The 71,394-nt window shown below is 47.5% G+C and overlaps 1 protein-coding gene, 1 long non-coding RNA gene and 1 other non-coding gene across 3 annotated transcripts; 1 reads left to right on the top strand and 2 right to left on the bottom strand.

The window, feature by feature from the left end:
* Window positions 1-22,549: 22,549 nt before the first annotated feature.
* Window positions 22,550-30,511, bottom strand: LOC128313206 (uncharacterized). The gene is made up of 3 exons (XR_008293571.1): window positions 29,841-30,511; window positions 26,571-26,724; window positions 22,550-24,426 (listed from the first exon to the last, which is right to left on the bottom strand). It is a non-coding gene; the product is annotated as an uncharacterized LOC128313206 (long non-coding RNA).
* Window positions 22,630-22,714, bottom strand: TRNAR-UCG (transfer RNA arginine (anticodon UCG)). The gene has a single exon. It is a non-coding gene; the product is annotated as a tRNA-Arg (tRNA).
* NUDT7 (nudix hydrolase 7) lies at window positions 29,612-44,285 on the top strand. Its single transcript, XM_027076260.2, has 4 exons — window positions 29,612-29,735; window positions 31,870-32,023; window positions 37,491-37,649; window positions 43,395-44,285. The coding sequence occupies exons 1-4, from the start codon at window positions 29,701-29,703 to the stop codon at window positions 43,761-43,763; spliced, it is 717 nt and encodes a 238-aa protein (XP_026932061.1). The 5' UTR covers window positions 29,612-29,700; the 3' UTR covers window positions 43,764-44,285.
* The last annotated feature ends 27,109 nt before the right edge of the window (window positions 44,286-71,394 follow it).

Below are 71,394 nucleotides of genomic sequence, written 5' to 3'. Positions count from 1 at the left end.
TCCTGCAAGGAACAGGTGACATGAATACAGTGGGAACTCTGGCACCTGAAGAATGAGGTTCCACTATGCTGACAGACAGTGCTCACTGCCATTCAAGCGGGGCTCCAGAAAAATGAACTGGGGGTACCTTCTCCCCTTCCCCTCACCCGAGATCCAGTTCTGCCACCAACCAGCTCCCAGAGCATGACGTCTTGAGATCCAGGTGGGAGGCAGAGGAGCAGGGACAAGGGAAAGGAGAGGAAGGGAAAGGGGGAGGAGAGAGACAGAGACAGAAAGAGACAGAGATAAAGAGGAGGACGATAGTGGGTTGGGGAGGGTTTTTGTGAAGACTGGTCTTCTGAGTTGGGTTCCAAGTGGGGAATAGGACTGCACACAAGTTTGTCCCTCTACCCGAAGCAGGACACAAAGGCTACCAGAGTTAGGAAACAACCAGTGAGTTCAGGAGTCAAGGGAGACAGTCCAAAATGTGAGTTGTCTTTGAAACAACCGACAGCATTCACAGGAATAGTTCTTTCAGGGCTTGGATTTAGAGGATTGAGATGGCAGGTTGGCACCTACGGGTTAAGGGACATGGAGGTACTGGGAGGACAAACAACCTTTTATCCTGTAGGTTTGCGCATTAAAAGCACAGGATTTGAGAACAAAAGGCCTTGGGTTCAAATCTTGGCCCTGTAACTAACTGGGAAATCTCGGGTGTCTGTGCTTTAGTGTCTTCATTAGTAAATGGGGAGAAGAACACTATCTATGTCTTAGGGATGGGAGAATAAAATGAGACCATACATATACAGAGTCTAGCACAACTCCTGGTGCATACTCATCAATAATCGTTAGTTATTATTAAATTCCATTCACCTGGAAGTTCCCAGGATCCACTTGAAGTTGGCTTCGGCCACCACACTGCCAGGTGAGGTCATTCCAATGTGGCAGTCTGACAGGCACGCGCGGCCTTGTTCCTAGGAGAAATATCACCTCCACACCTTGTGAAATGGAGAAGGTGTGTGCAGGAGGACGGTCTGGAGGGCATGTTGGCCACAGTGTTGGAATTACAGCAACCTGCTATAATGTTACCATTGAACTGAGCCCTTCAGTCCCAGGGGGTTTGCACTGTGGGCACAAAAAGCTGAAATGAAGAAAGCAGCTGCTGAGTAGGAGTACATTACAGCTGGGTATCACAGGGCTGCCTTTGAGGTACTCACTGATGAGGGAGCGTGGGGCAAGCTGAGGGCAAAACACAGACTAACAGCACCCCCACCCAGGTGGAACATATGTGATATTCCTCAGACACTCCTGGCTACCCAAGAACAAAGGAAAGAGGTTTAAATGCTTGCCAGGATGATGTGGGAAACTAAGGCGAATGAAAAATTAAATTCCCTTACCATCTACAGCCCCTTGACAAATGCTTGAAACTGGCAGAGTGACCTCCCTCTAGGAGCTCAGCTGCTTCCATGATGACACTTTGCTGGGGGCAAAAGAGAACCTTAGCTTAACATTATCCCAACCTTGAGGATCCTGTAAGTCTACTTCTTTTATCTCCCCTGCCCGAAGACACACGCTGTCAATCGTACACCAAGCTGATGGCCCCTGATATACATCTGAACGATCTCATGACTGAAGTTTTATAAATAAACGGCATTTCTCTAGCAACAGCTAGTCCCTCAAGGTCCTGGAAACCTTGCTTCCAAAATTTTTTAGAGACTTACTCTATCCCTGACCACCCCACCCCCACCCCCAGCCTGAGGGTATATAATGAGTTACCTGTCATGACCCCAGGGCAGCTCTTCCGCCCACAGGTCCTGTCCCCAGGCTTCAACAAAATTACCTTTTTGCACCAAAGACGTCTTCAAGAATTCTTTCTTGGCCGTTGGCTCCGGACCACCCCACCATCACCCCAAAACTTCGTCGCTCGCTCCAGCATCTTACGAATCTAATTCTCCCTTCAAGAGGCTCAGAACTCAGTAGGTTTTACCCTACTGGGATGGTGTTCTGAGGAGGCTGAGAGGAGCGCCCCAAAGATCCAAAGCTCTCTCCCACCACACTTCCCATTAGACTTTCAACACAGCCCCTCAAAATTAGAACGTCCAACGCCCCCCACCAAACAAACCTGGTGCCTAAAAGAACTCTCCAAGTCAGGATTCTGAATTGTACACCAATTCAGCTGGTTGAGCTGCCTGGAGAAACACATGGGAGAGGGTTCTGAAAGTGAATTTGACCTTAGTGGTTACATATACAACAAATATTTTTAAGCAACGAATAGGAGATACCAGTAACTGGCTCGGAGCGTTCGAACAGGCAGGCTTGTCTTGACGAGCTTTTCAAACCACATTCAAAATCCACAACTTGCCTTTTTTTTCCTGAAGTGTGTTGCTTTTGCAGACACGATTTTGCTAGATTTTAAAAACAGTCTATTAAGTTGAGAACATCAAAGAGCAGAACCCAGGGGGTTCGAGACAGAGGGAGTGTGTGAGCAAAACCTTGATGTTGGGAAGGTAGATGGTGAATGCAAGAGACACTGATCATTCTGGAAAACAGTGGATCTCTCCTGAGGTGTGCGCCATGCTTCAGAGTGCAAGGAAGGGCTCGAATTCCAGGGTAAGACATTTGGGCTTTTTTTCATCAGGGTTTTCTGTTGAACACAGAGCATGTAAGAGTCCGAAGATCTAATTGGCTTTATTATGCCTCTTCTGAATCGGGCAGCTTCCCATGTAGCAAGGAGAATGTTCCCAGGAGGAGTACAAAATAGAGGGTTTTATAGGAAGGAGGGTGGGGCAGGAAGTGATTACCAAAAGAAAAGAAAGGATTGTTTCTAGCTTCATCCCCAGACCTTACAGGGAAGGGTAGAAGGTCTTATTATGCAGATTACTTCATTTTCCCTTGGCATATAGACAGGGAGGGCCTTTGTGACAGATTGCCTCAGTAATGCTGATCAGAAAATGCCGGACGGACCCCTTAAAACGACATTGCTATGGGAGGCTGAAACTGTGATTTGGTTGAGTATTAAATTCAGATTTGGTAACTTGGCTTAAAAGCCACCATTTTGGACCTGTGGTTTTCTTTTTAACAAGGCTCACTGTGTTCCCTGAAGAAGGGCAGGACACTGGTCCTCTGACCTGTATGTTCCCAATAATATTCTCCTGCAGTGCAAAGATGTCACTTGTCTGTCATAAGCCTCCTAAACCTTGACCTCATCCCAAAACACCTGCGGGATGAAGCAGAACCAAAGGCTCTCCGGGCTAGAGAGGAGGGAGGGACTGGTGATGTCTCTACCGTGACATCGGAGGCTTCTGATATTGTCCTTCCCCCCCCCCCCCCCTTCCCAGGCCTACTACATTTCCACAGACACAGTGGAGGGATCTCGTTTGTTTAATGATTTGAACTCTGCAGATAATGAATGGGAAGCAGGTCGAAATCAAATTCCCTTTCCACTCTACTCTCCACACGGCCACATCAGGGATGCTTCCAAAACACAGATGTGACCGTGGCAGAGCAAAATGTCCACCTGGAAACGTGGCTCTTGGGCAGAAGGATTCTTTTAGGCTGATTATTTTTAAGAAAAAGAGACTCGGCACATTTGTCTTTTTGCCTCCCCTCCGCTGCCTGAAAGAAATTAGATGGAGATCTACTCCAGGAAGAGCCATCACCGTAAACAACTAAAGTATGATATGAACTAGGTGCAGTCAACAGGGAGGAACCCACCAAGACCTGTTTGATCAAGGTCCCGTCTGTGTCCCGTTGTTTCCGGATGGCCCAGCAAACGGCCTTCCTTCGCTTTGAAGCCCTGGACCCCTATCCCCGTCTCCTTAGTCCAAGATGACACATATTCTCGTTCTGCCTGTCTTTGGAACCTCTCAGGTGGATGCCTGGTTAGGTGCGTAATTAAATTTGATTTTCTCCTGTTAATCTCTGCCGTTCCAATTTGATCCTTAGACCAGCCAGAAGAATCTTGGAAGGACAGAGAAAAATGTTTCCTCCCCAACACGATAATATCATGTACCCGCTTAAAATCTGCCACCCCTCTCTTCCCCTGCAGCCTGATTAACAAAGTAAGAACGTTGCATGTGAGGTGATGTACAGTCAGGATACAGGTGAGCCTCATATGTTTCCATAGTCGTGTGTATAATTCCACATGTATTGCATAAAAGCACAACAGCACGTCAAACTCATCCCTTCAATCGAAATGTGAAGTTTCTTGGAAATATTGTGCTTAAAAATTTCCTCCCTAAAAATATTTAAGTGAACAGCACATTTTTTTAATTGTTTTTTAACGCCGTATTTATTTTTGAGAGAGAGAGAGACAGAGACAGAGCGGGGAAGGGGCAGAGAGAGAGAGAGACGGAGACACAGAATCTGAAGCAGGCTCCAGGCTCTGAGTTGTCAGCACAGAGCCCGACGCGGGGCTCGAACTCACAGACCGCGAGATCAAGAGCTGAGCCGAAGTCTGATGCTCCACCGATGGAGCCACCCAGGCGCCCCACAATGCATTTTAATTTAAAGAGAAAACAACAACTTTAAGTAAACAGTACTGATATTATGTGTGGGGGAGGGAGAATATTTCTCCTCTACCCTTCTAAATTTTTGGCTGAGACCCTCCTATAATAAAAGATAGATTAACAGGAGAAAACCAACGAGGGATTTCATAAAATGTATACACAGGCGATACCCTGTATACTCCTGTATACACAGGCGATACCCAGGAAAACTAAGCAGCTCCCCCATATGGGGGTTACCAAGCCATCACCTTATATACCATTCCCAGCTTAAGACAAAAGATGTTGGGGACAGAGGAACCAGTTATGGGAGGTCACCAGGAAAAGAAAACATAGTCAAGAAGGCTAAGGCTATGGTACAGATGTAGATCTGTCTCTTGCGCATTGAGAAGAATTTCTGGAGAGGGAGAGTCATCTTTCTGCACCCGGTACAGAGAGGAAAACACTCTTACAAACAGAGATTTCTCTTATAAACGTAAATTTCCTCTACTCAGTTTTCAGGGCTTTTTCTACGTCTGCTGTTTCTTAAAAATAATCAGCCTCAAACAATCCTTATGGCAAAGAGGCACCTTTTGGGATGGTATATTCTGCTCTCCTTCATATGCATATAGAGAAATATCATGGAAGATGGTACTTGAATGGCTGAAATTGGGTTTTGGAAGCATCGACCTATAGGAGAATGTCTGATACTGGAATGTCTTAAATGCCCATCACAGCCTGGTCCGCTTTAAGCTTCCCAGTCCCATCTAATGCCGCTAATCACCATGTGTTTCAGAAGACGGTTTGGCTTTCTGGGAACCTGCACGCTTCTTTGGGCCTCAGAGCCTTTGCACATACATATGTCTTTATAGCTGAAGTCCCTTCTGCTCCCCTTTCCACCTGGTGAACCACCACCCAATCTTCTCAACCCAGCTCACATCTTACCTACCTTAGGAACTCTCCCCAGCCTTGCCAGGCAGAATTAAGTCCCCACTTTGTCCCCTCTAGTTTTTTTGGTATGCACTCTATTCAAGCATGCAATCGTCTGACATTATTTGTTTATGTGTCTGGCTTTACAACTAGGCAGAGACTAAAAGAGGTAAAACACTGCGTTACTCATCTTGTACACAGAGGCACTTAATAAACACTTAGTAAATGAATGGACACTTTTTCCAATGAGCTTCAAGCCAAAGCAGTTTTTCGTTGTAGTGCCTCCCTCCCACTCTCACCCTGGTTCTTAATTTACTCTTCCAAAGAGGCTTTGGAAGCAACGTGATACTCACTTAAGAATATGAAAGCTGAGGGGTGCCCGGGTGGCTCAGCTGGTTGAGCGTCTGACTTCAGCTCAGGTCATGATCTCGTGGTCTTTGAGTTCGAGCCCCGCCTCGGGCTCTGTGCTGAAAGCTCGGAGCCTGGAGCCTGCTTCGGATTCTGTGTCTTCCTCTCTCTCCGCCCCTCCCCTGCTCATTCTCTGTCTCTCTCTCTCCGTCAAAAATAAATAAACATTAAAAATAAAATTAAAAAAAAAAAGAATATGAAAGCTGAGGGTGATACCGTAACAAGCCTCTGTCTCTCCCAGACAAATGACAGGACAGGAATCCACACTGGTGACTCATTTGTATCCCAGAACACTAGGCTGAGGATTTACAAGGGATCGCTATTCCCCAGAGACTCATTCAGGAAAAGAGATAAGACACCATCATGAGTCATTAAAAAATTTTAAACGCTCACAGCAAGGGTAGTCACATAGAGACGGCGGAGAGGAAAATTTTCCCAAACTTGTCCCTTCTCTGCCCAGCCACAGCCGGGGTCAGGGGACCCTCCTCTCTTCCCAGAACAGGTGTTGCCCATGGCTGTCCCACCCATCCCAGCTCTGCCCTCTCCCTCTGCACCCAGGACAACCTCAAAGGCCTCCTGTGGTCTTCAAGTGGCCCTCATGGTCCCCCGTAGCCCCTCATGGGACTCCACGGCACCGTGAGCACAAGGCAGGCCAGCCTTCTCCTGCATGGGTCTGTCCTACCTGGAATTTTCTCCCCGAGCTCTGCTCTGGGCTTATCGTTCAGATCTTGGCTTCAGTGTTGTGCCCCCGAAGGCTCCTTTCCGGATCTCTCCGTAGAAGGTGAGTACCTCTTTCTTTCCTTATCAACTCATTCTGGTTATTTTCTTTACCTTTTTCAGAAGCATCTGTGCGTGTGTGCGCGTGCACATGTGAGCGTGTGTGTGTGTATTTAAGACATTTGCTCTACGTTTTAAAAGTTTTAATTCCAGTACAGTTAACATACAGTTTTAAATCAGTTCCAGGTGTACAATATAGTGAGTCAACAATTCTATACATCACTGAGGGCTCGTGATTTTGCTCGGTTTTAAAAAGAAAGGACATTGAAGTCCGAAGGTCCCCTCTCCCTCATTCTCTTCTGTATCCTGCACCTAACTTAATGCCAGGGGCACTCTGAGGACATAATGTGTATCTGAAGGGAGGGAGGGAGGGAGAGGGAGGGAGGAAGACATCCATAATTTCCAGGAGTTCTGTTCTTTCATGCGGTGCATTCATTTTCCTACAGCAGAATTACACTGCGGAATTTGAGAATTAGCCGAAAGCCGGTTAGGTCAGTTGGGGTGGAGAAAGAGGAAGAAACAGGCAGAAAACTGCTCTCTGTCTGGAGTATCAGTACCAAAGATGTCAAACTGTATAGACAGAACAATTTGGCTGATAAACGCAGTTATGCTTCTAGACTGTTTTTCACCCAGGTAACGGTTACCCTATCCCTGGTCTCTTCCTGTGTCTTGTTCAGTGGGAAGGAGCCATCAGAGTTAGGTAATATCTCTACACAGAGTTTGCTGTTTCTTCCGGGCTCACCTTTCACCAATGTTTTATGTGTCTCCACCAGCTATGTAACATTGTTTTATTTTATTAAAAAAATTTTGTTTTCAATGTTCATTTATTTTTGAGAGAGAAAGAGAGAGAGCACAAGCTGGGGAGGGACAAAGAGAGACAGAGAGAGGGAGACACAGCATCCAAGCAGGCTCTAGGATCCGAGCCCCACATGGGGCTCAAACCCACAAACCACAAGATCGTCACCTGAGCCAAAGTGGGACGCTTAACGCACTGGGCCACCCAGGCGCCCCTGTAGCATTGTCTTAAAATGATCATCAGGCTGAGGGAGAGAAAGAAGTCTTTACCATATGTCCTCAGTGCATTCTGAGGGCCGCATTAAGAGCGCGATAAAACTATCATTCCTATACGCTAATAAATTTAACAAAGGCATTTATTTGGGAGTACTTTGTCTCCGTAAAATATATTGAGTTGATTTCTCCCTTCGCTCCTGTGACATCACACTCACGCCCTTTCCTCCGATGTGGCAACTGCTCATTCCCGTTTTCTGTCTCGCTCTATTTCCATTTCATTTTGAATGTTGGAGTTTCTCAAGTCTTGTAGATCCTACGTGCTTCTCAGTAAGATTAACATCAGGAATAGAACAACAACAAACACTGCCTGTGAGCCACTCTTCTATGCGATTTTCTCAAGCTTTCTTTTTTACCTCTACCAAGGTAGTAAGGGACCAGCCCCTACTATTGTCTCTGTGCCAGAGGAAGAGACAGACACAGAGAGGTTCAGTGAGTTACCCAGCCTGGGTATTGTGTCCGGTCGTGGACAGAGCTGGGCAATCAAACGCCACAACACCTGTTCATAACCATAACTCTCTGCCCATGGTTCCCAACCACAAGCAATTTTGCCCTGCCCTGGAAATAGTCATCACAACTGGGGGGGTCCTGGCATCAAGGGATCAGAAGTCAGGGATGCTGTTAGACATCCCACAGTGCAGGGGGCAGATCCCCCAAAGAATTATACAGCCCAGGATGTTAATGGTGCTAATTGGAGAAACCCAGCTCTATGCGTCTTTTGTTAACCTTTTACCTTGAGCTATCGGTGACTCAAAGTCCAACCTGCAGGTGGAATATACTAGAACTTATGTTCTTTGCCCTGACCACCCCTTTGACGTTTACAACTTTCCTGTATTTGGTGATACAACTTGACATCTCCATTAGATGTCACAGATTCACTGTATCCAAAACTGAGCCCACGGGCCTGCCTCCATCACAAATTCCCCTCCAGGGCTCCCTATCTTCACCAAATGGCACCACCATCAAATTATCCACACAAGCCAGAAACCTGGGAGACCCCTTGGGACCTCCTTCTTCTCCCTCTTCTCCAATTCTATCCAGATTCTACTTCCCAAGTGTCTCTGGAGCCCACCCATTCCTCTCCATCGCCGCCGACACCACCCTCTGGGTCCCAGTTTCCCCGCAGGCATTTCCAGCTTGGGCAATCACAGTCACCTCCTGAGCTCGGCCTCACTGCTCTGCACCAACCGGGGCACCTCTCGTATGTTACTATCCCCTAGAAGACATGACTTAAGAGGGGCTCTGCTTGGATTTAGGAAAAAAAAATCTTGAAAGCTATTAAATAGCTATCTTCCCCAGCTCTGAAAGCATCCTTCGCAGAGCCATTTCCCAGTTTGCTCATTGTTTATCCATGGGTATCTGAACAGATGGCACATTTGAAACAGGATGGTTAGGACCAATGGCAGAGCAGGAGACCCAGATTCTGTCCCCCAACAGAGAACAGTAATTAAACAGATATCCACGAATGGAGATAGCTCTGGGGGAGCTCAGGAGTCCACCCAAGAAGGTGCAGCCACATAGCAGAGCAAAAAACCCCGAGATTCACTGGAATATGTACATCTGTCTTTATTCTCAGTCTTAACGCTGTGCCTGACACATAGTAGCACTTCATAAATTAAAAGTAAAAAGATCTGGATACATTTTTTTCTATTTTTTAAAGTTTATTTAGTTATTTTGAGAGAGCGAGAGAGAGTGAGAGAGCGAGAGAGCACGAGTGGGGGAAAGGCAGGGAGAGAAGGAGAGAGAGACAGAGACAGAGAGAATCCCAAGCAGGCTCTGTGCCCCCACCCTGAGCCCCATGCGGGGCTCGATCTCAGAGACCACGAGATCATCAGCTGAACTGAAATTAAGAGTTGGACACTTAACTGACTGAGCCACCCCGTGCCCCAAAAGACCCTGGATATATATTGAGCGCTTAGTAAGCACTGGGTTCTACCCTGAATGGTGGCATTACATTGGTGGAAAAGATTGGTCTGGTTCCAAAGACCTGACAGTTAAGGGCTTTTCTGATCACGAACGAAACGTTTTCACAATTAAACTGTTCCAGTAGGGAAGCTGTTCCACTTGCTTCCAATAGCCAGAGTCCCACTGGCCCCATTCTCCCGAGAACGGTGGCTCTGGGTCCTTTCCCACTTACCTTAAATCTTGCATGAATTTCTCTCACCCACTCTGCTGTTCGAAAGGAATATTTTTTACAATCTTCACTTTTTTGTTTCTCCCCCCCTAGGACTCAATGCCTGGCCAGAGTCATCACGCAGAATATGAAAAATCGATGATGCGTTGTTGCTCTGAGCGTCCTCAAAGAGGTTATGTTCCTTATTGATTCACTGGAACACATTAAAGCCCTGTACTGAAATCCTGACGAATCCCTGCCAATTTTCATGGATTTTTTTTTTAAATCAGGCTAAAAAGATATCTTGTAAATTCTCTGCCATAATAAAATGTCTGCAGCCTGCAAGAGCTTCTGGTTTCAGACCGCCAGAACTATTTTGTTGGAATCCTGTATAAAACGCTCTGGAGAATAATCGATTTATGGCTTAATGATTTTCCAAACACAGTATGTCCTAGGACACATTATCTGCAGGGAACAGCAAAACGTGGTTGAGGGTAGAGAAAAGCTATGTTAAGGATTCTTAGTACCTGCTCCTGTTGTCAGAAATCGTGTGAATCGCTCTGCTCTTAAATATCACCCAAGAGGTCCTTGAACCTTTGGCGCTTGATTGAAGAATGTCTCCAGTCCTCATACTTCTATGCATATAGCTTAACGTTAAGGATGCCGCTTGCCCTCCGTGCAAAGTAAAGAAGGAGAGAGAATGAACTTAGTGGAAGAGGACGGTAGGACAGGAGTAGAAATAAATTGAAAACCAGGAGGCCTGGCTTCAATCCCCTAACACTTTCACTAAATACATACGCACGTGTCACTTTCCCGCTCAGCATCCTGGCCTGTGAAACGAAGGAGCTGAACCAGATCAGAAATCACAAACCGGAAGCCAGCTGGCAGGATTTGGCTGGCAGGCATGTTTTCTTTGGGTCACACGGTATAAAATAAAACCAAACAAGCAAACAAATGTAAAACCCAACATAGCCCAAGATGTTTCGCGTAAAGAGATGGTCACTCAAATTCTACGTATCAAGGTGCTCCCGAAAAATCAGAAGATCGGGCCATCTCCAGCTGCACTCCTTGCGGCCACAGCTGTCAGAAGTGTGTAGCCGCTAGCCACTTGACCTGGGGGCCCTGGCAATCCAGTTCGTGACCATCTGCACGCCCCCCCCCCCCCCAAGTCAACCCCTGGTACTGGTAGGGAGGTAGACGTTATTTTTCACTTGTGTGCACGTTACTCTATTGTTCTCTTGTTGTAGAGAACCATTTCATTTTCCAACGAGTGATAGGAAAAAAAATGGAACAGGGGCAGAGAGACAACGAAAGCCACCTGCTTCAATAAAAGTGGCAAAGAAAACATGGTCTTGTGGAACTGAAGACTATTTCTAACTGTGTCAGATGCAGACCGTGTGTCCTCATCGAACAGATACAACAGGTTGATTTCACGCTTTCACACTACCTACCCAGAAGGTAGGTATTGGCGATTATACCTCCCCGATGAGACGATCTCAGGGGTCCCTTCTAGCTCTAGAGACTTTGCCTAAGAAAAATGTGTGTTCTGCTACTAGAAAAGCCATTTATTCACCTTTTAGGGCTCCCTCTCTCTTTGCCTGGAAGAGTAACTCAAGGGATGCCTGGGTGGTTCATTCGGTTAAGCGTCCGGCTTCAGCTCAGGTCATGATCTCACGGTTCGTGAGTTCAAGCCCCGCATCGGGCTCCGTGCTAACAGCTCAGAGACTGGAGCCTGCTTTGGTTTCTGTGTCCCCCCCCTCTCTTTTTGCCCCTCCCCCTCTAATACTTTGTCTCTCAATCTCTCTCTCCCTCAAAAACTAAACAAACATTAAGAAAAGAAAAAGAGTAACTCACGATGTCTCTGCAAAAGTAGGACCTGACAAAAAGCAACAGGGCTGGTGTACAAAACACATTATGTGGGATGCGGCCATCCGCATAATACTCTGCGTCCACAAGGAAAAATCACCTACGCTCTTCAGCAGGGGCAGAAATGACATTGCAAGAGCCATGGACGGCACATTGACAAGTTGTATATGGAAAGGCAGCTCATTTCTCCATGGGCACATCAGCATCCATCATCAACAGCCAGAGTTCTGAATTTGGAGTCCACGGATCCAATCAGGTCCTGCAATGCAAAGGGCTTGAGAGTCTCTGAGACATCCTAGAAAAATGCAAATTTTTGCACGCCTGGGCCCACGTGCATCCACAGGTTTCACACAATTCCTGAAAGCCCCCTGACTCCTCACCGCCCCCCACCCACCCCGCAGGTTAAGAACCTTTGAGATACACAGGGCATCGATTAAGCTAACCAACGGTATAGGTGTTCTTGCTGGGGCATAATTACAACGACCGTATTTTCAAAACCAAAAGCTGGGTGCAGATTTGGGCATGTAGCTGGAAACCAAGACAGGATATTGAGATGACAATTGTTCCAGGAAACCCAAGACATTCAGTCACTTTAGCTTAAAAAATTTTTTCTTAATGTTTATTGTACTTTTGAGAGATAGAGACAGAGTGGGAGTGGGAGAGGGACAGAGAGGGAGGGAGACACAGAATCTGCAGCAGGCTCCAGGCTCTGAGCTGTCAGCACAGAGCCCGACGCAGGGCTCGAACCCACGAACCATGAGATCACGACCTGAACCAAAGTTGGACGCTTAACCGACTGAGCCACCCAGGTGCCACCAGTCGCTTTAGAAATTAGACCGTGAGGAAGTGATGAGAGCGGCGGGGAAATGTGGTTTGGGGGCGGGGTTGGCCATAGTCATACCAAAAGACTTAGAATAAGCAGTTGCCCTGAGGACCGCAATGTTTCCGGAAAAATCAGTACCAGATTCGGGATCTTTTATCATCCCTTTCAGTGGCCTTTTCCTCAACTCCACCCCTGGCATTTATTTCAGATCAGACCCTTTCCCCCCACCCCCGCCCCCCAACCTGTCCCTTCTAGTTCTGTTTTCCAGAGAAAGCCTAGCAAAACATTTCCTCTGTTGTGGCCTCCTGTCTCTGGCTTTTCTTCTAGGCCAGAACACATGTCACAGTGATTGGACAGATCCTGTCATTTTTTTTTCCTTTTTTTTTCTCTTATTTTTTCCTCCTTCTCCTTCTCTCTCTCTCTCTCTAGCAGCTGTGATTTCGAAGACGCTTTTCTGATGTCAGACCTCATTGTAAATCTCACAACCCAAATTTTAATCAGCGTCCGTAGCAGAGTAACAAACAGAAAAAAATGGAAAGAAACTGAAAACCTCTCAGACAATACGTTCTGTCAGTCGTCAGTCAACCCACAAAAGTTTCTTCTGCCCCTCACTGGTGCACGGAACGAAAACCTCGCTCTTGTGAGCGAGGTCCCAGAACCGGCGGTATCAGATTCACCTGGGAACTGGCTAGAAATGCAGGGTCACAGGCTCTTCCTCTTCTTCCACAGGCTTAGAGAATGAGAAGCTGCATTTAGCAGGATCCCGGGGAGATTTGGAAACACCTTACAGTTGGTCAAACTGCGTTAAAGGCAGGTGCCCGGCTGTTGGTTAGAGCGCCCCACCTGGCCAACAGCTGTTATTACAGCCATCTTGGAGAAACCAGGAGAGAATCGAATGTACAGTCTGAACTAGCTACGCACATAGATCATAGGGGTGTCCCCTTTTCCTTCATGAAAAATCGAAGATGGTCCCTCTCCAGGACATGAGTGCAGCATGATGAAACACCAAAAGGACCGCCGTTCTAAGTGTCCAAAACCTGGGGCTCCCGGATGGCTCAATGGGTTAAGCATCCAGCTCTTGATTGCGGCTCAGGACATGATCTCACGGTTTGTGAGTTCAAGCCCCGCATGGGGCTCTCTGTGCTGACAGCATGGAGCCTCCTTGGGATTCTCTCTCTCTCTCTCTCTGCCCCTCCCCTGCTTGCGCACTCTTGTAATGCCCGAAGTTCCGAAACCCCCCCAGGAGACCACCAGAGTCGTAAGTCAAAGCCAAGCGGCAAGGGTCGTTTATTGAAGGTTCGAACCTGGTCTTCTGCGCACCCGTTGCCGGGGATGCAAAAAGACCAAGATCAGGGTTGGTACAGCGTTTTTATAGACAGAGACAAACAGCACAGAGGAGGTTGCCAATTATGAGAGGCCTGATTGGTTGGTTTTAAAGTAAAGACAGTTGTTGTTTTCTGATTGGACGTTCTTTGTCTGGTTTTTTTTTTTTTTTTTTTTTTTTTTTGGCAGGAAGGCTTTGTCCCTTACTTGTGGCGGGAGGGAGAGGGGGAAGGGGGTAGGGAAGGAATGTGTTGAGCAAGCAGGTTTACAGAAGCTAAAAATGCCGGTTAGTTTATGTATAATCACTTATTCTATTATATATCAGACTACATTCAGGAAGTTTCACAACTTATTCTGCTACATAGCGAGTTACATCCAGGAAAGGTTTCACAATGCTTGTAGCACATAGTAAGCAAAACAGACTTCTTAGCAATTGCATTTTTATCAAAGATCTATAATAAGCAGAAAAGAGAACTTAGCTTTAAACTAAGGTAAGGCTGTCATTTGGATTTAAAGCTGTTTTTTTCACTCTCTCTCTCTCTCAAAATAAATAAACATTAAAAAAAAATAATAAATGTCCCAAACCTGTCTTCTAACTGTGGCCCTGCCACTTACGTACCTGGATTTCCCTAAGGTCCTGTCTCATCTGATTCAAAATAGAGAGAATATTACCCTTCGTGTCCATGGGGCAGCATTTCTGGGAATGTCAAATGGAAGGGGTGCAGGGTCATGGTTAAGGAGGAATCTTGAGCCCTAGATTTAGCCCCAAATACAAAGTATTTGTCCACCACTTCTTAGCTGAGTCGCCTTAGGTAAGTAGCTTGCCCTCTCTGTTATCAAAGTACCTCCCACATAAAGTTGTTGTGCAGAGTAAACATTGTAACATGTTAAGAAGGAAAGGCGCCCTGCGGTCTCCAGGAAGTAACGGTAAGTGTTATCGTCTATGTGAAAGCAGTTTTGTGAAGAGGTCTGCAGATGGGCTGTATCCTCAGTGGTGGGTGGGCAGACAAGGCGATCCCCAGATGGGAATTAAAGATGTCACCCTGTGGCTCACCAAGGAATTTCCCGGACCTCTGTCCAGGAGCCCTACTGTATACATGGCGGCACCAGGACTTTGGGAGTAACTCGGCGCTTCCCCACGACACGCAGGTAGCAAAGCCGCGAAGTCACAGGCCTCTGTGTAAAAACCTACGAAACGGTGTTCAGTTACAGCGTTTGCTCATACAGGCTCACAAATGATCACTGCTGGCACTGCTGCTATTTAATGTTTAGTTTCCTGGAAGACTATCTTGAGATAGATTCGAATAAACCTAAGAGGGAGATAAGCACCAAAGGGTGTAATCAACAGTATTTCCTCAGTTTTTCCTAACAGGACTTGATGAAACTCGTCCACTGTGAAAATTAAAACCGACCCCTCTTCCTTGTGAAATTCTCGTGTTTTAAGGGCTTTACAGGTAGTAGAATTGCATTTGATGCTCTTCTGGGCTAGAGAAGAATAATATCCCCATTTCACACACGGTGACACTGAGACCCGGGGAGAGAAAGAGATTTGCCTCGGGCCACGCACCTGGTTGCCGCTGAAGCCGGACCCCCGGTCTGCGAGCCGTGAGCCGTTGTGCTTTCTGGGCGTGAGCCAGACTTGCTGTATTGTTTGGCTCCGGCCAAGGTCCAGGTCACTGAACATCCGGGAGGAAAAGAGCGTGAGGACCACCAGGCAGACGGAGGGTCGCATAGCAACCTCATGCTTGAGCCTGGTGAGTGAGGCTCCTCAAGTTTTTAAAGTGCCATCACTAACAATAGCCTGAGAGGGGACAGCTACACATGATGTCCTCCTTCTCCTACCTTGCAACTGAAGGTCTCTGCTGGGTCATCCTTGAGAAAAGCATGTGAAATCATGGGAGGCGAACCCCTGCGGCTTTTATCCAGCACACACAACACCTGACTGCACTCACTCACCTCCTGGGTGAGGGTGCGGTCGTGTGGATGGTACTCGTGAAGTATCTGCCTCCGTTTCTCTCTCTCCCCTCCAAAGCTGGGCTTCCATCCAGGTTGGGGAAGCCCAGCCTGCTTGATTGCCAAACACACGGTCCTCAGCCTCCCCGTATTAATCTCCCCGAAATTAATCACCTTGGCTGGAATCACCTTAGGGGCAAACGTTTCTAATACCTACATTTGTCACTCTGGGAGAAGCCGTGCCAATTACCGTGGCACTAACTGTAAATCTCATGGCTTCTAAAGAATATTAGATATTTAATTAGATCTTGAAAACCCTCCTCACCTAGTACCTTAAGGGTCTCCGGGCCCTCTTCTGAAGCTGATAATTAAAGAAAGAACTTTTCCCTGAGTCTGCGTCTTCCTCTGGGAATCAGAAAACGCCCATCAGAATAATTACTAAGCCTCAATATTGGTCTGACTTGGGTAGGCATAAGGAGCGGCAAAAGAAATTTAAATGCAGCCATTTGCCCCCAAAGAACTTCCAAGCTAGTTGGCCATTTATTTATTATTCAAGCGTTCCATAAATATTTATTAAGGTGGAAATAATGGTCCCCCTAGATGTCCACCTCCTAATCTCCAGAACCTGTGAAGGTGTTAAATTGCATTGCCAAGGAGAAGTAAGGTTGCAGACGGAATTAAAAGTGCTAATCCACTGACTTTACAATAGTGAAATTAGCCTGAATAAAATGAAAATAAAGTAAAATACAGTGAAGTAAAATAAGATAAAATAAAATAGTGAGACTAGCCTGGATTATCTGGATGGGCCCAAGGTAATCACCAGGGTCCTTGAAAGTGGAAGAAGGTGAGGCACGTGGGTGGCTCTGTTGGTTGAGTGTCCAATTCAGCTCAGGTCATGATCTCACAGCCCGTGGGGTCAAGCCCCGCGTCAGGCTCTGGGAGCCTACTTCGGATTCTGTGTCTCCCTCTCTCTCTGCCCCTCCCCTGCTTGCACTCTGTCTCTCAACAATAAATAAATGTCACAAAACATTTAAAAAATAATAAAACATTAACAAACAAACCAGGATTAAAACCTACTTTGCTCAGAGGCTCCTAGCAGGGGCCCTCCCCACAGCCTCAGGCTCAGAGGGGTGGTTCTCATTAGTCATTGGCGATTCCCCTGGTCTCTGTCCTAGAACTAAGTCTGAATGAAACAGGAAAAGGAAAGACTGTGCTGAACGGCGGTCAGTAAGATACATTCCTCTATCAAGCATGTAGAAGGACCCAAACAAGGAGTCTGTCACCATGATCTCTTTCGCCCTCCAGGACTCACCGACGTATGGCTGGTTCAGATGTATGCATGAGCCAAAGCACTTTTGCTCGAAAGCGTCCAAGGGAAACCAGAGCCACCCTGCTCCAGGATTTAACAAACAGGCCAGTGCAGAAACACGCAGGCCAGCGGCAAGCTTTTGGGTGTTCAGGTCACGTGATCAAGTAACATCTCTTCCCCGAAACAGCGGCTGGAGAAACTTCTCAAGTGTGCAGCGTGAGAAAGATTATTAAAGTGTTTCTTTTAAGATGACTTTTTAATTGCAAAATAATAATCTCCCGGCATCTCTGCCTCACCGAGCTTAGGGAAATCTTCAGCGAGCGTTTGTGTGTCCTAAGAGAGAGGCTGATGCATAACTGCAAATTATTACCACCTCTGTAGGTCACGATGCCCAGATTATCTCCCAGCAGGTTGACAATCAGAAATCTGCTTCTAATCTGGTGGTTTTTCACAGCTGGTAACCTTTTCCTTTATTCCTGGATAGAATGGAAATTAGTGTTGTATGCCTCCGCCTTTTGCTTTCATGGACCATTTATCGTATCAAAGCCCATTTGTCTGTGTACCAGCCTCACCGAATTAGGTAAACAGAGTTCCAGGAGGAACCAACAGCTGTAACCCAGACAAGTAATCACAAAACACAAAGCTTCAGTTCAGCAGCTGCCACATAAACATCGTTTTCAAAAATACAGCAGCTAAGAGGCAGCAAGAGGAGAGAACCTTCAGGGGACTGTTTATAAGTGCTTGGTTTGAAACGGAGGCTTGAATTCCCAGTTCCTTACTCGGGCCAAATAGCGCTCCAGTTCTGGCCCTGCCCACCTCTCTGAGCTCCCTTCTCCCCCTCAGAACCTTCCTGGCCATCAGGGTGTCGGGTCCAGTGCTAAATGCATTCCCAGCATTGCTTCCCTTCATTCTCACAGCAACCCTTTGAGGCAGATACAAGGACGGCTAAAGCCATTCAGAGAGGTGCAGTAATCTGCCTGGGGGTGCACAGCTAGAAAGGGGACGGGCTCCTCGTATCAGTCTGATATTTGTGAAAACGGTAAGGGAGACTGTCGCAGGGGGTGTCAAGACTATCACCATAGAGGAGAGAGACCAGGCTCAACTCTGGAACTCGGGATTTATGTCCGGTGAGCTTAGTGTGAGGGCCAGTGGATGGAAAGTTGCTAGAAGGGGACCTCGGGGGTAGGTAGCGGCATCCTTGCTAAACTGACTTCAGGGGATTCTTGCCAACTGCCTTATACCTCAAGGTGGAGGTCAAGGTCAAGGCCTTATAAGGTCAAGGGTCAAGGACATACCTCAAAGTGGGGGATGAGGAACTTGACCAGATGGCAAGAGCGGGGTGATCCCCACTAAGCTGACTTAGCAGGCTTTCTCGTAAAATTGGGCTAGGCAACCCAGAACAGGAAGGGCAGGGGGGTATGGCTGATGCTTCGTAGAAAAGAGGGCTCTGAGGAACCTGAACTAAAATCTGGGCAGAGAGGGTCTTCGTCAGGGTGCTGATGTGAACCGGGCAGACAGTTCCTACCCTCATGAGCGTGGAGTCTAAGGTCAAACGGTGACTGTATTGTTGTCTGTGAGGTCACAGCCATCCATAGTGGGCCAGGACCCTCCCGTGGGTTTCCTTTCCTTTCATCAGTGTCTGACCAGGTGGTAGAAGGTGGAGGTGATGGTAGCAGAGAGGGGAAGCGACGAGAGGAAATGTGGCAGCCTGCGTGGGTAGCCTGCGTGTTGCAGGACCTGGCAATGATCGCTCACCCCTGGGAGACGCTGCCAGCCCAGGGCTGGTCTCAGCCCTGTATCCCTTGGCTCCTGGCCCTTTCTCCCTGGTTTGTCTTGCCTGGGGGGTGTCGTCTGACCCCGACGTACCACCGAGATTTGGACGGCGCCTTGACTTGCCAGGCCCTGATGGAGAGTTAGTTCCAAGGGCAGGAAGACTGGGGAGACCTTTTCCGGCTTGATTATACTGGATCCTTCTCAGTCCTGCATTTTGTTAAACCGGGGCGGGGGGGGGGGGCCCGGTCCTCACAGGCAGCAAGGAGAGCCTGTTGTCTGTGGACATACTACAAGGACATTGTAAGCTAGAACTATTTAACAGGATGTAGATGTGGGATGAAAAAGAGAGAGGCTTCTTGTTTTCTTCCCCGGGCTACCTGGAGGTTCACCGACAAACCTGAATGCAATGGACATCTTGCCACCTTGCCCTCAGCTTCTAATGCAATTTCCTCCTCTCTCCCACTTAGACAACTCGTGTCTCCAGTCTTCTTCAGCCTTATTATCAAGCAAACCCCCTGAAACAATTTTCTCACAATTAGATGCGGGGCTTGAACTCACGACACTGGGATCAAGACCTGAGCTGAGAGCAAGAGGCAGACGCTTCACCAACTGAGCCACCCAGGCGGCCCTAAACCATTTGCTAACAGGCAAGGAAATGAAAGACATCTGAGGGCGTCTATTTATGTATATGTACGTATACATCTATATATTAAGTAGCAGTCAGACACAAAAACACAGAGAAAGTATAAAAAACCACGTTCCGTAAGGAGCCAAACGTCATACGTGGATTTTGCCATTGGAGTCTCATGGCTTTTATGCAAATCCCAGCTCTATCTGTATCTGCTCTATGTTACTTAGCTGTTTACCTGCTCTCCGTCTCAGGATGTTTATCTGCAAAGAGAGAGAAGTGTCTACCTTGGAGGGTGGTTCTGGGATCTAATTCAACCCACCCATGGAAAGCAAGGAACACCCTTTCCTCAAACGCCTCACACACAGGGCCCTCGTGCGTAAGTGGTTGTGGTTGTCGTTGATGACGATTTCTGATACAGAGAGACTAAAACTCACACGGTCACGGGGTTAAGGAAAGGAAAACGAGTTACCTCCGGGGATGCCACGGTGCAGGAGGATGCCATCAGGAATACATTCTTCACCTCTCCCAAACTGACACCCATTTTAATTTTTTTTTTTTAATGTTTATTTATTTTTGAGACAGAGAGAGACAGAGCATGAATGGGGGGGGGGGGGGGCAGAGAGAGAGGGAGACACAGAATCGGAAACAGGCTCCAGGCTCTGAGCCATCAGCCCAGAGCCCGACGCGGGGCTCGAACCCACGAACCGTGAGATCGTGACCTGAGCTGAAGTCGGACGCTCAACCGACTGAGCCACCCAGGCGCCCCGACACCCATTTTAATCTCCGCGCAAGGTCAGAGTTAGACTCCGGTTGAGGCAAAACTGCCGACACCTCGTTTCCCACGAGGCTACGCAAACTAGCCCACTTAGGCTCCCAGCACCTGTTTGGGGGGACACAATGTTACTTTTGACGATGAAGAAAGACAAACAGCGTTCAAAGAAGCGAGTTCTGCTTTGTACCCCTGCCTCTGAAGCACATCTATATTCTGAATGACAACACAGAAAGGAAATACGTCCTGACAGCAGCTGCCTCTTCCCAGAATGACAACTCACCCCCTCTGTGTATGTCCCGCCGAGACTTGTTAATGAGGGTGGCATCCTTCGAGAGCGTCTGGTTGGGCGTGTTTCATGCTAGGCATTTTGCTTCCGTGTAGATACACTGAAGCAAGTTCTTTAGGAATACACGATTGCAAAAACCAATAAAAGCCAACCCCATGCGTACATCATGTGCGTATATGTATCCGTGGGTATATTGCAGGCCGGTCGCCAAGCCAGGATGCCAGAGGAGGGAGTGGCTCCCTGTCCACACTGCCTCTTCCCCAGTAGAGAACCCACCACTCTCTGGAGACAGGGTGCCCCCCACCTCTCACCGCCCCTGCCCCCCTTAGGGGCTGCCCCTATATAGCAAGCCAGCCTCTCTCTCTCTCCCTTTCTCTCTCCCGCCTACCCCACTCCCACCAGCTGGCCTCCATGTATCCCGGCAGGTTTCCCCCACTATTTGGCTTCCCACCCTTTCTTCAGGCAAAACCAGCCTCTCCATAACCCCCCAAGTGTTTTATTCTCCGGGCTTCTGCCTCCTGGAGCGACTGTCACCTTCAGTAAAGCCCATCAAAATCCTCCCTGCCCTTCAAAGCCCAGATGAAATCCTGCCTTTCTACATTTAGCCAAACACTATGTATTGATACCCATGTGCGGAGGCCACCGTGGTGGGGAAAAGAGGCATCGCTCTCTGTCTCCCGGAGCCTAGGTTTTCGTGGGGAGAGGCAGAGAATTACGGAAAACGAAACACGGTATCATGTAGAGAAGAGTGCTTCAAAGAGAAATAAAGTGGGTTAAAGGAACAGGGAATGGCTGTGTTTTAGCTACTCTTTGGGGCAGCAGACCAGGCTCCCCCAGGAAGGCTTCCTTTATCCCCGGGAGGAAACTGCATCCCTCCCCTGAACCCCTACTCATCGCTCTAATGGGGCACCGCCCAAGTGCCTTCAGCAAAACACGAGGTCCGATCACTGCTAGTGGGTCTTATGGGGGCAAAAAAGAACTCCGGGGCCAAGTACATCCGAGAAAAGCTGGGGTCCACGAAATAAAGGAGGCTTCCTTACAGCCGGACTTTGGGGGAACTTTGCCATGTTAATACAGAGCAGAGATCTGCAAGGGGAGGCATCAAATGCCACTGTCCCCAAACGTTGTTTGACCACAGTGCTCTCCCACTGGGCGCTTCACAGGGTAAGTTTGCTTGGATCCCCTTCTAAAACATTAGCTCTTCAATGACAAGTATGACAGCCAATCTCTGTGCCCTACATATGACAACACAGCTCACGCCATACAGTAGGCATCAGCAAATAAGCTTTCAGGAGCGCCTGGCTGGCTCTGTCAAAAGAGTGTGCGACTCTCGATCTCAGAGTCATGAGCTCGAGCCCCACGTTGGGTGTAGAGATTACTTAAATAAATAAATAAACTTTAAAAAATAAAAAAAAACAAATAAGTACTTTCATTGCTAGAGGCCTGTTTCTTTTTTTTTTTTTGAGCAATTTTCTTCTTTTTTTTAATGTTTATTTATTTTGAGAGAGAGAGCATGCACAAGCAAGGAAGGGGCCGAGAGAGAGGGAGAGAGAGCGTTCCAAGCAGGCCCTGAGCTGTAGGCGCAGAGCCCCATGAGGGTCTCGAACTCACGACCCCTGAGATCGTAACAAGAGCTGAAATCGGGAGTGGGAGGTTTAACTGAGCCACCCAGGCGCCCCCTAGGGACCTGTTTCAAATCCTCTCTGATGTGCTAGGCGGGAGATCAGGGGCAGGTAGGAGCCTGCTGGGGGGAACGTGAGCTCACATTTGCTGTTGTTGTAAAAGAAAAGAATTAATAAGGATGCCTGCTTCTAGGATCCATCTCCCAAAAATACCCTAGGAAGAAACCTCTAAGAATCCCCCCCAAAGCGTGCACTCTGTGTGGAGGACTGGAGCTTCTATTTCCAAGAAGACTGCAAGACAATTGGAAGTGGGGGAACTACAACCCTCAGGTTATGCTCATTTGGTGGCCGCCAGACACATGTGGCTAAGTTACCTGAAAGTAAATAAAATTCAAAAAAAATTTTTTTAAATATTTATTTTTGAGAGACAGAGCGCGAGCAGGGGAGGGGCAGAGAGAGAGGGAGAGACACAGAATCCGAAGCAGGCTCCAGGCTCCGAGCTGTCAGTACAGAGCCCGACGCGGGGTTCGAACCCGTGAACCGCGAGATCGTGACCTGAGCCGAAGTCAGACGCTCAACCGACTGAGCCACCCAGGCGCCCCCCAAATTAAGAATTTTTAGTTCTTTAGTCACACCAAGTAGTCAAGCGCACAACTGGTCAGTGGCTGCTGCATTAGAGAACACAGGTAGAGAGACGATTTCCCTCACTGCAGAAGGTTCTATTGGACAGTGCTGCCCAAAGTATAACCCTCCCCCACCAGCTCCTTGAAACTGCTCCAAAATAGCCTGTGTCCTTTTCTGGCTTTTCCGCTGAGGACCTCACCCTCAATAACCAGCACCCTCTGTCCCCAACAACACCATGATGTGGCCATTTTAAGGTAGCCAGCCGTGGGACAAACGTGATAGCGGCGGCTAGCAGCAAATTGGTGTGGTCTCAGAGGGTTTGTCTGTCTCTCTCTCTCTCTGCCCACCCTGCAGTGATTATGACACCAGTTACACCATACTCCAAGTGCCAGAGTGTCATTCCTGCGAGCAGAGCTCAGGGAGCATGGTTCCTGCCGAGGTCTCAAGAACGCGTTGGACGAGGCACCAAGATAGGTGGCTGGTGGAGCCTGTATCCGAGGAGAGATCTGAGTTCCTGCCTCCCCTCGGTCACCAGAACGGGCAAGAACGCTTAACCAGGGTTGAGCTGCGAGTTCAGGGTGGGCAGACCTCGAGGCCAAGGTGAGGACACAAAGGGTGAATTCCCCATGCGGTGGAGTCCGTGGTTCTTCCGCAGACGCCGAGCTTCCCACATACACTGGAAAATCTGAAGCCAATTTCACGACTAATTCACGGGCTAATTGGGACCAGACTGCTGGTCGCCGTGCGGCACAGTCACGCCATTACGTGCATCCGAGACCGAGCCTTCATTTAGATTACAAATTTTCCCAGCACAGTTGTTACTGGTAATTAAACCTACTTGATTGTTCCATTATACAGAGATTACATGACGGTAAAGGAATCAGACATAACTTAATCTTTATCTCATTTCTAAAGGGGCACAGAAACGAGAACCAACAATGGTATAAAATACAGGAGTGATGCCCATCCATTTTTGTGGGGTTTTGCCAGCCTGGCTCATGGAAACACAGAGATTGAAGCCATCTTAATACGCAAGCATGTATCTGTTTTATTGTTGCACAATGAAAATTAAACATGGATGAAAACACCATGAATTGCTTTGAAAAATCACATTGGCGGCGCCTGGAAATAAATTCTCAGCGATTCACATTCTTATAATCTAGTTCTAAAAGCATTTCCCTATAATCCCTACCTAAACTTTAATTCATAGTTCACACCTGCTGCCAGAAATCAAGGGCTGTCTCAAGTCACTGACTTTTTGGCTGACGTGACTACCCAGGCTTCCTGGGCCTGGCTGATTTCCACTATTTTTTAATTGAATTGAATTGTATTGTATTGTGTTATTTTATTTTCAGATTCAAGTTCCATTTCTCCTCCTTTCAAAGTGTACACTCCGAACAGAATTACCCGAAGGTCTGGATGCAAATGCAGATGCTTGGGTCCCATCTGAGTCAGGATCCCCGAGGCCACAGCCCAAGAGCCTCCATGTTGAATCAGCCCCCAGGAGATCCTCGTGCAGACTGAGACTACTCACCGCCACATCTGACACCAAACCCTCAAGAGTAAGGACCAACTGATACGTGTCTTTATGTCTCTGACATCCGACTCCATGCCTAGCCGAGAATGGGCACTTGACCAGAGAACGTACTGAACCAAACTCATAAACTCTTTCCTTTCTAATGGGTCTAAAAAAAAAAAGAAAAGAAAAGAAAAGAAAAAGGCAAGGACCACGTTATGTAGGGATCAGTCCACTCCAGCCCACTTTCTACAAAACAATCACTTAACTTTCCCCTGGGGTCTCCCCTGAGACGAATCTGCCCAAATTGCCAGCTCCCAAGACCAGAGAGGAAGAATGTTCCAGTGGCACCAGAAGCGGTAGTTCCTGGCACTCGTGGCCACCACCTATCGTCTCCTCTGAGGATGCCACATCAGCAAGTGCTACAAGGAGGGGGCTTTATCTTCTCAATATCAAACGTCTCCCTTTGGAGCCCTTAAACCAGTGTCTTCGACCTTTACAAGAGAATCATCTAGATGCTCTGGCGCACCTGGCTGGCTCAGTCAATTTTGGCTCAGGTCATGATCTCACAGTTCGTGAGTTTGAGTCCCGTATCGGGTTCAGTGCAGAGCCTGCTTGGGATTCTCTCTCTTCCTCTTTCTGCCCCTGCCCTGCTCATGCTCCCTGTCTTTCTCTCTCTCTCAAAATAAATAAAATTTTTTTTTAAAACCTTAAGCAACAAAAAAGAAATGTATGTTCCTGGGTGGGTTTTACTCCGAGATAAGTGTCTGTGGGGTGGGATCTGGGGCACTGAGGTGTCCATGCAGCATCCTTTCCCCCAAATGATTTTGATGCTGAGCTCCCCCCCTTCCACCCCGCCGTCCCATCTGCAGAGAAATTCCTATTGAAACCTGGTCCCCATAGAACTCCTTCAACTTCCTCTCCTTAAAAGTGGGGGAAGACTGTGGCTCCTTAACTCTGTCTGATTTCGGGGTGGGGGAGAGTTGATGGAGGATGGGGCTGTGCGTTGGCAGAGTTGGGGGGGGGGTGGGAAGCGTCTGCTTCGCAAATCCCCAACCCAGCAGTTGTAGCCAGTATACTCGGATCGGATGCACTGGGGAGACACTCCCCTGTGACTTCCTTCTAAGGATTTAGAGCCCCTCCCACAAACTGAAGGTATGGAGGAAACTCAGATTTCCCAGGAGAATAATGCTCAGTACGCGTTCCCCAGTAGTTTCCCTTCTCGCCACAGCCTACTTGGACCCCAGTGCCTGTGTCCGGCAGAATTCATTGTTTGCTATACCCCTCATCCCCCAGAGCATTTAGCCCTTTTCCGGGATTAAAGCACTCATCTGGCAATAAAGTTAATTGTTTGTCGTAGGTCTTTTCCCCAGATATCCTTTGCTCCTGAAGGCTGATTGGTATTTTCTTATCTCTGTGCCACCCAGGCCTGGCCATGGGGTGCTGCTCAAATAAAGGTTCCAGATGGGTGGGCTGCAGATAAGGTCCACCCTGCAGCCTGGGATGTGCTTCTTTGAGAGAAACACCAGGGAGGTGTTGGCTTCGCAGGCTGGCCTGGACCTTGTTACAGCTTTGCCTCTCTTTTACACATTTTCCAGAATTATGTCACTACCAACAAATGTGTGCACAGAAACTACAGAGACAAGCCATTTCCCCTAAAAGACATTGCCCGTTAACCTTGAAGCCTGTGTTGTTTTGCAGGTGCAGAGATATACACACACCCATACATATATCATCTTACTATGATGCACTTCACCTTGTGATGTTCCCTGTGGCTGTGGCTTCCAGCCTTAAAAAGCCATAAAAACGAAATGTTTTTACAGCAGTACATCTGATCTTGAAAGAAGATGCTGTGGACAGGGCCTTGGTACACAGCAAAGCGTCTCGGGATGCCGCATTTTACGTTAAAGCAACCTGGACCCCTGCCACGCTCTTTCTCATGTTGGGATTATGTGAATTTTTCTGGACGTCCAAAGCATCTTTTTCTGTGCCTTGGGTCCAGACTATTGGAAGAGCCCCCTGCTTGCCCCCCTACTTTCACTCCCTACTTTTAATTCATTCCCACTCTGCTTCCACAGAGATCTCCTGGGAAACCCAGACCTGTTATTCTGCTCCCTTCTGGAAGAAGTTCAACCTCCATTTTGTTTTGGCTTCCAAAGCCTTTTCATCTGTTCCCAGAGATCCATTCTGAAAAATGTCCCTTTCTGTTCCTGTGTGCTATGCTGAGCAAGACCCCTCCCACGCTGCCTTCTGCTGTTCCCTCCGCCCAGAATGTCAACTTCCCCCCCTGGGCCTCTTTGAAATCTCACCTACCTCTCAAATCCCACTGGAGTGCCGGATGCAGTTAATCGGACGGGCTCGAAACTAGGCTCCACCATTTACTTGCTCTGAGACCACGAGCAAGGCACTCAACCACGCTGAGCCACAGTTTAGTCATCTTCAGAACGAGGATTCAGACAAAGGACGCCTGAACAAAGAGCAAATCAAATCCTCAGGCGGTGATGTTCAGCCCTCCATTTCATTCTCGGAACCAGTCTCCCATCCCCTCTCATACAGAGCTGAGAGAATACTGTGCATTGCTAGAGCTGAGAATCATGTTGATTATCACCCCCAATAGACCAGGAGGCTTTAGAGGTCAAGGGGCCCCATGTTAGACATGTCTAGCCCATAGTTGCTACACGGTGGGTATCGGATATTTATCTCCTCACTCACAGTCAGAGCCACATAATTCATAGTCACTTGCCTCTGGGAAGTGATGTCAAAATAAAAGAGCACAGAGGTCAGAACCGTCTGATCTTGAACTCTAGCTGTGTTACCTCACCAAGACATTTTTTTTTAATTTCCTAATCTGGAAAGTGAGGAAATAACTCTCTGTGGAGATAACTCTCTGTTGTGTGGTTGCTCAAAGGATTAAGTTCACACTAATGCGGGTGAAGGTGCCATTAACATTATCATTTGGATGCCAACAAGCTTTTAGTTTGGGCTCTCAGCCTTGCCAGGACTGGCAAGGTGAACATCTGAGTTCAGTGGTTTTAAAAGTCTTAAGAAGTATGGCTCAACTGTCCCACGACTGAGGGCCACACAGTGATATTTCATGGGCTCTAGACAATTTTGGTTTCATGGACCCCTTCCTCCATGAAATAATAATAACATATTTTATGACTGCACTGGTATAAAGTGGATATAACCCAGGCTGGATTGATTATTACATATTGGTTATTATTGCATCCATCTTTTTTCTTCTGATTTTAAAAGAATGTAAAGGGGCACCTGGGTGGCTCAGTCGGTTAAGCATCCGACTCCGGCTCAGGTCATGATCTCACAGTTCATGAGTTCAAGCCCTGCGTCAGCCTCTGTGCTGACAGCTCAGAGCCTGGAGGCTGCTTCGGGTTCTGTGTCTCCCTCTCTCTCTCCTCCTTACCCGTTCACACTCTGTCTCTGTCTCTCTCTCTCTCAAAAATAAACATTAAAAAAACTAATTTTGAAGAAATTAGAACTGGAACATTTTTGTGAGCCCCTAAAGTTACCGTGTACCTCCTGGGCCGCCAGTCTTTGAAGCCTGATGTCTTACGAGTGTCATGGGGTCTCTGAACAAATTCAGTCTTCTTCCTGGAACCCTCTCCCCTTATTTACTTTCCAAACATACCTTAGAGCAGTGGCTCTCTGAATATCCCACTCTCCTTACAGCCCAGATTGCTGGGCCTTACCCCCAGCTTCTGGTGCAGGAGCTCTGGGGGGAACCCAAGAATCTACTTTTTTTTTCATTTATTTTTTTAACGTTTATTTATTTTTGAGAGAGAGAGAGAGAAAGAAAATGAATGAGTGGGGAGGGGCAGAGAGAGAGCGAGACACAGAATCTGAAGCAGGCTCCAGGCTCTGAGCTGTCAGCACAGAGCCCAACGCCATTCTTTTTTTTTTTTTTTAATTTTTTTCATGTTTATTCATTTTTGACAGAGAGAGACAGAGCATGAGCGGGGGAGGGGCAGAGAGAGGGAGACACAGAATCTGAAACAGGCTCCAGGCTCTGAGCTGTCAGCACAGAGCCCGACGTGGGGCCTGAACCCACGGACGGTGAGATCATGACCTGAGCTGAAGTCGGACACTCAACCGACTGAGCCACCCAGGCGCCCCACCAACGCCATTCTTGAACCCACCAACCGTGAGAGCAGGACCCGAAGCTAAGTCCGACCCTTAACAGACTGAGCCACCCAGGCGCCCCCAGAATATACATTTTTAACAGCGCCCAGGTGATGCTCATGCTCTGGTCCCAGGACCACACATGGAGCACAGCTGCTCTAGAGGACAGCGGGTGTCCATTCTCTCTGGTGAGCCTTCTCTGACCTGGTTCACTCGCGTTTCTCCCTCATATGCTCTCCAAGGACAAAGGCATCTGCTTTATCTATGTAATGGCTTGATCCACGTTTCTCTTGTGCACTTGTCTGCAGGCTGGCTCCATGCGACTTTTTGCTGGCTATGCGATCTGCCCAAGCACGTGGTAGGTGGTCAGTAAACATGTGTAGACTGCTGTTCAGAGAAGTTGAACCAACTTAACCTCCTAGCAACAGTGAATGCAGTTTCAGAATCCTTTTAAATCACCTGCACTGCATTTTCCCCCTTCAACCTCAGAATTCTCATAGGCTCCCCATTCTTGTGGAAGAGTAAGGAGCTTGCAAACTGGTGCAGCCGCTCTGGAAAACAGTGTGGAGGGTCCTTAAAAAATTAAAAGTAGATCTGCCCTATGACCCAGCAATAGCACTGCTAGGAATTTACCCAAGGGATACAGGAGTGCTGGTGCATAGGGGCACTTGGACCCCAATGTTTACAGCAGCACTTTCAACAACAGCTAAATTATGGAAAGAGCCTAAATGTCCATCAACTGACGAATGGATAAAGAAGATGTGGTTTATATATACAATGGAATACTACTTGGCAAAGAGAAAGAATGAAATCTGGCCATTTGTAGCAACGTGGATGGAACTGGAGGGTATTATGCTAAGTGAAATAAGTCAGTCAGACAAAGACAGATACCATATGTTTTCACTCATGTGTATCTTGAGAAACTTGACAAGACCATGGGGGAAGGGAAGGGGGGAAAAGTTACAAACAGAGAAGGAGGGAGGCAAACCATAAGAGACTCTTAAATACTGAGAACAAACTGAGGGTTGATGGGGGGTGAGAGAGAGAGGAAAGTGGGTGATGGGCGCTGAGGAGGGCACCTGTTGGGATGAGCTCTGGGTGTTGTATGGAAACCAATTTGACCATAAAATATATTTAAAAAAAAAAAAAAAAAGAAGCTGGGCGGAAACTGCTTTAGCGAGTCCCCTTACGGTCTGGCCATAGGCCCCGCCTCTCTCCCCGCCCCAGGTCGCGGCTGCTCTGCGCATGCCCACTCGGCAGAGCGCGAGCTAGGAGTTGCGGTGGGGAAACAAACTTTGTCCCGGAGATGTCTCCAGCTCGTTCTTCCCCGGAGCCTGTCAGGTAAAGTCCCCCGGTCCCTGGCACTCCGAGCAGGGCCCGGCCGTCCCCGAGCGCGGCGGCGGGGCCGTTCGGCCGGGACTTTTCTTGCGGCGCCCATCTACCCACCTGCGGAGCCCGCGCTCGGTACGCTCGCCTCCCGGGCCGCCCGCGGGGACGCGGGGCCTCTGCACCCATGGGCTCACACCCGGCCCCGCAGGGTCGCACCCCTTTCTCCTGCCCAGCCGCCTGTCCTCTTCAGCTTAGGGCTTCTCCGGAGTTCCATCCCAGAAACCAGGAGCCCGCACCAGGCAGCTCTGGGTTCAAGGCCGCGGTGGCCACCTCCAGGGTCTGGCAGTTACCTAACCTCTCTGAGCCTGGGCGGGACCCAGTCCTAACCTCTCCCGGGCTGTTGTGGGGACAGAAAGAGAAAAGCGTGGAATGCGTGGGACGAGCCCTTGCTCAGAACCGGGTGGCTGCTACGGTGGTGGTTTTTTGGTGGTTATTCCAGCCAGCCCCTAATGTGGACACACACGTTTTTGCAGTTTTGCTTCTGCTGGTCCCTCTGATCGGTTCTGGGGCCTCTTAAAAAGCCACAGTCGGTGGGTCCAGTGCACACTCTGGCGGGCCAGTTTTCTGGACGTGGGCCTGTGTGCATGGGGTACACCCAGGAGCCCCCTCCAGTGCCCGCTTGCTGTGGTTCTGAAAGGCCTTTGGTCGTTTTTGAAATCCACTGCTGGCACCCAGCCAGCTTTAGTGAGCATCCTGTCATGAAGAAAGAGGCAAAAAAACAAAACAAAACAAACAAAAAAACACCTTCCCCAAACAACTTGCCCACCTAATGCCGGACACATTTATGACAGCAGTCACGACGTGTTTACAGATACCTTCAAGCAGGTCACAGATGAGGAAACCAAGGCCTGGAGAGGTCCTTCCAAAACACTTTACAAGTAGTTCTGCCCCCCCTTAAAGATCTGACTTCGCCCACTCTGCAAAATTGCCTTTCCCAGAGAAAAATTAAAACCAAACTGTTAGTTTCTAGGGCCGCTGTAACAAAGTATCACAAACTTGATGGCTTAAAACAACAGAAATTCATTCTGCCATAGTCCTGAAGCCCAGACGTCTGAATTTCCTGCCTGTTGCAGCTTCCGATGGATCTTGATGTTCCTTGGCTTGTGGCCACATCACTCTAATCTCTGCCTCTGTCTTCACATTGGCTTCTTCTGTGTGTGTGTGTTTCTATGTCCTCTCTTCTTATGAGTATGCCAATCATTGGATGTAGGGCCCACCCTACATCCGGGATGATTTCATCTTAAGACTCGTGATTCCACCTGCAAAGACACTGCTTGCAAATAAAGTTGCATTCTGAGCCTTCTGGGTGACATGAATTTGGGGGGACACTATTTAAGCTACTACACAAACCAGCAACAAAATACACCAGTCAAAAAGACCAGAACATTCAAAGTCAGGAATTCAGGGCACCAAATGTGGTTACAAATCCAAATACTTGCATATTGTCAGGTAATGGCTCTCAAAGTGGGTTCCTCTGGTCCACAGCATCAGCATCCTGGTTGCTTGGGAGTTGGATACTAAGTTTCAGGCCCCACCCCAAATTTACCAAGTCTTGCTTTAGGGGTGGGCCTAGCAATCTGTGTTGTAACACGGTGAATCTGTTGTCACTAGATTTTTGGGACCTTTAAGGCAATTGAAGACATAAGGGTTTTTAACCCTTTTTGAAAAACTTTATAAGGCAATTGAAGACATAAGGGTTTGATGACATAAGGATCAGGCTAAGAGAGTTCTAACTTAACGACAACGACCTGTTTACCAAACCTGTCTTACTGGAGTATTATCAAGGATTGCAACATTTAACTGTTGCAGTTTTGAAAGAATCTTTTACCATAATTTCTACTTAATTTCCAAAGTGAAACCATGCACTAAACTGTATTCTTAGCCTTTTTTTTTTTTTTTTGCTCATTTTATCTTGCTGGTCATGCAATTGGGCTGAGAGTATTATTCCTGCCATGTTATCGACAAATACAGTGAGAGTCAGCCCTGGTAAGCTCCGAGATGCACAACACAACAGAAACATAGGCAGGACTGGGAGCTTTTTCCCACAACTCTGGTTACTGAAGTGTTTTGTTTGTTTCCATTTCAGAAACAGTCTGATAGATGATGCGAAGGCCCGCTTAAAAGAGCATGATGCTGGGACCAGATATTCTCATTTGTCGTATGACAAATACTCCGTCCTTTTACCGTTGCTGGTGAAAGAAGGAAAACTCCATTTGTTGTTCACCCTCCGGTCGGAGAAGGTAGGTGACAGAAAGGTCCCTGCCATTAAAGTTCCAGGATCTTCGAAAACCCCACCAAAACCCGTCACGTGCACGCATTTTGAGGCCACGGATTCTCAAATGGACTTGGAAGATTGTGATGTTCAGGGGGACAAGAAGCCGCAGGGTAGCATGGCAGTTTTGGGAGAAGTTTTAGAAAGAAAAATAAGCAATTAGCAAGTAGTTTGAAATATTTTTAGGTCAGGGTTTCTTAACCTTAGCTGTATTGGTTGGCATCTGGGCTGGATAATTCTTTGTTGTAGGAGCTCTTCTGTGCACTGCGAGATGTTTAGCATCATCCCTGGGTTTTACCCGCTAGGTGCCAGTAATACACACACACACACACACACACACACACACCCCTTTGTGACAACCACAGGTGTCTCTAGACGTCCCTGCCCTGGCAGGGTTGGGGGCCACAACTGCCACTGCCACTGGAAAATTCTCGAACACAGAAATGAACAGCCAGGGCCCTGAAGCTGGCTGCCCGCCTTTGAACGCAGGCTCTCTCCTGGCCAGCTGTGTGACTTTGGTCTAGTTGCTTACCCTCTCTGTGCTACAGTCTCTTTACTTGCAAAATGAGGACAAACCACCAGTACTTGCTTTGTGGGGCTACTCACGAAGGATTTCCCAGGGAAACAAACACAGGGCACCTAAACCCACCTCTTGCTTGGCAAGGACTCGGTAAGTTTCAGCCGCCATCATTGTTACTGTTAGCCCACTCGGCCTGGGCTTTAAAGATAAACTGTTGGGGCGCCTGGGTGGCTCAGTCGGTTGAGCGTCCGACTTTGGCTCAGGTCACGATCTCACGGCTCGTGGGTTCGAGCCCCGCGTCAGGCTCTGGGCTGATGGCTCAGAGCCTGGAGCCTGCTTCCGATTCTGTGTCTTCCTCTCTCTCTGCCCCTCCCCCATTCATGCTCTGTCTCTCTCTGTCTCAAAAATAAATAAACATTAAAAAAAAATTTTTATAGATAAACTGTTGTACTTTAAAGAGGTGTTGAGCTGAGAATGGAGTTTCCATGGGTACACCCCCTGGATACATTCTCCTTTGCTGTTGGGGTACTTCTTTTTTTTTTTTTAACGTTTATTTATTATTGAGAGACAAAGAGCATGAGCATGGTGGGGGGGGGGGCGGTGCGGGCAGAGAGAGGAGGAGACACAGAATCCAAAACAGGCTCCAGGCTCTGAGCTATCAGCCCAGAGCCCAATGCGGGGCTCGAACCCACAAACTGTGAGATCATGACCTGAGCTGGAGTCGGATGCCTAACCGACTGAGCCACCCAGGTGCCCCTCTATTGGGGTACTTCTGAGGTAAAATTGGGGAAGCAATAACTTCAAAGTTATCCAAGTACAAAAATGAAAATGGGCCATAATAGCCATGGCTTTCTAAGCAGGACAATGAACAGTATCCCCTCAGGGGGACAAAGAAAGCTGAGGAATCAGCTGAAGTTTTGTGGGTTTGGGATTAGACTCGTATGGATTCTTCTTCTTCTTTTTTTTTTTTTTAGTTTTATTTCTTTAAGTCATCTCTACACCCAATGTGGGGCTGGAACTCACGACCCCGAGATCAAGAGTCGTGGGCTCTTCCTGACTGAGGCAGCCAGGCGCCCCTAGACTCGTGTGGGTTTTTTTGGATCTGGGTCAGGCAACGATCACATCAACACAGGAGGTAATGAAAATCCAGGTTCCAACAGGAGAAACCCAAACTGGAAACCAGGGGACTGGGTCTGTTCTCATTTCTGCCAAAGAGGAAAGAAGCACTTCAATATATTTTTTGAACAAGGAGACAAACTAGTGTAGAAAGTCGAGGCAAGACCGAAATGGATCTCCAAGTTCTGTATCACCCAGATAGCTTTGCCTGTTGATAAGTACAGGAGAATCATCTTAGACCATAAACTCTGGTGTGCAATGGTCACATTTCTTTAAAAAAGAATATTGAGGGGCACCTGGGTGGCTCAGTTGGTTGTGTCTCCAACTTAGGCTCAGGTCATGATCTCGCAGGTCATCGGTTTGAGCCCTGCGTGGGGCTCTGTGCCGGCAGCTCAGAGCCTGGAGCTTGCCTCGGATTCTGTGTCTCCCTCTCTCTCTGCCCCTCCCCCACTCACTCCCTCTCTCTTTCTCTCTCACAATTAAACGTTAAAAAATTAAAAAAAAAGTAAAGAAAGTTTAAGTCTAATTAGATCTGACTATATCCTATCTGCCCCTGGAGGGCAAGGAATTTCCCTCCCAGGCATTACTGGAGCTGCACCCCTCCCTGGAGTCATGCATGCAAAGGCTCATGGGTTTCCCACCAGTAAATGGGGAAGGGGCGCCTGCCTCAATCCCTCCTGCTTCCGTGTGGGCTCCCGTCCTAGCTCCGGCACCTACAGCAAAGTTCTTCATCTCTGTGAGCCTCAGTTTTCTATTCTCAAAATAGGACTGAAAACAGTGCGTAATGTTTGCAGGGTAAAGAAGCTCTCCCTCTCCCTCTTCTCTCCCCTGTTCTGCCCCCCTCTCTCCTTGCCTCCCTCTGCCCCCAGCTCTCAGGACTTGAAACAGACAAGAGGAAAGGCAACAACAAAACGTGGACTGAAGTTTTAGGAAATCAGCCTGCAACCTCATTTGGCTTGTGAAGAGAACTCCACAAGGTTTTATTTAAGAAAAAATGTTATGGTGTTAAAAAGAAAGATGGGGCACCTGGGTGGCTCAGTCGGTTAAGCGTCCAACTTTGGCTCAGATCGTGATCTCGCTATTCATGGGTGTGAGCCCCACCTCGGGCTCTGTGCTGACAGCTCGGAGCCTGGAGCCTGTTTCCGATCCTGTGTCTCCCTCTCTCTCTGCCCCTCCCCGGCTCCCACTCTGTCTGTCTCTCTCCAAAATAAATAGACATTAAAGAATTTTTAAAAAAAAAGAAAGGTGGAAACCTTGCGTACTTTGATAGGGACCTTTTTGGTGCTGACAGTTTGTGAATAATCATTTTTATGAATGTGTCTGTTCCTTGAAAACAGCATAGCATTTTCTTAGGAGTATTCAGAATAACCCATTACATCAGGCCAGTATTTCTGTCAAAGCCGATGATTCCCTGTAAGTGCCTTCTGCCCGTATCGCTTTGATGCTGAATGAGCTAACAGAATGGAGGACTTCTTTCAGAGGTGATCTTACAGGACGTCTCTTTCTTGGGCGAATGGGTGGTCATCGTCAAGACAGTAGAAACATATCCCTCAACCTTGTTTTCACCAACTCATAACCCTGATATGAAGATGTGTGCGATTTCTGTGTACTATGGCAATTCCTGCAGTGTTATTGATTTGTTAGCAGAGAAGAACTTTAAAATGTTTCCCTTTGCTTTTTAAAAAGCTTGCTCAAATAGGACTTTCAATTCTGGAATGCTGCAGAATTGATAATGGCATCTGGCTTGTTCTTACACAGATATATTGGCCCTGGTGCTAAAAATGCCAACAGGACCTTTTGATTTAGCTTCTAAACATCATGAACTGACCTTGCAACTTGATGTCAACAAATATTTCACATGGGCCAGGCCCTGTGCCATGACGTTCAGCCGCTAGCTCCTGTGACTGGCCCTGTGACCTTGGGAGGTACCTGACCCTGGGAGGTCTGTGGAGGACGTTCCCTCCCCCCACCCCCCACCCCCGTGGTGCCCTGTTGAGAAGAGGCCCACCTGGGACTCTTGCTGACCCTGAGGCCTCCTCGACAGTTGAGTAGAGAGAGGATGGTGGGCACTGGGCGGGAGTGAGTGTCCACGAAGTTGAGGTCACATTTGCTGAGTTTGGTCCTGCACGAGGGGATGTGCTTCCCCACCTCTGGCCAAGATAAGAGAGAACTCCTAACAAGACAGAGACAAGAGAAAGGGAGGATGCTACAAACGGAGCCACAGTTCTGGTCAGGAAGGCATGGGATCAAGGATGGAGGTGGAAGGGGCAGTGCAGGGAGAAGGGACTCCTGTCCCTTCACGTGCATGTGCAGAGGGACACAGGCACCCCCCTTGTCACCGCTAATGGCTCAGGTGGCCACAGTTCCTGTGTTTTAGTAAGCCCTTAATTAATGCTGGTATGCTGGTTAAGAGCCGGGATGGAGAAGTAAACACTCCACTGCGTACCTTGCGTGACCTGGTCGTGTTATTTAACCTCTTTGAGCGTAGTTCCCTTGCCAAAAAGTGGAAGTTTTTCCACTAGATAATAGAATACTAGCTTATATATCCACAAATGGATGGAGAGAGAACTTGTGGGAGCACCTGGGTGGCCTGGTTAGTTGAGCATCCGACTCTCAGTTTTGGCTCAGGTCATGATCCCAGGGTCATGGGATCAAGCCCCACGTCAGGCTCCATGCTGAGTGTGGACCCTGCTTAAGAGTCTCTCTCTCTCTCTCTCTCTCTCTCTCTCTCTCTCTCTCTCTCTCTCTCCCCCCCCTCCCTCCCCCTCGCCCCCTCCCTCCCTCTCCCTCCCTCTCCCTCTCCCCCTCTCCTCTGCCCCTGTCTCCCACTTGTGCTCTCTCTCTAAAATAAAAAAAAAAAACATTTTGGAAAGGTTACAAATTGTGATATATACATACAGTGGAATACCATTCTGTCATGAAAAGGAAAAAGTGCTGATATGCCGTGGTACAACACAGAAGAGCGTGAAAACCTCACTCCGGTGTAATGTATATATAATTGTTGAATCACGATATTGTACACCTGCCACTAATTTAATATTATATGTCAACTATACTTCAGTTGAAAACTTAAAGATTAAAAAAATTTTAAAACGTTATGCTAAGTCAAAGAAACCAGACACGAAAGGTCACATGTCATATGACTGCATGTATATGAAATAACCTGGGGTAGGTAAATCCCTAGAGACAGAAAGGAGGGGCGGGGTAGGGAGGGGTGGGGAGCAGCTGCTTAGTGAGTACAGGGTCTCCCTCTGGGATGAAAATATTCCGGAACCAGGTAGTGGCAGTGCTCACACCCCACTGTGAATGTATTAGATGTCACTGAATGGTTCGCTTTAAAATGGTTCATTTCATGTTATGTGAATTTCATCTCAATTAAAAAAAAATGCTTTAAAAAAAACCCAACAGCACGTGGAGCCGATCTGAGGGCTCCTGTGAAGCAACATGCCCAGAACATGGTGGGACTCAGTAAAGCTTATCTGCTGATCACAGTGCCCTTTTTATCACCCCTCCCGCTTTTCTTCCCCCGTCCATGTAAATCTGTATCTTCTGGGCAGATACAGATTTTTCTGAGAACGGTGACAAGTAAAGGGAGTTCGCAAAGTTCATGTTTTAAAAGGATTCAAGTAAAAACTTGTGTGTGTGTGTGTGTGTGTGTGGTGGGGCAGTCTTCTTTCCGCTTACTCCCACCAGGGTGGTGGGACCGGTCTGTGACACAAGTTCGGTAAATCCTTGCTGAGTGAGTGAACGGTGCCTGAGTGGGAATCCCGCATTGCGACTCTGCCCTTTCAATTCCCAGCTACGCAGGTCTCCTGGAGAAGTTTGCTTTCCTGGAGGCAAGTGTGAACCCACAGATGTGGATGATGTGGCCACGGCTGTCCGGGAAGCCCAGGAGGAAGTGGGGCTGTGCCCCCGTCAGGTGGAGGTCGTCTGCCGCCTGGTGCCGTATCTGCTTGAGGTAAGTGTCGGGGTGGATCTGGGTGGCTCGGACTCCGAGCACCCAGTGGATCCACTGTCTCAGCATTCCACGCGTGGCCAACCGTGACCCTCGACAGTGCCTAACAGAGTCAAGAGCCTGGTTCTCATGCGGACTTTGCCCCTCGTGAACTCAGTGGCCTTGGGCAAAGCTCCGTTGCCCATCTGGGCCCCTCTTTAACCATCCAGAAATGAACAGGTTGAACTGCATCAGTGGGTCTCAAAATGGTTTCTGTGGAACCCTGTTCACAGAACAGAGTTCTTTCCTTAGCATTCGGTTTCCATTTACTTTGCACCGGTCAGCATTTCTTTTGAGAATTCTGTTGAAAAACCACCACACATGTGAGCATGCTGTATACCAAATTTTCACCCCTTGGAGGCCACCAGTGCATCACCTTTGTCCTAAATATGCTCAGTTTTATTATTTTTTTACTTTTTTTTTTTAATTATTAAGTTTATTTATTTTGAGACAGAGTGCAAATGGGGTGGAGCAGAGAGAGAGGGGGACAGAGAGAGAGAGACCGACCCAGACTCTGAAGCAGGCTCCAGGCCCCAGTCTGTCAGCGCAGAGCCCGATGTGGGGCTCGAACCCACAAGCTGTGAGATCATGATCTGAGCCGAAGTCAGATGCTCAACCAATTGAGCGACCCAGGCACCCCTAAATATACTCATTTTTATACATACCATGGAATCAGGCTTTTTTTCCATATATTCATTGAGTAGTACCCTGAGATCGCCAGGCAAGCTGTTCAAAAACTATTATTATTTGTGACTACATTTCTGTACGAGTCAGGATTTCTTGAATAGTATACACGAAAAACCCATAAATGCAGCAAAATGAATTCTGGAGCTGATCTAGCCTGATCTTATTTCTTATGAACTTACGACTATTTACTAATTGACTTTAGAAGGAGTAAACGTAAATTTGTATTTGGATACCAGCATTATTTTAAAGTTTATTTATTTTTGAGACACAGAGAGACAGAGCATGAACGGGAGGGGCAGAGAGAGAGGGAGACACAGAATCTGAAATAGGCTGCAGGCTCTGAGCGGTCAGCACAGAGCCCGACGCGGGGCTCGAACTCACGGGCCGTGAGATCATGACCTGAGCTGAAGTCGGACGCTTAACCGACCAAGCCACCCAGGTGCCCCGATACCAGCATTATTTTATCGCTTTAAAATTTTTAACGTAAACTTGCAATGTCAGAATAGTTGCAGATTTACAGAAAAGTTGCAAAGATACTATGAAGGGTCCTCATAATCCTGCCCCCACTTCATCTCATTGTTAACATCTTGCATCCCTGGTGTCTATTTGTCACAACTAAGAAAGCACTGTTATTACATTGCTGTTACCTAAATTCCACATTTTATTTGCCTTTTACCAATTTTTCTACTAATGTCCTCCTTTTTGCCCTGGATCTTATCTGGGACATCATATTGTATTTGCTTGTCATGTCTCCTTAGTCTGTGCTCTGTGACAAGTTCTCAGACTTTCCTTATTCTCATGACCTTGACAGTTTTTTTTTTTTTTTAATATTTACTTTTGAGAGAGAGAAAGATAGAGTGTGAGTGAGGGAGGGGCAGAGAGAGAGGGAGACAGGATTCCAAGTAGGCTCCAGGCTCAGAGTCATCAGCACAGAGCCCGATGCAGGGCTCAAACTCACAGACTGTGAAATTGTGACCTGAGCTGAAGTCCGACGCTTAACCGACTGAGCCACCCAGGTGCCCCGATCTTGACACTTTCGAGGTGCACTGGTCAAGTATGTTGTAGAATGCCTCTCCATTTGGATTTATCTGATATTTTCTTCGTGGGTAGGCTGGGGTTATGGGCTCGGGGGAAGAATACCACAGAGGTAGTGTGCTCCAACCAGGTATCGGAGGTAGGTGTGAGCTGTATGTTTTACACATTGGGCATTCAGGTAAATTTTTATTTCGGGAGGAGAGTCCCACTGATGCATACAAATCAGAACACCCATGGGTTAGACCATTCTTTTTGTTCCATTTGGCCTCAAGTCTTGGTGGTACAGCCTTGTCACAATCAATGATGCTGAGACATTTATCTTAATCTGGCCCATTTGAAAAACAGAAAGGTCACCACTCGGGGGAGATTGAGTTGAGAAGAAGCTAATGGCCTCTCAAATAAATGCTTCCTAACTAAGAGGGGAAAATGTGGGATTAGGACAAGAAATGTGTCAATTACTTAATTACTTTCTAGGCAGCTCTGTTCTCTCTACGGGGAACCCTTTCCACTTGGCATCTGCAAAATCCTCCAGCGTGTTTTGGGGATTTATATTAAAACTCTATTGCCAGATCGAACCGTAATGGTTAAAAGTTGCCCCAGTGAGAGGAACTCCATTTCCAAGGTGCCCGGGAACTACTGAGTTCTGCCCGGAGCGGTGGAATACAACAGTGTTCACAGGAGTGTGTTGGGTCTCAGGAGATTTCTGTGGGCCAGACGCTCCTGGGGCCGGATGTTTCTACAGTGACCAGCTCTTGATATAATAATGCCAGTCACATGATCAAGAAATGAGGAGGAACACAGGGCTTTCTGGAAGGGTGTACTGTCTTTGGAAGTGCTGGCGAGGATTGCTTTGTTCTTTGAGCCTTGCAGTTCTTTTAAATATAGCACAAAAATGCCATGTGTTAAACACTTAGAAGCATAATCTAATTCAGTGCCTCCTACCTAGGGGCGATCTCCTCCCCCAGGGAATGTGGCAATGTTTGGAGATGTTTCTGGGTGTCAGAGCTAGAGCGGGTGCTGTTGGCTTTTTCCCACCCCTGCACTAACCGCCCCCCCCCCCCCCCCCCCCCGCCAAGGCAGGCTGTGGCCCTCTGAGCCCACCCCAGTGGTCTTTTCGTCAAACGTGTGTGTACTTCTCTTTGCAAAAGTCTCAGGAGACATTTCTTCTTTTTCTCTGTCTGTGGCCCTTACGTTTCGGTTCACTCCTTCACTTTGCCATCTCTGCAGCTTCAACTCCTGTAAACGTTTCGGTGCGTTCCAGTGGCATGTCCCATCCTGGGCATGTTTCTAAGAGCATGTGGCTTGGGACGACTGGGTGGCTCAGTCAGATGTCTGATTTCAGCTCAGGTCACCATCTTGCAGTCTGTGAGTTTGAGCCCTGCATCGGGCTCTGTGCTGACAGCTCAGAGCTTGGAGCCTGCTTCAGGTTCTGTGTCTCCCTCTCTCTGCCCCTCTCCGGCTCATGCTATGTCTCTCTCTTTCTCTCTCAAAAATAAATAAACATTGGGGCGCCTGGGTGGCTCAGTTGGTTAAGCGTCCAACTTCGGCTCAGGTCATGATCTCACAGCCCGTGAGTTCGAGCCCCGCGTCGGGCTCTGTGGTGACAGCTCAGAGCCTGGAGCCTGCTTCAGATTCTGTGTCTCCCTCTGTCTCTGCCCCTCCCCTGCTCATGCTCTGTCTCTCTCTGTCTCAAAAATAAATAAAAACATTAAAAAAAAATTTTTTTAAATAAATAAACATTGAAAAAAAACAGCATGTGGTTTCCTCCAGAGACCCAGAAGCATGCCTTTCCCCTTTTCCACAGCCTAAGCCAGTCTCCACGGGATTCCAGCCCAGCAGGTGGCCGAAGTTCAGTCTTTTCTTGGTCCTAGAACGTCCGCCATGCACCCGCCATCTTTCTTCCTTCCAAGATGGACACCCGTGTCTAGGAACTGGGTGTCCAAAGATGCTTGTTCATTTACTGATTTCCAAAGTCTCTCACTTTTCTAAACTTGAACCACATTGAACGTGCCTGACTTCCCTTCTGAATCATTCAGTCTCAAACCGTTATCTCCCTTCGTGGCTTTGATATTTTTCCCCACCAATTTCCTCACGCTTGGACACGCTGGTCCAGGGGCCAGCACTGGCCTCGCTAAGTTGCTCGTTCACACCCGTGCCTGTAACGGTTTGGCCGTTAGAGTAAGGATGCATTTGTGTCCCTAGCTCAGCCCTCAGCAAGAGCTTAAGTCCGAGCTGCAGCTGAGAACTCTCCAGAGCGTGTGTAAGCCACGTGCAAGGCTGGTGTGCCACTCGGAGATAGGGTAACATTTGTGTCTTCACCGAACATAAGTGCTCTGCTCTACAGCGTGGGCAGCAGGCCAGGTGAATCCTGGTTCCTGCCAAGTATTAGCTGGCTTTGACCTTGAGCAGGTTTCCTCAGGTCTCTGATTTCCATTGTTAAAGCTTCCTCAAGGTCCGGCTGTCGTGAAGAAGCAGGGAGAGGGTGCTGCAGACGAGACCAGGGCCCCTGAGGCTGCGGTCACGGCATGGTGACAGCAACCACAGATGCGCCCTGGACGAACACTCCGGGTTCTTCCAGACCCTTTCTTATCCCTCTTACTGTATGTCTGAAAGCTCACACCCGCCGCTTGCCACCTTCCCCTGCTCACAGAGAGCCTGGAGGGCCCGAGAATTCACGCTGCCAGGCGCCCCTTCGCCGGCGACCGTGCTGAGGGTCGTCAGAGTCCAGCTCCAACGTGAATGGCCGCAGCCGCCCTTGCCCGGGTTCCTCCCTGCCTCACGCACCTCCTGGGAGCTCCTCCTTCAGAAATCACTTGTATCTGAACGTGTCATGTCTCAGAGCACTTCTGGGGGGCCTGTGGCCCGAGAGGCTGAGCATCCACTCGGGGCCAGGTGGTGGTTACTGCTTCGGCCCTGGGGCCACTTCTGACCCCAGATTTTCCTCCTAAAGGACAGCGAAGGCCTGTGCTGCCACCTTCCCCTACTGGCCCGCACAGTTGACTTTCACCATGAATTCCGTTAATGGTCTGAGTCATCACCGCTCTGAAACATGTTTCAGCTCTCGCTCCCCTGAGAAATTTTCCACAGGCCTGTGTATCCTGGTATCCTGGGTCGGTCTCCCAGTGTACCCCTGGCTTCTCCCGGCCGCTTTCTCTCGGGACGCCCCCCAAGAGCTCTAGACTTGTCTCGCTTTCCATTTCAAGGGTACTCAGCTCTTCTCTTCTTATGCAGCTCCTACCTGAACCCGGGCCTCACCCTCCAGGTTCCCGGTGGGGCCTTTCACTTCACAATACTTTGCATTCCTTTGCAAGCAGTTGTGGTTATAAATAGAAATCCCCCCTCCCATACATAGACATCTATGTTATGTAAACTGGTTCATATGTAATAAGTATAATTCCCCATAATTGGGTCTATGCCACAGTTGATATGTCACTGGACTTGTGTATTGATCAGATGGGCACGTCCTTGGCTGTACTGATGGGGACAGGTGGTGTCTATCACATTCATTTTAAGGGCCGAGAGTATCCCCTTACACAGATACCCTCCTAACTGACCTACGCTGCACGTCCGTCAGCGGATGAGTGGAAACTTCAGAGCCTGGGGCTAGTGCAGGTAATGTCTCGGTCTTGCATCTTGACTCACTGGTAGGACTTTATCATACAGATACGTTTGCGCAAATGTGCTTGCGAGGTCAAAGGGACCACGTTTTTATAGTGTCGCCAGGCTGCCCTTGCCAAAGATGATGCCAGTAGGTTCACAAAAGAACATTTTCAGAGTCGTTTCACAGATACTGCCCACGTATGTCCCCCCGTTTCACGGGGAGCATAAAATTCATGTCTGGAGCAAATTCCCCCTCCGTCCCTACCCACCTTATGTGATTGGCCGCTCTGGACTGTTCTCTTATTTTCCTAGACGTGGCAGGATTTTAGCGTCTGAAACAATTCCCTCTTCACTTCTTAATTCGTGTGTTTTGTTTTCCGCTTTCAGAGAGATACGCTGATAACCCCCGTCGTAGGATTCATAGACCACAAGTTCCAGGCCCAGCCCAATCCTGATGAGGTGAAGAAGGTGTTCCTGGTGCCTCTGGAATATTTCCTGCATCCGCGGGTCTACCACCAGAGTCACATGACACTTTCTGGCCATGATGTTGTTGTTCACTGCTTTGAGTACAGACATCCTGAAGATGATGTCCCCTACCAGATCAAGGGAGTAACGGCGAAACTTGCCCTGTTCGTTGCCTTAATTATTTTGGGGAAAAAACCCACCTTCGACGTTGAATTTAATCTCAGCGATCTAATGTCATCCTCTGAAGAGATCTTCCTGAAGCGGCATAAACGTGCTACAAGCAAGTTATGATTTGTGAGACGAACATCCAGATAACTAAGAGGATTTGGTGTGTGCTTATCCACAAGGACAACAATAACGCCAGCTGTCGGAAATGGACGGGCGCGAGTATCGTTCCCACAGTATGAAGGTAAAAGATACCTTGCCTTTTTCCCACTTGCCCTCTATTACCCGCAAGAGCAAAACGTCTTTCAAAAGTGGAAAAATGTGAGGGGCGCCTGGGGGCTCAGTCGGTGAAGCATCCAACTTCAGCTCAGGTCATGATCTCGTGGTCTGTGAGTTTGAGCCCCACGTCAGGCTCTGTGCTGACGGCTCAGAGCCTGGAGCCTGCTTTGGATTCTGTCTCCCTCTCTCTGCTCCTCCCTAGCTTGTGCTCACACACACTGTCTCTCTCTCAAAAATAAATACACATTAAAAAAATTTTTTTTAAAAAGTGGAAAAATGTGTTTATAGTGTTGCGTAATTTCACCCACAGTTTGTTAATAATACATTTTTTAATACTTGTAAGAGAAAGTATCTGGCATGTAGTAGGTACTTAATAAATATTTGTTGACTATATGACCGTGTGGCATTGATCTTATTCTTAGGAGGTAATATATTCCTTTCTGTCTGTTGTTACATGTGACTAGAAACTTCAAACCATCTGTCAGAATCTAGTCACCTTCTCCTCGCTGGCAGCAGAGTTGAAGCTGAGCTCTGAGCTTCCCAGGAAGAAACAGCATTACCCAGGACCCCTTGTAGTTAAATGTGGCTCCGGAACTTAACCTGGGCCAACAGGATGTGAGTGACGGTTGACCGTGCAGGCCGTCTCCAATTAAAAAAAAATTTTTTTTAACATTTATTTATTTTTGAGAGACAAGGAGATATAGAGTGTGAGCAGGAAAGGAGCAGAGAGAGAAGGAGACACAGAATCCGAAGCAGGCTCCAGGCTCTGAGCTGTCAGCACAGAGGCCGACGCGGGGCTCGAACTCATGAACCGTGAGATCATGACCTGAGCCGAAGCCGGACGCTTAACTCGACTGAGCCACTCAGGTGCCCCTAAGGTCATCCCTGTTTTAAAAGATAAGCCAGCTTCCTCAGACTCTCGTTCCCCTTTCCGAGAGCCACAACACAGATGTATCTGCGACCCCGCCTTGACCATACAAATGAGCACAATTCTGGGGGGGCGGGGGCGGCAGACCTCAGAGGTGGTAGGAGTTTGGATCTCTAAATGACTCTGTAGCAAAGCAATCTGTCACTCTGCACTGTGACACGAGAGGAGAATTAAAATTAGGTCATTTTTCTGCCACTTATTTGGGGTCGTTTTGTTAGAGCAGAGTTATTCCCCTAAGTAATGTGTAATACTTGGAAATGGCCAGCTGGATAGTCACCCAAACTGGAAGGACTGCCAGCAGTTAGAAGTTGCAACGATCTGACATTGAACGTATGGGTTCTGTGACATGCACAAGATGCCCGGGGGTATTGCCTGGTTTGGCACTCATTATCCCGAGCAACTGAAAAGAAGGAATTTGAGGCCCCTATGCCCACCAATCAAGACAGAGGATGTTCTCTTGTCTTAAGATGATGAAAGCAGAAAAACACTGGTCTTGAGCACTAGCCCCAAATCAAAAGTCAAAAAGACAAACGTCCTGAATTGCATGCCTTGAGATGTACCACTTCTTACATGGGCATCTCCAGACCTCATGCTTTGGAGTCAGCAGGAATCTCTTTAATCATGGTAACCGTCCTGCACGAGGCCAAGGACACCAGTGTGCAAAGCAAAATGACCTCAAGTCCGTGACGGCAATTTCCCGTCTTACTGGCAGTCGCCGGAGGTATAGGAAACCACACCAGTTGTAGGAAGACTCTGGGATAGCTGAAAACAGAATGCCCATGCCAAAGCCACCAATCAGCCACACAACTGCCCATCGCCTCGGAGTTCTTCTTGTCTGCGAGCTGGCAGAGGAAAGATACCCGATCTGGTGCCGCATCCCCAGGAACATTGAAATGGCAGCGATCTGGCTCCAACCTTGAAAGCAGATGCTGGGTAAGCCTCCCCATTAACATGCAGTAGCTGGCCCTGTGTGAACAGGCCCACACTGTTGCCGAACAATTACAGAGGCATTTGCGAACGTGTATTTACAGTCTGACAGCAGTGTAATCGCCTGGTAGATTCTTGAGCCCTCTGACCGTGCAGAAAGCCGCCTCTCTGAACTGTTTGTTTTTGTGAACCCTGCAGGCCTGCCTGGTTTCTAAGAGGACGTGGCCCGGCCAAAGTCTACAGTCTGAAGCACGCTCGTGGCCACCCAGTTTAAGGGGCCAAATATTCAGCACTGGAGGTATTACCCACCCCTGAACACACACCTTTTTTTAGCGGTGTACTTTATGACATCTATGCTCGGGATTCCAGGGAAACGTCCTTTGGTTAAAAGGAACAGAAGTCTAGCAAATCCGGCTCAAAGGAAAGAAGGTATTGGCAGGGTACAGATCTCAGGGAGTCTGCAAAACCACTGAACGAGTCAACCTCAGGAAGCTTAGCAGTGGGGAGGGAGCAAGCCCAGCTAGCCACCTCTAAAGCAAGAAGTTGTAAACCTTCCTTTTTGCATCCTGTTGTTTACTTTAGAATTTTTTTTTTAATGTCTGTTTATTTTTGAGAGCAAGAGAGAGCACGAGCAGGGGAGGGGCAGAGAGAGAGGGAGACAGAATCCGAAGCAGGCTCCAGGCTCGGAGCTGTCAGCACGGAGCCTGACGTGGGGCTCGAACCCACAAACCACGAGATCACGACCTGAGCCGAAGTCAGACGCCCAACCGACTGAGCCACCCAGGTGCCCCGCATCCTGTCATTATTGTGACAGTAACCGCCTATTTCAGTTGACTGATACAGACATAGAAAAGCGAGAGGCCCTCACTGCGTCCATCTCCGGTTTCTTGGAGGAAGCTTCGTTTAATGGAGCTTGGGACACCTGGCACGTTTCCAGTAACCTGTGGATACGTTCAAGGGCAGGGGTCAGAGTTGGGACCACAAATGCACACATCTCCCTAAGTCCCCTGAGTCAGTAGGCAGTGGGTGGGAGCACTTCAGAAGAAAGTGGGCTAGGTGGCCATCCCCAAACATCTAGTGTCTCCGGTCCCTGAACTTTGTGGATTGTGCCATGCAGACAGCTCAGCTGTCTCCTTCTTTGCATCCCTGCGTCCTTGGTAAGCAAGTGGCTAAGAGCCTTGAGTCTGAGAGTCAGGATGCCTAGATTTGAATCCCAGCTCCAGCATCAGCCTATTTGGTGACCTTTAGCAATTACTCGTATACTCTATAGGCCTCAGTTTCCTCTTCGGTAAATGGGAGAAGTCAACCTTTTGTTTTAGGTCTTTTGGAGGGTTTAAAGGAGTGAATACATGTGACCCCTTTACTCATAGCACAACCAGATGCTCAGAACAAGCATCTGGCTAGTAATTATGGCGTTCTAACTGCAAGGTTATATTGTAACAATAATGTCAAGTATTGTCCTTTCTCTGGTTCAGAACATCGTCATTTTCCTGTACAGCGGTGCCTGCACTTTCTTGGTTCATCGTGAGCACCGTGGCCTCTCAGTAATTTTTTCACAACACAATATAGGCCAAAAGAAACCCCTAATAGTTGCATTTGTTATGTAGTTCTAGCCAAACAATCTAGTAAGTGTTTATGTCCTACTAACTTGGTAGCTATTTGAACATAAACTATATACTAGAAAAATACTGTTTTTTTATTTTTGTTTTTTATTTATTTTTGAGAGAGAGAGGGAGAGAGAGACAGAGCATGAGCATGGGAGGGGCAGAGAGAGGGAGACACAGAATCCGAAGCAGGCCCCAGGCTCCAAGCTGTCAGCACAGAGCCCAACGCTGGGCTCAAACTTACGCACTGTGAGATCATGACCTGAGCCGATGTCACTGAGTAAAGATGCTTAACCGACTGAGCCACCCAGGCACCTCTAGAAAATACTGTTGTTTTTTAAGTTTATTTGGGGGGGGGGTGGTGAGGGGCAGAGAGAGAGGGAAAGAGAGACTGAGAAACCCAAGCAGGCTCTGTGCTGTCAGTGTGGAGCCCGATGTGGGGTTCGATCTCCCAGACCATGAGATCATGACCTCAGCTGAAATCAAGAGTCAGACGCTTGACCGAGTGAGCCACCCAGATGCCCTTTAAAATACGGTTTTTATTTGAATCTTATAACCACATTTGCTTACTAATGGGATATGTGCATACTAGTTGGGCATAGAAATAGATGAAAGATTCAAATACAGCCATGTGGTAGGAATAAACACACAGACACAGAGAAGAGGGATGGATGCCTGACTCAGATTTAGGACTCAGGGAAGCCATCTCAGAAGAGGTGGTGGCTGAGCTGAGCCTTGATGGCCGAGTGAATGGGGTGGTGGTGTTGTTGAGGGGAACTAACATTGATTAAGTGCCTGTTACATATTTGGTCCTTTACTTTGATTACTCATTTAACCCTCACACCAAATCTCTGCACTGAGGATTACTCCTAACTCCCAGTTTATTTTATTTTAAATTTTTTTAATGTTTATTTATTTTTGAGAGAGAGAGACAGAGTGAGCAGGCGAGAGGCAGAGAGAGAGGGAGAGGCACAGAATCTGAAGCAGGCTCCAGGCTCTGAGCTGTCAGCACAGAGCCCGATGCGGGGCTCGAACCCATGAACTGTGAGATCATGACTGGACACTTAACCGACTGAGCCCCCCCAGGCGCCCATAACTCCCATGTTAGATGAGGACCACAGAAGTTACATATTTGCCCATGATCGCACGGTTCATAAATGGAAGAGGCAACATCCAAACCGACACGTATGAATTTCGGACCCTGTGCTTTTTCTACTGTTACGCACTTACTCCAAGACAAGGCTCGTTTCAGAAGGACACGGGCAAGAATAGAAGGTTAAATTTACGTTTCCCTTGATTCGCTCCATCTGAAAGGGAAGACAACACAAACTTAATAAATTGGAGGGGGAGCAGTGTTTATTTTTGCCGTCATCGTGTCCTCCCGTTTACTCAGCTGGCGGTGCACACAGTGAAATGACTAATTAGCCAGGATGATTTTAATTAAAATGGAACCTACCAATTAATAAATGAAAGTGCTGGCATACTTGCTAATTTAACAACTCTGTCCGTGGTGCCAGCTTTTCAGTTGAAGAACTGAGACGGGGAAACATTGCCTTCACCCCTGAGACAAGACGATTTAATAGAACTCAAGTCGTGTTCTTGTTTCCAGTTGGTTTCTTATCTGAGAATAATAGCACAGCTTCTGATAAGATCATCGGAATGATCCTCACTCAGTCCAGTTGTCTTAGATGTGGTGTGCGGGGTCGCCGATGGGGTCTGTGTGTACACGGCATTAGGGATTCTTGACTGCCTTGCCATCACCCCTCAGTGCCTTCCCATTGTTGAACAGGACTCAGACTTTGAGTTCATTCCCGGGTGCCCACTGCCTCGACCACCCACGCTACGCCGTGGCACGGACACATGGATATTGCCCTGCATTGGTTATCTGTTGAATATGTGTGTATCTGTGTGCTTATTCCAGCCATGACCCTGAAAGGGACAGATGAGCATTCCATGAGACCTCTCAGTCTGACTTCCCCTGGCCCTAAAGGAAGCAGGGATGGGGGCAGCTGTGTGGCTCAGTCGGTTGAGCGTCCAACTTTGGCTCAGGTCGTGATCTCACAGTTTGTGAGTTTAAGCCCCACGTCGGGCTCTGTGCTGCCAGCTCAGAGCCTGCTTTGGATTCTGTGTCTCCGTCTGTCTCTCTACCCCTCTCCTGCTTGTGCGCGCTCTCTCTTTGTCTCTCAAAAATAAACAAACAATGAAAGAAGAAAGAGAGAGAGAGAGAGAGAGAGAAAGAAAGAAAGAAAGAAAGAAAGAAAGAAAGAAAGAAAAGAAAGAAAGAAAAATAGATTAGATAGATAGATGGATGGCCAACCCAAAGGGAGTATTTAGTTTGATGGCCAGTGATCTATGACTTGTGTGGTCTACTTAAATGACTAAGCTAAGTCTATTAGATTATCCAAAGAATTTGAACTATGCCACAACATTTGAACTATGCTCAGGAACTACTCTGGGCCATGTGCATGATGATGAGTAAGCCCCAAAAGTCAGAGTTGAAAGGTTAGTTAGCCAGTAATAGGTGGAAATGTGTCTTGAATCTAGGCAGTAGCTGTCCTGTCAGAATCCACCAGACACAACTGGAAGAGGAAGGAATATTTCCTGATGCAATTTAAAGATCCCTTTTAAAGACCTCATATTCAAGTCCATAAATTTTTATTTTATAGGTGTAGCCTTGGTGTGATATTTCCTCGACTATAACTTTCCCCATTTTTCATTTTATATAGTTGAGCCTTTGTTCGTTCCTTCATCATGGCTGTCAATGGCACTTCTGTTTCCTTTTTTTCTTTTCCCCCTCTCTTTTTCATTTCTTTCCCACATGAAACTTAAATTTTCTGGTCATTTTGTTCTACTTTCTTAATTTATTTGTGTTTATTAATTTGTGAACAGATCCCTCTCTGGGCTCATTTCCTTTCCTTCAACCAGCCTGGGTTTTTCTTCTAAATCTGCTATATCCCATGGAGCCCATAAAGCATTCTGAGAAGTTGCCTACCTTTTTTTTTTTTTTCTGACTACAAATCTGTATGGCCTAACATTGAACCCAGTGATAAACTGAAGACAGTTTTGCTAGAGTTCCTAACCTCTATATAAATGCGTATCAATCTGTCTTAGCCCCCTCAAGTGAATTGAATAGTGGCCCCAAAAAAGAAATGTCCAGCTCCTAATCCACAGTACCTGTGAAGGTGACTTTATTTGGAAAGAGGGTCTTTGCAGACGTGATTAAGGATCTTGAGATGAGATCATCCAGGAGGTAGGGTGGGCCTTATACATGGAGGGAGGGGGAGGTCTGAGACACACACAGAAACACAGGGAGGAAGGCCTATGAAGATGAAGGCACACGTCGGAGTGATGTGGCCACAAGCCAGGGAACACCAGGAGCCACCAGAACCTAGAAGAGACAAGGAAGGTGCCTTCGCTAGCAATGTCAGGGGTAAGTGTCAACCCTGTCAACACCTTGATTTTGAACTCTGGCCTCAAGAACTATGAGAGAATACATTTCTGTTGTTTAAGGCCACCAAGTTCACAGTTCTTTGTCTTACCAGTCCTTGGAAACTCATACCCCCGGCTCTGAACTCCTCCCCACCACCAGTTTTGAGGAATGAGTCTCCCTTCTGCCTTAGGATTACAGTCCCCTGTCGACCGTCCACGGGTTGGCATGCAGCCCACGCCGTTAATCAGATTTACTTGCCCAGTAATTCCCCTGAGATTAGGACCACGCAGCACCAGCACCTTCCTGCTCTCTGGAGAACATCCTTGGGTGTTCTCACTAACTAGCCTAGCAGTAGTCTGTAAGTTCCATGAAGGCAGTGACCTGACCTCGTTGGCATTTCCAGGGCATGACAGTACCCGTGCTGCAGCCCTTCCCGACGTTTCTTATCTCAACAGCTCAGAAATCTTTGTCGTCCTTGACACTATCCTCGCCCTTACTCCCCAGCAGACACAGTCGGTAGCCCACTCACACTCCCAGGTCCCCATCGATGCAGTGAGCTCCAGACCACTTCCAACAGCCAGTTCTTCCATCTGTGTTCCTGAAGGTTTTTCTAAATCCGTAGCAGGTAGGTTGGGAGTACCAGAAAACTAATGGCCCCCAGGTCAGTCCTCAGTCAGTAACTGGAAGAATTTGGTATATCAGTCGCCCAGTTTCTTCACCCGTCGGGTGGGATAATTCTGAGGCGTAATTCTTCATGGACTCGGAGAATGAACTGAGTTCCAGTTGTCTTCTAGGGTAGCCGACTCGCCTTTCAGTAGCTGTCTTCTTTTTCTTGTCCCCTTTCCTCACTCCCCTACGGATGTGTCCTGCATATTCCAACAAATGACTTGAGTCTTTCTCTTAGATTTTCTAGGTAAACTCAAACTAAGATACTCCCGTATCCGAACTGTCACCCAATTCTGCTGAATTTACCTTCTGAATATTTGTCAAAACTATCTCTTCACATCTCTACTGACATCAACTTAGTTTAAGGCATCATAGACTTCCAGAAAATATCTACCTGATAACCACTGCTCTGTACCATTTTCTTCCCTAGCCGGAGTTATTTTTTCAACATTTAAACATTTTCTTTGAGACACCTTGATGACTTCCCATTGTTTTTATGAGAAGGACTGATGGAGCTTAGAAGCCCTGTATTCTGGCTCCTGCCTATCTCTCTAGCTGTGTGTTGTACCACGTGGCCCCTCCCTGCTCATCCCACTCCTACACCCCTGGCTTTGGTTCAATTCATGGATGCCACAGGACTCTTGCACAAGCCGATCCCTCAGTCTGCAACGATTTCGCATTGGCCTTTGCTAACTCTTACTTATTGTTCGGATCTCAGCTTCTCAGAGAAGCCTCCTCTGGCACCATAAATAGGTCAGCTCCCCTGGTGATAAATTCTCTCGGTATCATGTACCTCTCCGCCATAACTCTTATCACAGCTACATTATTACACCCCTTTGATTCCTCGATTGACGCATCCTTCCTCCTCTAGACTCTGAGCTCCGTAATAGCAGGATCGTGTCTCACTTTTGGTCCGTCACTGTACCCTACCGTTTAGTGTAGCCCTTGGCAAAGAGTGGATGTTCAACACATATTTACTAAGTGCAAGAATAAAACTAAATGGGCAAAGAGGCATGTTTTTCTAATCAAATAGCCAGTTTGGCGGGCTAAGGAAAAATCTAGTCTCTTCCAAATAGTGGACTTGACAAAGAGCAACCCGAGACGGCCCGATGTGGTTTGTCAACCCCATTTACTGCATAACTGGTGGAAAGTGCCCTACCAAGAGTCAATCAGGGAACAGCTCTTAGCTTCAATCGGTCACGTGGTTGTTTCCCTACCTAGCTTTCTGGATGCACTTTCCCATGAGCACTGGAGCGCAAGAGTGAGACCCCCTTCATCCTGCCTCCAACGCCAGGCACACGCTCAGGCCTCTGCCCCTTAAGATCTAGATGAACTTGACTTGAATCCCCACTGTGATTCCGGGGCAAACCCAGTGTCCTCCCGAGATTTATTCCAACCCTTAAGGGCTTACAGTTACTCGAATCACTTCTGGCTCAATCTCCAGCTTTGGCGAATCTCAGTTCTGTGTTCTATATCTTGAGGTTTTTCCTTCCTCCTTCCTCTACCCCGGTGTCAGCCCAAATCTGGTCACAGACCATCATCTCTCCTTGTTTTTCGCAAGATGCCTTTTATGTAAACCTCTGAGTGCCTTTGTTTGCTTGGAGACAGAGGGGTATCAGCCAGGAAAGCAGACTGTAACACGAGAGAGCAGAACTTATATCCGAGTGTTGTGTTTTCTTGTTGTGAAAAAGGTCCCGTCCGCTTCTGCCAAATCAGGCACCAGGTGGACACCGCCCTCCTCAGTCCTCTGGCCCTTGCCTTCTATTCACTTGCACTCCCTAAGTGGCACTCGTTTCTTTTCTGGAAGGTCATATCTGACTTACTTGCCTCCTTGCATCTCGTGAGCACCAGACTCACCTTCCACATCCAAAAAGCCTCACAGTGAATTTTCCTACATAAGAAGAATTCATCTACGTATGGTACATGGATTCCAATCACATTTTTTTCCCTCATCCCCTTGGATTTTTTTTTTTTTTTTTTTTAATGAAATGACAGGGTCAAGTGAGCACAGTCTTCGAGCAAAGCCCATGGATGCTGGATGGAGAAAAGCCCACATGTGTGCAAAACGTGTGTGGTGTCTACATGCATTGATTGTGTAGAGAGATAGGCGAGCCTGAGAGATGGTGGCGAGAGTGATAAGATCAGACGTTGGACTAAGAAGCTGCATTTGAGGGGCTGGGGTGGGGGGTGGAAGGACAAAGCAATGGGGTCACAGTGGAGTACGAAACACGGAGGTGGAAGAGAGCGGGAAAGGAAGAATTTTTATCGAGGGGGCAGTTTGACTTTTGGGGGAGGGGGTCGAGAGGAACAATCTGGACACACCTAGAGACAACCCTGGGTCACCAGCCAGGGACGTGGGCACTGGCCCTGGCACTGTCCCTTACCATGCTGTGTGACCTTGGAGACATTAACCAACCTTTCTGAACCTCAAGTTTCTTATGGATGAAGCAGATTTGAACTGGTCGCCCTCTGAACAACTTCTACTTCTGAAATCTCTACTTCTGGACCTTCTCCAGCCATATTTGAGCACGTACAGGTAACTAAGCGGTTTTGCTTACCGTTTTACAAAGGAAAACATCTGACTGAGGAAAAGAAAAGAATCGCTTTTTGTGTACTGTCTGAAGCCAGCGGCATGCAGAGAGCTCATTATGCGAAAATACCATGTGGGGGAGATTAATTAAAAACTCTGACATTCAGAGCAGGGATTTGGGGCAGGAATGTACAAGTCCAGAACTCTAGGTAGAACTAGGCATCAAAACGGTGAACCTTATTAGATGTCTATTAGGCATTAGGAGGCAGACATTTAGAAGCCAATATTCGAAACCCAAATGCTGGTTTGTACGTTTTGTTTGAATTATTGCACATTTAATAGGATTTGGCTTCGGCGACTGTGCTTAATGGTCTGTTCCCTTGACAATTCAATCCCCAGAGGGGCAGAGGCCACGCGGAACACATGGGCCATTTTGTAACTTAGCAAGCGAGGTGAACGTGTATCCCTGCCCCCACTCACACAGTAAGGAAAAGAATGGCCAGCACGTGGTAAGTGCTCAATGATGGAGGCCTACTGTCATTACTATCAGAAAAAAAATCCACACTATCCTTCATATTATAGTAGAAGCCCAAACAAGCTATTTTTTCCCCCAAAAATGCTTAGCAGACAAAAGACTCTTTTCGGTAGTTCTACTGGCACTGTCTTTGATTCTGGGTGATTTTGCTCCCCCTACATCCCTCACTTGCTTTCCACCGGCCAGTCTTGTTCCAAGTCATATCCCAAATCCATCCAGTTCTCCCCATTTTCCCCATGACACCTGGACTTAGCCGCCATCACCTCCTACCCGGACCCACAACAGCCTCCTAACTGGCGCCCTCCTTACGCCTTTTCTTGCCCCCGCCCTCACTCTGTCCTTCACTCAACATCCAGGGTGATCTTTTGAAAACAGGAGCAAAATCATGTCGCTTCCTGGCTTAACCCCTTCTCGTACCTCCCAACCGTGCCTATAATAAGGTTCAAGCTTGTTTCCTGGCTGACGAACAGGCGCATTCTGGATCCTACCTGCCTCCGACTCCCCTCACCCTCGGCCACTTTGCTTCCTTCAATACATTCTTCCTTCTCTCCCAGAAGCATGCCAGCGCCGTCCCCATGACAGGTTTTACACCAAGCTGTCCCCTTGCCTTGGGATGGTCTTGCCCTGGTCTTTGAGTGTCTGGTGCCAGAGTTATCACCAATTGTCAACACTCTTGTCCTTTCCGGGGAGAGTGTTATCCTTACAAACCCATGTGTCAGTTTTCTACACCCGGCTTCCATATCTGATATTTTTGTATATTTATTTTATGTTTCTTCCTCTGTCTCCCACTGGAACCTAAGCTCTGTGTGTGTGGGAACATTTTATTAAATTTTATTTTCTGCCAGTACTCAGTAAATCTATCTGCAATGGATGATGGATTAATTTTGTTGAAAACTAGGTGGCTGAGTCCTTTTGCCACAAAGAAGTAGGTCAGCACCGTAATGAGATCATATCAATGATTAGGTCAAAAAATTCCTAGGTATTCCGATTTTGGTGTTTATTATATTTTAATATTGGTAATTTGGGTCACCAGGGGGCAATTCTGTCACGATTTATGCATCTTTAATTATGTTTTAGAATTGTTAATGTTTTTTTTCCTTCTTAAAAAATGTCTAATTTATTCCAGCTGATTAGCCCATTTCTATATTTGTATACGTTAGGAAAAAATTAGGACAGCCTAGACACCCGACAACTTGCGAACGGTTTAAATAAATTATCGTAAATTATGGAAAAGTCTATATGATTCCATTTTTGTCTAATAATCTTACCCGTGTTTCTCGTTGGGTAGTCACCAAGGTGTTTGAAATTGTCTTCTCAGGAAGGGGGTTGGGATCATGCTACCCTTTAACCCAAAAAAACTTTGAAAGGCTATAAAATGTAAGGACTTGGGATGTGTGAGTAGGAGGAGAGAACTTAAAAAACAAAACAACAACCGAATGCCTAGTAGAGAAAAAGGGAGTAAAAGTCCAAATACCAAAATCAAGATTTGCAACTATAGCATTCAGCTGGGGTGGTCGGAGAACGGTAATTCCGGCTGTGTTTCTGGCAAGCACTGGCTCAGCCAACCGGGCAACACCATGGCACGCTGTGGGTGGCTTTGAGACCATCTTCTCTGATGTCCCCTCTCTGACTCCATTCCTTGCACGCCCCATGTCACCCCCATCCACCCCAGTGTATCATATTCATGTACCTGTGTTACAAATTGGTCACCTGTAAAACACTCAGAGAAGCTTTGAGAAGGTTTGTTTTTGCTTTCTTTCTTTTTTTTTTCCAGTTTATTTACTGATTTTGAGAGAGAGAAAGCACAAGTTGGGAAGGGGCAGAGAGAGAAGGAGAGAGAAAGAGAGAGAGAGAGAGAGAGAGAGAATCCCAAGTGGGCTCTACATTGTCGGCACGGAGCCCGATGCAAGGCTCGAACTTACCCACCATGAGATTATGATCTGAGCTGAAGTCAGACGTTCAAATGACTGAGCCACCCAGGTGCCTCACCACTCATCCCATGACAGCAAATAGTGTTGATATATATCTATCTCAAGACCATCCCCTAAGAATGGTTCTCCAAGATGAGGAAGAAAACACATTTTATAGTCTCACAAAATTTCCAGGCCACTCAATAATCACAAATGCTCTGAACTGAAGACATGGGTTTCAGTTACGGCCAGATATAGGTAATTATTTGAGAAAACAAAAAATATTGTACCTAAAAAAGAGTCTGAGCCTTTGCATACAGAAGACACATGCTTCTCATGCCACAGATTTTTTTTTTTTAAGCAGGCTCCACACCTGGCACGGAGCCCAACGTGGGGCTTGAACTCATGACCCTGAGATCAAGACCTGAGCTGAGATCAGGAGTCAGACGCTTAACCGACTGAGCCACCCAGGCGCCCCTCCACAGATTTAAAATAAAAAACCCACAAGTGGGTCCTTCCATGGGGCTCACAGATTTTGAAAACCTTCATCATCAGACAACTTTTCTCAATGGCCTCCTCTTCTACCCACTGCTACTGGAAATGGCTGAGTCTAAAAGGACCCAAGCAACAAATGGAATGAACAATAACGAGTGTTTCCGGGGGGCTTTCACGCTCCGCTCCTTGCTTAGTCGTCCTTATGCTCCTACGTGCAAGACTGGAACAGTTAGCCCTGTTGTACACAGCGTGAGTAAAGAGATTTGTGAGGTCGAATGATTGCCAAAGGACACAGGGCTCTTCAAGTGAGGATCACTACTGCAGGACCTACGCTGGTCCACCTGAGTCACCTTTCCCAGGAAAGACAGAAGTGGTAGCTGTGGTTTTGACGGCCCTAGCATGTTTTCAGGTCTCCGTTAGCCGACGGTCATCGGTGACTTTCCTCAATCACTCCTTCTCGTCATAGAATCCCAGTGTGGTGTTTCCTCTCTGGGCAGAGAACCCACAGACCTTTCTAAGGACCTTATGGAGGTACAACGAGAAACAGAATACTATTCAGTCTTGTGCCCTAAGAGTTCTGGGCAACACTAAGTTCGGAGGACCCCCAGGAATAACATTAAAACGACACCACCGACAGCAACAACACTAAGCAGCTGACAGAGTGGAAATTGTCTGCCAATGAGTTCTATTTTTTTCTCTCTCTCTCCTCCAGGCAATCTGACAAAATTTATTAATTTTGACCTCCAGCTAATAACACATCGGGAGATAAGCTCGCTGATGAACGTTTTCATTTGGAACATAAGGCCATCGGTGTTTGGAGATCATGCAACACTGTTAAATTAATGCTCATGCTCTGTTAGTAGGGGGGAAATAAAGTTGTGGATCTTGAACTGAACTCATCAGATAAATTCTCTTGGCTCCTAAGCACTCAGACCGCAGGGAGAAGCTGAAAGTAAACCGCTGGATTATCTTGGTCTACTCGCATTTTTGCAGTGAGTTGTTGCATATAAAATTTCCCTTCTCTAGCCCTGAAGTTGAATCTTGACTGTGTTAATGAGAAATGAACCGGGCTATCTATTATTTATTTCCCAAATTATCCTCACTTACTACAAGTTTTGGTCAATAAAAATGGAATCGTTAAGGGGCCAGCATAGCAAAAAAGTGATACTCAAGAGGCAAACATGTTTAAAAAGGGACACGCCAAAACACTGGGATTAGAGAATTTTGTTGTCCGATTTAAAGGCCAAAGGAAAGAATCCACCCCCACCCCACCAGCACTTCCAAATGCAAAAACAGTACTCCAAAGAGGATGCAAATGAATGGCACCAGCCCCAAATTCTGAGAACCTGGCAGCTGAAAGAATAAGGGTTAGGTCACTATGAGATACTTCCAATAACAATAGCACAGAGTCATAATTACTACCACCATTTTATTTTATTATTTATTGATTGATTGATTTTTCTAAACGCGAAATTGATTGTCCAATTGGTTTCCATGCGACACCCGGTGCTCACCCCGCATTTTCCTCTTTAACCCTCACAAAGACTATGAGGAACGCTGATGCTGTTTCCAGTCCCACTTTCCAGATGAAGAAACCGAGGCCCACAGAGTATCAAGTTACTTGTTCAAGTAAAGCCGGGGCTCAATCCACTTCTCATTGTAACAAGTCACCTTTTTAATGAACCCCCGGGGGCTGCCTCCCTCCTGCCTACCTGCTATTGTCCTTCATTACACCGGTACCCTCCAAAACCTATAAAATCTGCTTCCCCGGGCCAGAAAAAATAGCTTTGGGAGCGAAGGTAGAAGCTTCTAAAGGGCGGATTGTGGGGGTGGGTGCGGGAGACCTTGCTGGGAAGGCCGTTCTGCATCATGCATGAGATAAATATCAGCCAGTAACCAAAGATGTCGCCACAAAATCAAACCTTCCCTGCCCCAACATCCTCTCCCCTCTCTTCTCCCACCCCACCTCTGATCTTTAATAATTTAGGAAAAACTCAAGGATTTCCCCGCATGCCCTAAGCCAGAGAACCACAGGACACAAAACAACACCAATACGGAGCTTGCGAGAACTCTGTGGCCAACTCCCATCTGAGATCACTGTGTTCCAACTCGGACGATAAAACCAATGAGCGTAAAGACCGACAGACAGCATGGCCGCTTGAAGGAATCTGCCATTTTCGTGACATCTCGAGAACGACGGGAGCTTTCCATACGTTAGTTCTGACCGTCACCACCACCTACAGCATCGGTACGACGGTTGCCATGCTGCCAGTGAGGAGAGCCACCAGAGCCACGGAGCTGGCGAGGGGCGAAGGATGTGATCTCTCTCCATGCCCCCCGTATGGTTCCAGACGCCAGTGCTCTTCCGTTCTCATTCAGGACGTGCACCTTCTCTGCCCATCTTAGCCCTGCCCCTGCTCCCTGCGCTTGCCGAATGCCCTTGGCTTCTCTGATTTGACCTTGTGGGAGCTCTTCGAGGGCCGGCTCGTGCTCTCATGTTTAGTCTTCCACTTCCTCCTCTACTCACCGGCAGGAGGGGGATGCCTTTGACCTCCTGCCCCCTGCTCTGCGGGGACTCTCTCTGCCCCTCAGCGGTCACTTCACCTGACTGGTCACCTGACGGTCACTTCACCTGACAAGAGTTCTGGCTCCCTCTCGGTCTCGGTCTTGGCAAATCCAATTAAGATCCCCGGTAACGTGTGCATATTTCACCGTGAACCTCTCCACTGAAGGGCTCCGACACTGCAGGGAAACTGAACATCATGGCTCCCTCTGTGGAGCCCACAGTACAGGCATATGCGAGAAAAGGCGGTGGACGGAAGTAGGGGGGAAAACCCACTTGTTTTGGGCCCATCAGGTCTGAATCTATGCAGGTATGGCCAGTCCTTTACTACTGTTGGCCCTCACGTCCTCATGTGTCAAAGAAGCATTGAGGTACCCAGTCCACAGGGGGATTGGAAGTAACAGAGACAATAAATTGAGCGACCTCTGGACTCCCGACCAAGAGGGCGCCGAATGGTCACTGGTATCATCATACACACTGCATAGACCCCTGCCCAGGGGATTTTTGTCTCTAAAACTATGTGCCCAGAGCTACCTCTCTAAACCTCTCTCTTTGCTCTAGTCCGTTGCTTCTCAAAGTGTGGCCCTTGGGCAAGCAACATTGGTCCTCGCGCAGGAGTCTCTGTGAAATGCAGAATCTCAGGCCCTTCTTCAGACCTCGTGAATCAGAATCTGCAGTGAAACAAGATCCCTGGTGATTCTTGCGAAGTTTGGGAAGCACTGCTCTATTTTATTCTTCCCTAGTAAATATCACCTGTCATTTTTGTCCCCTCATACACGCTATCTGGTGTATTACATTCCTCTTGCTGCTGTAATGAATTATCACGTATGGAGTGGCTTAAAACCCCACGCATTTTCTCTTGAACTTCTCGAGGCCAGAAGTCCAAAAGCAGTTCTCCTGGGATGGATCTGTTCTGCCCCCTTTTCCAGCTTCTAGAATCACATTCCTTATGCTTGTGGCTCCTTCTCCATCTTCAGAACCAGCAGACAGCCTCTTACGTCAGCCTTCCCACGGCTTGTGCCTCTCCCTCTGCTTCCTCTTTTAAGGATTCTTGCGGCTACATTTAGGGCCCAACTGGATAATCCAGGAAAATCTCTGTATAAGAAGACCCTTACCTTAATCACATCTACAGAGTTCCTTTTGTTATACAAAGTAACATTCAAGGCTGTAGGGATTAGGACATGGGTATTGGGGAAGACCATTATACAGCTTGTCTGGGTCTCTGTCTGGCACTTGGTAGGGTCTTTGATAGAAGTTAGTTGACGGTGCTGTTCATTGAGAGGATGTCGCAATTCGTACGTGCCCACCTGGAGATGACTTCACGGAGACAGGCAACTAAATGAATTGACTATAATCTGTCTTCATCAAATATTAATGAACACGTCCCTCAGGTTCGTATGTTTTCAATGGAAGAAGTAATTAACCTTCAAGGCTTCACAAAAGAGGCGAACTAAGTCCTGAGAAATGAATAGAAGCTCTGCAGGTGACTGAGACAGGCAGAGACACTTCAAGCAGAGGGGAGAGCGTTTAAACAAGCATGGCGACGTAAAATAGCAAAGCCCATTCAAGGAGCTGTAAGTTTTCGGGGAAATAAAGCACCAGTATGAAGCCAGGAAGATCAGAAGATTAAGCAAAGGCAGACAGGAGGGATCACACGAGGGAGGGCTTTAAATGCCCGACCAAGCAAATTGGTGTTCATCCTGTAGACAGCAGGCAAGCATGAAAGAGTTAAAATCAGGGTATTGACGAGATCACACATGGCTGAAGAAAGGTCCTCCTGGTGACAGCGTGGAGGCTCTTTTGCAAAAGCTCAGCACCATTAAATTAATGTTCAGTGCGTTGTGGGTGTTAGAATAAATATCTGCTCAGTGTTTCTCATGCACCATCACTCTTGAACTGCCATGGAGAAAGGGACCCAGAATCACAAGATGTTCTGTTCCAAGCAGATGCCACTCTGATCGGAGTTGGGGGCACAGCTGTTCAGTGGTAATCAACATGCCGTTGCTGCTTCAATCCTTTTTAACTAAAGAGGGGACGCCAGGTATTAAATGGCAAGAGAGCTCTTGGCACGGCCCGCCTGGAAGGCGTCTTCATTCCTTCAAGGCGAGCTCAGTCTGTTCTCTGCTCAGGGCTTCTGAGCCTCAGAAGATCTGCGCCAGTCACAGTCATCTGCCTTTTGAATGGGCACCTGCGGGCAGTTCTGGTGGTCAGCAGGGTTGAGGAGCACTGGGCTGGCCACTTGAGTTGTCCTTGGGAAGCTTGAGATCCGTGAATCATCTGGGGCAGTGTAGGTGGACAACCATGACTTTTCCTGGCTTGTCTGGAGACGGGGACGACAATGAAGAAGCTGATGGTGACAATGACTGTTCAACCACTCCCTCTGTGCCTAGATCGTGCTTTACCTACACTGCCTCTAATCTTTACAAGAGTGTTCCTAAAACTTTTGAGTGTTACCCACAGGAAGGAACTCATTTTATACTGTCATGCATTATACCCATCTATGTGCGTAAACGCTGCACGAAACTACACGCTCTGTGTAATCCACTATGGCATTTTCCACTCCATTCTATTTCATTTCATATGTTTTAAATTTCTTTGAATGTGTATTTATTTTCGAGAGCGAGAGAGAGACAGAGCATGAGTGGGGGAGGAGCAGAGAGAGAGGGAGACACAGAATCCGAAGCGGGCTCCAGGCTCTGAGCTGTCAGCGCAGAGCCCGATGCGGGTTCGAACTAACAAACCGTGAGATCGTGACCTGAGCCGAAGTCGGGCGCTCAACCGACTGAGCCACCCAGGCGCCCTTATTTCATTTCATTTTTTAGATGTTGGTCGTCGTGTCCTAAATTGATTTAGCAATCTACGTTCAAGAGTCAAAGGCGAGTATGCTTGTCCCCACCCTCCTACCAAAACAATCAAGGGTGACACGTATTGAGCACCGTGCCTCGGGTACCAAACATCCCAGTCCACTGCAAACTCCGCGTTCCTCCCATCCTGTCACCCTGTGCCCCAAGGCACAGGGCCTCTGCTGTTGGGAGAAATGCCTCAGCGCCACAGAGAAGGGACAATCACAACCACAGCAGTGACATCATAAATATCAACAGCCAGCACCATTTAAGCCCTGTTGACGCGATAGCCGCTGTGCTAAGCGGACGTGTAACGTGCTTCCCGCTTCGAGTGATGGACACGTACCACCAGAGACACAACGCAGCACGTGGAGCGTGCACCGAACTGAGCACCGGAAGCTTTGCCGTCTGCCCCGCTCCCATCCCTGACCCCTCCTCACTGAGTCCGGCCTCAGATCACTTAACTGGGCACGGAGGCCAATTACTTGTGCGACGCCAGCAAAAACATCTAAGAGTCACATTAAGGATCAGAAGCGCTAAATCCCTTTGTAAACTGGACAAATGTCAGTTCTTTACTTGTTTACCATTCTCGAGAGGCCCCCTTTGCAAAGAAGATGGAAAAAATGCCAAGCCCTCAGCTTTGTTCTCTCATCAAAGAAGGCGAATAGGAGTCTTGGCGTTCTTCGCTTCAGGAAAAAAAAAAAAAAAGCCTGACACAAGCGGGGATTTTGCCAAAAACAAAAAAAACAAAAAAACAAAATCTGGTTTCCTTCCAAGAAAGGTACAGCCGCGGTCACCCGCCTAGCTGACACTTCAAGTGGGGATCTGTCCCTTCCAGAGCCTCTGGGGCTGGAGGCCGGGAGTCTGGCTCTGTCCATGCGCCTTCCGCCTGTTCTCAGCTCTTCCGGGAAGGCCTCCGCTCACCAAAACTGGAGGACAAAGGGGCAGAAGGTGCATGAGAAATCCAGAGCCCAGTCTCGGGAGGAAAAGCTCTAGAGACTCTTGAAGAACAGGCCCCAGATGGAGAGACACCAGGAACTCCGCTAACGGAGCCGGCGGAGATCAGAGTGCGCGGGAAGCGTGGGTGGGAGAGGGAGACACAGAACCCGCAGCAGGTTCGATTATCCTTCGGTCGTGTCCCTATGCTGCCCTCTGACCTCCGACCTTTGTCCACGCTGTCCCTTCCCCTGTATGTCTGCTCCGTGCTCCCGTCTCATCCGCATGGGGGCCGTCCTTTGGTGCCGCCTCAACTTTGTTACGCCAACCTCTGGCCTTTCTCTGTCCCCCTTCTCCTTCCCCTTCCCTGTCCCTGTCTCTCTGTCTGTCTCTTGGTCCACAGCACTTGTCTAGCACTTTAATTCACTTCGTTGTAAATATAGCCTCCGAGACTGCAACACACTCAGTTTCCTAAGAAACAGAACCGTAGGAAGAGTGTGGATTCAAATCTCGCTCTGCCTCTTGCCAGCGGTGTAGGCAAATCCTTTATACGATTCCGCACGAGCCCTGATGGGATAACACCTGGGGTCTGGGCCACGGGGCTGGGTTTTAATCCTGGTTCTAGCACGTGGCACATAGCATGCATTCAGAAGCCACACACTAACATCTGTAGGTCTTAGCATCCACATCTGTAAACTGAGGAAAGGAGAGCCCCCTCCTCCTGGCGCAGCTCTGAGGATCGGCGAGGTGACTGCACGCACGCGATGACACCATGGCTGTCTGAGGGTCACCTTCGCCATCCCTGGACCGCTGTGAGGGTGGAAGGAAAGGCGGTGTGTGACGTCCCTAGCACATTCCACGGCAGCGTGAGCGACTCGACAACTGTGATCCCTGCGCCTGGCTGGGCAAAACAGACACCCTCACTCCTTCTTGCTCATTCTTGAGGGTTCTCTCTGTGCCTCACGATGTGCTTTGCCCATAGCAGGCTCTTGGCTGGCATTTATGAAGAGCAGAACACCGCTTCAGGAGCAAGTTAATCGAGACCTGGCCGGCCCACGTCTCCTAAGGTGGGTTCCAGGAGGGGGGAAGATGCCACAGGAAGTCAGCTTGCCGCCGATGAGAAGTGTTCAGGAGATGTAGGGGCGGGGCACTACAACCAGAGTTTGGCAGGCGAATAGCTCACATCTCCTTGAATGAATCCATTCATTCACTCATTCATTCATTCATTCATTCATTCATTCATTCATTCAGTAATAAATGAGGCCACTCCTTTCCTTCCCTGCATTTACTAAACCCAAGGAAATCTTTTGTCTCCCATCATCTCCCCCTGAAACATCAGCTTGGCCAGACTCAAAGGCCTTCCTCTCAGCAATCCAAAACACCAGAGTCATGAGGACAGACCACTCTTGCCAGACAGACTGCGGAGCAACAAGGAGACTTGTAGCTGACGCAGCATTTCCCCTGTGTACAACACAACCAGCCCATGGCCTTGTGGAAAAACACGGGGCATGACGCCAGGTTCCTGCGCTGTGGCACCAAACGCTCTCAGCTTGCTGTGTGCCTGTGGGTGAGTCACTTTACCTCTCTGAGCCGACAATGCCACGCATGCCTGTTCCTACGTAGATATGACGCCACCATCAACAGAGCCCCCACACTCTGCTGGGTACTTTGTATTCATTATCGCGTTTAATCTTTACAACAGCGTTGTGTTGGGATTTGAACCAGAGTTGATCTGACTCCAGATGTCATGTTTTTCGATTTTTCACAAGCCAGTTGGCTTGTGTATCACCTCCATGATTTTTGCCATAAAAAATGCCATCCTGCACCCCTACTGATATTTTCAAACTTACAGACACTTATCCTAAAGGGAAACTATATTTCACTACCATGGAAGGAACACCAATATATCACTGGCCACCAAGAAAAGATGAACTCAAAAGGAGGAACAAAACAACGCTGTAAAATGCTAGCCAGATATTGGTATGAATCCAGGGCTCACAGAAAACAGCTGATGCTCTCACATGGGAAAACCGAGGAGAATTTAATGGGGACATTAGTAACTAAGATGTAGAACAAGGTTAAGGGAAATGAACCTGGCAAATGTCAGGAGCAATTACCCACTAGGGTAGGCTTGATGGATTTAGCAAATCAAGACACGGGATGTCTGGTTAAACTTGAGCTTCAGAAAACAGCAAATAATTTTTCAGTATAATTATGCCCCATGCAATATTTGCTATCTGCTTGTACTAAGAGTGTTTGTTGTTTGTCAGAAACACAAATTGAACTGGCCTTCCTGCATTCTTCGAGCAAAGCTGCCCTAGGAGGGATAGAGCAGGAGAAGTTATTAGAACACACGCGGAGTGTGGTATCTGGAGAAGAACCAGTGGGGCAGGGTAGGACCTGGAGGAATGAAGATCCGAGCTCTCGCTCCTCCTGCTGGTATTTCCCATTTCTAGAACAATCCAGAAACTGGCGCGCAAGTGAGTCTGTTGACAGTCTTCCAAAGGTTTCCACGGAGATCAGCCTCGAAGGGCACAGAGCAGGGTAGAGAGAGGAGGAGAGTGGATCCGGAGGGCCCTAGCACACCTCCAGGGTATCCGAGCCCGAAGTCTAATTTCTTACAGTTAAAACTTTAGCAAGACTTAGAGAGGCGTCGAATATTTGCTAGCACCCAACCTGATACTTTCTCCTTAACTTAGCCAGAAAGTATGGAAAAAGGAAAAATAACCTCCTCATGAAGCGACTGGTGTTATTTAATGTCACGGCGATGTACCACCAAAGATTATCGTGTGCGTGGCTGGCACTTTGGGAAACCTTGCTGTAAAGTCACCTCTGCAGGGGTAGGGCTGGGGTCAGAGGAGGGAGGCACTCACCTTGGGTGCACAATTAAAAAAAAATTTTTAATGTTTATTTTTGAGAGAGAGAGAGAGAGAGAGTGCATAAGCAGGGGAGGGGCAGAGAGCGAGGGAGACACAGAATCCGAAGCGGGCTCCAGGCTCCGAGCTGTCGGCACAGAGCCCGGTGCAGGGCTTGAACTCACGAACCATGAGATCGTGACCTGAGCCAAAGTCAGATGCTTAACCCACAGAGCCACCCAGGCACCTCTGGGTGCACATTTTAAAGGGATGCCAAAAAAGTAATCAAGGTCAACAGTAGTCTAAACCATGATTTCTAGAAATCAGAATAATGCGAATATCCAAGATTACCGAAATATCGATGTTTTAACAAAGACAGGATCCACCCCCGTGTCTGCATAACTCATTTTCACTTGCATCCCCCTAACCCCGCGTCTTAGGCAGTGTCTGCACTTGGGGGGTGTGGTAATACCAGTACTTTTCACATCTAGGGAGTACTTTTTAATTATTAACACCTTATTTGAAGTTCCCAGCAATCTATGAGGGAGCCAGGAACAGTCATGCCTGTTTTATAGTCAGAGATGAGTGGTTTTAATCAGGGACCTAGGTTCAAAGCCTGTATCTGCCTCCTAGATGTGTGTGACCGGGGACAACTTGCAAATTTACCTTCCCCGGGAGCCTGAGGTCCTTCAGCTGCCCCACTGCACCCTGCCCTCTCCCTTCACTACAGAGCCACTCAGTACCCACTGAAAGGTCACTTCTAGAACTGGCAGGGAGAGCCCCTCTCTGCTGAAGACTCTTTATTTCCTACCAAACTCATTTGCTCTCATTCAGTCGAAGAGGCTTTCACTGGTTGACTTATTTCCGGTCTTATCCGTGAAAGGAGCGGAGGGAAGGTACGTGGAGGGACTAAAGAGTCATTTTCCACCATATGCACAGCGAAGCAAAGAAAAGGGTTGGAATAAAAAAGCAAATTTACAGAGGGAAGCAAAGAGAAAGCACCGTACCCCCCAGAGACCGAGAAAATGCCAGGAGGGGTTTCAGACTTCCTTGTCGGGAGTCCCATCCACCCCTGGAGTCCTTCCAAACACCACCTGGCTTTTTCTTTAAGTCCATATTTAAAGGTTTTCTTTTGCTTTTACCAACGACAGTAATGAAAAAGCAAAAACCATTTTCACAGCAACCTAATTAATTCACCTGTAGCTCTTGGGGGTTCCCTCGCTTCTCCTGTGTGGAGTGAATTTTCCCCTCTCCAAACAAGAGGTAAAATTGAACTGTGAGGCTCGTAAAATACGCCAAATAAATATTCATCATTGCCTCATCTGCTTATTCAAAATCCCTCCTGGATATTTGCAGATTTTCTTGTACAGATTCTAAAGCGTATAATCCTTCCAAACCTCCTGAGCTTTGAACAGAGGAACAAATCACACCAAATGTAGTTTTCAACTCTCTGAACAATTCTGATTGCTGTGACCATGAACGTATTACGGGCTCAGTTATTTTGAGAAGTGTTCCTCTTTGAAGAAGATGGTCTGGGGGTTCGTGAGTCGGACACAGGGTACGGGTTCTGGTTTTGCCACTTATTTGCTGTGTGGTCTTGGGCAAACAAACAAACAAACAAACAAACAACTTAGTCTCTCTGGATCTTATAAATTTGAAATTTATAAGGTGGGAATAATATCTTCCTGACAGGAGTTCTAGAAGAATCAAATAAGATAGTATATACGAAGGGGGGATGAAATTAGCTCCCACATACAAGGTGCAAGAACGTCACATTTGTTTCTCTGAGTAAAATGTACCCTACTCACAGCCTTGTGCATCTCAGTAATAAATAGTTTATGGCCCGGCTGCTTCTGCCTCCCCAGTCACCTAAGCCCAGAATCTTCTCCTTCCCTTGGAGACATTTCAACTCTATGCAAAAGTGCAGGCCAGAGATGATAGACGCACAGCCCACAGATGTGTTTCAATTATTTTAAAAACTGAACGTGTTGTTAAGGTCTAAAAACTGGGCGACAATCAACCTTGGTACATGCACACAACGGATTACGAAGGAGCTGTAAACACAACTAAGAAAGATCTCCATGAACTGATTATAGAGTGATTTCCAGGAGAGACTGCTAAGTGCAAAGAGCAAAACACAAAAAAGCATATACAGAATGTGTTCGAAGAGAAAAAAAGAAAACAGTCATATGCGCTAATCTTAAAAAAAAAAAAAAAAGAAAAAAAGAAAAAGAAACAAACACAAAAGATAAGCCAGGAAACAATGAACTGGTTACCTGCAAGGGTTAGGTAGGAGGAAGAGGGGGGGAGAGATACACAAGGGGGCAAACTTCTTTGAGTGTACCTTTTCGTATAGTTTTGACCGTTGGAAGAGTGTTCATGCTCCACGGGTTCAAAAACTAAAGTGAAATCCACCAGCACCACCAGGGAGGAGTGATGCAACCCAAGGTTAAGCAACCTGGGGTCAGTCGGCCGCTTACACACCCTGAAAGCGGGTTTGAGTTAGATCATCCAGCCCATACCAACCCCAGGGCCAGTGGCTCCCCTGTTTCACCATTTTGGCACCAGCTCTCCCAGCCGCTGACTAGAGATGAGACCTTCCATCTAAGCATCTGAGGTGTTAATGCCTTAGCACTACCTACTTTGCAGTTAGAAGGTTAAAAAATACTTTCCTCCTTTGGAAATTCTTTCTATCCCTTCCATCCACTGCCCTTGTGAATCTCTAATCCTTTATCTCTCCCCTCCGCTGCCTCTTGGGGTGAGGGAGGGGTCCTACTTCTCTCTCGTTCGTTCATTCATTCATTCATTCATTCTTTTCTGGGTGGGCTCACTGGGAAAGAAATCACAGGCTCCTCTTGGACCCTGCAGGTGAAGTATCTTCAAGGCAGCTGGGCTCTCTGCTACCACGGGTAACCTGCCATCGGTGCTGTCCCAGAAGACTTTGCCTCTTTCCCCACCTTGTGCCCTATCACCAAATACCCCCACTTGCTTGGACTCACTATACCTCTGTCCCAGGAGAGGGGCAAGGAAGGCAAGTGGTCCCACCACAAGGGTAAATATTTTGGGGTGTTTAAATCTGATAGACTAAGCTCCTGCCTTCCCCCCAACTCTGGAAAAGGAACTCAAAGCCAATTTGACGACAGAACTCTGGGAAATGGAACACATGGGTAAAAGAGTCCTCCAGAAGGTTCTTTGGGACCTGGGTGACAGCTGGTGTGATGAACATATATGGGTTTTGGAACCAGTCAACCTGGGCTGAACCCAGATTTTCCACTCTCTAGGGTGTTTCTCGTAAACAGCAGTAAAATTAAGAGAAATGTACTTTCTACTCCACGGGATATTGTGTCAGTTAATGAGATGATATATATAAAAACATACACCATGTAGCTATTCACTTACTCATTAAAAATTACTTCTTTCTCCCATCCATACAGCTGGAAGGGAAGACATATGCCAGAATTTTTTTTCTTTAAAAAACATTTTTTTTTATGTTTTATTTATTCTTGAGATAGAGACAGAGCCTGAGTGGGGGAGGGGAAGAGAGAGAAGGAGACACAGAATTCGAAGCAGGATCCAGGCTCTGAACTGTCAGCACAGAGCCCGACACAGGGCTCGAACCCACAAACCACGAGATCATGACCTGAACTGCGAGATCATGACCCGAGCCGAAGTCGAACGTTTAACCGACTGAGCCACCCAGGTGCCCCTGGATTTTTTTTTTTTCTTAAAACAAGGCCATTTAAAAGTATTCAGTGTAAAAGCAATATGTGTCAACTGTAGAAACATTATCGAGTACAGATATGCATTAAAGAATAAACATTTCAGGATATTCACCTGATATCCTGATAACCACCAACGAAGACCTTCCTTGATGTGTCCAAATCATCTTACCCTTAAGTATATAAGCATAGACACAGGTATCATTTTTCTGGGTGCTTTTTCAGCCTGCTTAATATATTCTTCCATTGATACTATTTTCAAAGATCCCATGGTTTTTAATTTTATGGGTAGGAGAAACAAACCTCTTATCCTGACTTCTGTTGTAGAAGATTTCCAGGTTTGGAGTATTATAATTAATGCCACCGTGAAACAGGCTTGGGGCAAAAACATTTGCGTAAATCTTTAATAATTTCCTTAATATATCTTTCTAAAAAGGAATTGCTGAGTCGAACATTTACATCTTCCAAAGGCTTTTGTCTCACACACACAGATTCCCTTCTCAGGGGGTTGTACCCCTTTTCACCTCCCAAAACACTCCATATGGATCCTTTGCCCAACACCTACAGTCACACTGGACTGTGGCATTGAAAGACACACAAAGACACACTCATCACACAATTTCCAAATTTACTGGCAAGAGAAAGGAAGTCACCATTCAAATTTGTATTCATTTGAGCTTATTTTTCTCAGATGCTTCTTACTTACCAAGTGGAACATTCTTTTTTTTTTAATGTTTATTCATTTCTTTTGAGAGAGAGTGACAGAGTGTGCATGCATGTGAGTGTGAGCTGGGGAGGGGTGGAGAGAGAGAGAGAGAGAGAGAGAGAGAGAGAGAGAGAGAGAGAGAGTCCTAAGCAGGCTCCACACTGTCAGCACAGAGCCCAACTTGGGGCTCAATCCCACGAACTGTGAGATCATGACCTTAGCCGAAATTAAGAGTTGGATGCTTCACTGACTGAGCCACCCAGGCGCCCCACAACCGGAACATTCTTAAATAAATCACTGTCCTGTCCAGATTGTGTCTTCGGCCTTTTCCATGAATACAGATGGTTTCTCACTTGAACTGTGTCTGTCTGAAACTGACGTTCACTTCTGAGCATATGCCTTTCCATGAAATCCCAAGTTAATACCCCAAAATACAGATGGAAGATTCTTGAATAGATTATATGGCCCATCTGTTTCCAATACTCTTCTTAGGGGAATAATTTTATTTTTTACATAATTACAGAGCAGTTGGCAAAGCAAATTTACCTGGGACCCTAGGGTTTTTTATTAAAAATAATAAAGCCTCCATTTCCCCCCAAAGAAGCCCTGGTGTGTAATTGACGTCAGCAAGAAGTGATGCTTGTGGGGTCTTGATTAGTAGGTTTCCTTTGTGTTTTATTCCCTGGGAAATATTTTGTTTTCCAGACTGGGACACCAAATCTCCTTTGAATGTTCCCCTAGTACTTTTTTCTGTAGAACATTTGGTTTTCTTTCTTTAAAAAAAAAATGTTTATTTATTCTGAGAGCGCGAGAGAGAGGCAGAGAGACAGG

This window comes from Acinonyx jubatus, chromosome E2 (assembly GCF_027475565.1).
Source record: "Acinonyx jubatus isolate Ajub_Pintada_27869175 chromosome E2, VMU_Ajub_asm_v1.0, whole genome shotgun sequence".
In the NCBI taxonomy this organism is placed as follows: Eukaryota; Metazoa; Chordata; class Mammalia; order Carnivora; family Felidae; genus Acinonyx; species Acinonyx jubatus.
Note: the sequence above shows the minus strand (reverse complement) of the source record. Positions and strands in the feature narration are given on the sequence as shown.

Excerpts from the sequence above, each read along its gene's own strand:
- NUDT7 (XM_027076260.2), top strand. The coding sequence starts at position 29,701 with ATGTCTCCAGCTCGTTCTTCCCCGGAGCCTGTCAG. Across the intron at positions 32,024-37,490 it reads TCACCCTCCGGTCGGAGAAG|CTACGCAGGTCTCCTGGAGA; the intron begins GTAGGTGACAGA and ends TTCAATTCCCAG. Across the intron at positions 37,650-43,394 it reads TGGTGCCGTATCTGCTTGAG|AGAGATACGCTGATAACCCC; the intron begins GTAAGTGTCGGG and ends TTCCGCTTTCAG.